The sequence below is a fragment of the Sesamum indicum genome, linkage group LG3 (genome assembly GCF_000512975.1).
Source record: "Sesamum indicum cultivar Zhongzhi No. 13 linkage group LG3, S_indicum_v1.0, whole genome shotgun sequence".
Lineage (NCBI taxonomy): Eukaryota > Viridiplantae > Streptophyta > Magnoliopsida > Lamiales > Pedaliaceae > Sesamum > Sesamum indicum.
The window spans coordinates 10,045,056-10,117,144 of NC_026147.1; the positions used below are offsets into that span (position 1 = coordinate 10,045,056).

The window sequence follows — 72,089 nt, forward strand, 5'->3', positions numbered from 1 at the left end:
AAAATATTTTAGAAAATTATAAAATATATTTAACTACAATTTATAATCCAAAAGAGTATTTTGATCACTTCACCACAAAATTCGGATGAAAATATAAAGGAATGGGCCCGTTGTTAGACGAACGTTAAAATTAAGGGAATATTTATAAATTTTCAAACAATGAGAAGTAATTTGTAATTATGCCAAATTTTAGATAATGTAGTTGTAATTTACCCAATATATTATATACAAACTTGGGAGAGATTCCAATTCGGCCTTTTGTTGTTACATCAAATTCAAATGCTTTATTATTACCAAATCATTTTATAATATGTCACGTAAACCGGCTGATTTTGACTAATGAAAAGGTAATACAATTATTATTTCATTAAATTCCCTATCAATTGTTATTAAACTCCAATATCTCGATTTGTCATAGCATAAATTATGCAAACTTAAACCTAATCCTAGTACGGCTGTAATATTCCTATGTTTTGGTCAAAATTCATGAAGTGAGATTCCAGATGAACTTATAAGCAGTCACCAGATATTAAATTAAAGGGTAAAATACTTTTTTTAGTCTCATAAAATAAAAGTAGAATTTATTTTGATACTATAATTATGACAGATCTCGTTTTTAGTCTCATAAAATTTATAATCACATATTTTTAGTCCAAAAAATTTATGGTTTTGGAACTAAAAAGGCATTATAATTTTGGAACTAGAAAGGCCCAAATCCACATCTTTTGAAACTAAAAAGACGTGATTTTGAGTTTTATGAGATTAAAAGCGTCACCTACCATAGTTGTGATATCAAAATAAATTTTGTCTTTGTTTCATATGATTAAAGAAAACATTTTGCCCTTAAATTAATAATTGTTCGATTGACTATTATTTTCTTTCAAATGCTTTTGATTTGCTGTGTTTGTTGATGTCCCGACACGGCCGATTGTGATCATGTTATGACAAGATGAATTTTTTTTGGTAAATTTGATGATATTTTTACATTGTTTACATCTTAATATTGTTAATTATAAGTTTAAATGCATTTTTAGTTTTGTGGATAAGGTTATTTGCTATTTTCGTTCTTTAATTTTTTTAAGGTGGAATTTTGATCCTGCATTTTTTCAATTTTCATGGTTTTAGTCCTTTTCTAGCTAAATTTTACCCTTCTTGCAAGAAAAATGTATGTCTCTAACATGACATTTCAAAATTAAGGTTTTTGTTCCTACCGACCCATTTATGTCAGCATTTTGTTTTACAACTTTCTAATATAGTATTTCGGTCCTACATCTTTTTAATTTTCTTGATTTTAGTCTTTTTTTAGTCGAAATTCACACTTATCGTGGATGGAGTTAAACTCCGGCGAACAAAAGGACTGAAATTGTAAAATTAGAAAGATGTAAGACAGAAATGCTAGCATAGAATCTTGAATGAAGAAAACACCAAATAACTTAAATTACCAAAAAAAATAAATAGACTTAATCCTTAATTTAAATTTTCCGAAGTAAAAAGTGGCTAAAGTCAAGAAATTATATTTAACGGATAGCATCTAATTAACGTTTTTCAATATTAATATAATTATGTAATTATTATTTTTATAAAAAAAATCGAAAAAACTTATAATCGTGTATAAAACTGAAATAGTCCTACTTATAGAATGTATTTGGTAGTTAGCATAGAAATTGATGTTGGTAAGCTTTTCACATTGATTTGCAAATAAAAAATTTGAACGGTTCTTAAATCCTATTCTAATGGCGCACCTCTCTAGTGAAGTGCTTTGATAGAACAATCATGATATTCATAAAAAACTTAAGTAGAGATAATATCTCGCACAAAGGGCACCTATATATAGTTGAAAGCCACATCATTTAGCATCATCATTGAAACGAAGCTATATGCCCGTTCCAACACTACAAAAAATAATGACATTGTCAACAGCAAAAATCCCTTAAAAAATCAGTGGAATTCGTTGCTAATTAATGTTAGCAAATATTTAGATAGAAAAATATTTATTTGATAATTAGTTCGTCGCTGATTTTAATATCGAATTTTAGTATCTAATTAGTTCGTCGCTGATAATATGTTGAACAATTTCAGACAGGAACGAGGGATGAATTGAAAATTCGTGATCAAAGCACAATTGACACATGGCAAATTAAAAAATCTTTTCACTTTCAATTGTCAACCTTTTCTTGCTAAGGCTAGTCTAGTATTTGTATGTGGTCTCTTTCTCTTGATGCTTTGTTGGAAATGACTTTTATGTCCTTGATGTGATTTTTATCTCCATTAGATAGAGACGCAGATATCTCGTTTTTTAGAAAATTTGAGCTCGCTGCAATAAGATATTCTCAATTCCAATTATATGATTGTAGGCTCAATTCTCTCTATAAACATAGTCTATGTTTGGTGAGCAATTCAGTGAGTACCCTTCAAGTCAGTTTACACATTTCAACTCAATTGGTAAGAACGAATCACTTTCAATTATATAGTTGTAGGCTGAATTATCTTATCTGCTGACATGAAGTCTGTGTTTAATGAGTAATTTATTTGTACTCTGTGGTCCCATTTGGTTCGTGTGATTAAACATGATAAAATTATTTATCATGACTAATCACACATTTGGTTAATATTATTACAGTTCGGTATTAATATTGAAACTGATATTATTAATCACTATGTATGTATAATGAATCAAACCTATTTAACTGATAAAATTAATCCTATAAATTAATATTAATTTCTTTCCAAATTTACTTTTGGACTCTCTCCTCTCTTTCTCCTCGTCCCACTCTCTCCCCTCTTTCTCCCATTTTTTTTTCTCTGCACGACTTAATAGACGCTTATTCCTCTTTCTTTTTTGAATATTTGAAAAATATTTGAGTTTTTATCATTAATTACTTAATTGAATACGTATTTCCAACTTTGAATTTATAGAAATATAGACAACAAAAGAAAGAAAATATTTCAAAAATTAATTTTATTTTAAGCAATTATATTTCAATAAATAATTTAGTGATTTTTTTTATTTTTTTAAAACCATTCACAAGTTACAATATAAAAATGTAAATACTGTAAAAATAAATACCCTTTTTAGTTTCTTTACATTTAATCATACGTAATAATCCTTTCAACCAAACACCATATTATATTATCAAATGATATTATCCTATTTAATCTATCACACGAACCAAACAAAGATAAATCATATATAGTGTTAGGACATACACTTACACATAGTGATGATTATAACCAAAATCACGCAAACTTTTTAAAAGAAGAAAAGCTCAAAACAACTTAGTTAACACTTTTCAACTCAATCCGCAAGAATGGATTACTTTCATTTAAATGATTTTGGGCTTGATTTTTTCCATCAGATGAAATTTTTATTAATGAATAATTTCCAAATACTCTGTAAATTATATATAATATCCGGACATACACTAACACATGACGTGATGATCAGAATTGAAATCACCAACCAGCAAAACTAAAAAAGGAGAAGTCAAATCAAGAATTAATGATCCTAGTATGGACAGGGCATGAGGTGAGAATGATGAAGAAGAAATGAGGAGGGGCATAATTTGTAGTATTGGGAACAAGTGGACAAGAAGGTGGCCACATAGAGACAAGCAATGGAGGTTGAGTTGGTGGGCAACAACGTTTGACGTGTAGTGGAATTACACTTATCCTCTTCATGCATCCCCAAACCCGTTTTTGGACCATAACGTGAAAGTCTACAGCAGCCTCGTATTATCCCAAAAGCGTGCTTTCTCACTTCGTGGACAATATCCATACAACGTGGCTTTGGTAAATCAATCACGTTGGAACAACTCATAAATGTTTGTCTTGGCTGATTATTATTACCATCTTTGCAAATTTAGAGGGTCGTTTCGGTCGAGTATTTTATAAGCCTTAATGTTTTATAAAATATTTTAATAGTTTAAATATATTGGATTTTATTTTAAAGTGTTAATCATATTTAGGCCCTTTTTAAAAATAAAAAATTACACTTTTTATTCAAAAAATTTTAAAATTACACTTACACCCTTTTGAAAATTCTCTATTTACACTTAATTCAATTCCATTAGTGTTTGGATGGAAAAAGCATCAAATCATAAGAATTTAAAATCTTATGAATAGATATGTTTTTTTTAGAGGAAAAACGTCAGTTATATGAAGGATAAAAGTGAAATATTAATAAATTTGTGAGTGTATATTTGTCTATGTTAATTAAGATGAAATAGCAAAAGATTTTATTTCAAAAAAAAAATAAAAGGAAAAAGCATTGGACTTACTTTTCTCTGAGAAGTTTATAAGATTCTAAATATCTTATTTTAATATATCATAAGCTTTTTTGAAAAAAAAAATTAGCCAAATAGTTTTATGGAACTGATAAGCTCTCAAACATCTTATCAGATAACTAGAAAAAGATTTGTTATTGCCTAAATTTTAATGGTATTCGCTAAAATGAGTACATTAATTATGTTTAAATAATATCAAATACAAAAACTTAGCTTATCCACTATGATAAAAATATTTGCAATGGTTCTTAGTCGTTACAAATATTTTAGCCACGCTAGCAAAAATTAGTTCCAATAAACGTCGCATTGCCGTAGACAATGACTATTTAATACAATTATTTATTTCTAACTATAACAAATATTTATAATTAAATATTATATTTTCTATAGTGGATGTTTCGAAAAGCTTATAAGCTCAATCAAACACCACATTAATTATTATGTTGCCCTCATAGAGTTGCTTACAAGAACCAGTTCTTTTGGAAAAAATTCTTACCCAATCAAATTCGATTGAATCAAACCAATTAGAGAACAAGTGTGATACACTCATCATTTTATTGGTCACTTTCTTTAAACAATAGACCAAGGTAAATATTCGAGAATAAACGCGATGGATGTCTTCTCCAACCAGCCAATCAAGATTTGTTAATTTACTATTCCACCCCCATGGCGTTTGTCATATTCCAAAAGAGCCCAACTTCTTCCATGAAAGAATTATCATTAAAAACAAGCATGTAAAGTCACTCTTTTTGCTGTGTTTGGGTTGTCTTGGTTTAACAACATAGTCTAATTCTTGGTTATGTTAACTCCTTTTTGACATGGGATGTTTGTCCCTATGTCTTTGTTGGATTATGTAGTCCTAAGTATTCACGATTAATGTCCCATTAGATTTCATCGAATAATCTGGTCGGCTTCCTGGTGTTTTTTCAAAAGTTAATTACTGGTAATGGGATCCAGTTCACGATCAAATCTCAAAATCCGACCAAATTGAGAAGGGTAAAAAGGTAAAAACACTTTGAGTATGTGAAAGTTGTGTTGAATATAGAGGTATTTGCAATAATTTCTATTTTTATGGTGCGAATACTACTAAAAAAAATTGCAACATCTAACCATGGCTAGTTGTTATGGTTAAAGACAAAATAACCATAGCAACTGATCGTGACTATGGCCATGCAACGGTTGTTGGCCGTGTATCTACGAGGTGGTTAAAATATTTACCATGGCTAAAAGTGTGGGCAAATATTTTTACCATGGGTTTTAGCCATTATAAATAACTTTTTCTTAGTGAAAAATCTAAGTTTTTACATTGATTTTATTTAACCATGGCCAATAACAATTATTTATCATGATTTTTAGTCTGTGGTTATTAAAATTGTAGCCAATAGTCGTTTGTTTTAGTAGAATAAGTTGTAGAGAAAGTTGGAGAAATTTGAAGATAAAAGTGAAAAGTAGAGAAAAGTTGATGTTTTGAGTATTTGGAAAAACAAATTAATATTTATAATTCTCCTAATAAGCTGCAGAAGTTGGTAAAAAATTGCATACATGTTTTGTTGTAAATCAATTTAATTTAAGAAACTTAAAAATAAAAGCTATAAATTAAAAATATTATTTTTAATTTATTTTCAATAATAAACTAATAAAAAATGCTTATTTTAAAAATATTGGTCACTAACCCTTTGTGGAACTTAATATATTGTGGGAATGTCACTTTGTTTGGATTTGGTTTTAAATTGTGCACAAATATAATTTCTTGATTTTTATTTAAAAAATGAAAAATCTGTTTAATATTATTAATAGTTCTAAAATCTTATACTAATTAATTAATTTAATATGTTAAATAGGAAATTATGTCTTGTTTCCTTATCTTCAAATATGCAGTAAAGATGATTTTCTAAAATATATAGAGTCATATTCTCAACTACATGCTTGAAATTTTGATGAAAAATAAATGTATTTTAGTATTTTTAATTTTTCTCCAAACATAAATATATTAATATTTTTAAATGCTTGTGAATTTTCCTAAAAAAATAGAAAGTCTAACATAAATAGGTCAAAAATAAGATTGTGACCAGCGTGAACGATCAAGTAGTGTAATGGTTGTACTCTATTTTTCTGTAAAAAAATATCACGATTTTGAGTTCAGGGAAAATTGAGGAACCATCGTCGACAATGGTGATACTTTGTTCTTGTGAAAGATAAGTCACGAGTTTAAGTCTAAACAGAGTTGGAGAACCAGCTTTGATCTTTTCTAAAAAAAAAAAAAAATCATGTCATCTATATTGATATAAACGCCTTTACAAACGACGATTTGCGATATCGCAATATTAATTTTTTTATCGTATCGAATATCAAGAATACTTTTAAATAGATTATTTATTTATTTTTATATAAAATATGATGTATTAATTTATATATTTATAAAATATATTTAAATAAAAAAATTATTTATTATATAACATTAAAAGGGTACTCCACGACAGGTGTAGTTTATAAAAAGGAAAATTGGACAAAGTGTATCTCCACTTAAAATTCTTGTCCCCCTCCCATTGCATTTGTATGCATCACGTGGGCGCCACGTGTGTCTCACGTGAAGCCTACCCCGTTTAAGATTTCAAGTGGGACCACAAATGACGCTCACACCGGATTACAATTGGGCCACTCGTTTTCGTCCACTTGCCCTCCCACTTTTAATGTGTGGAAAATTCCCCTTCGGTGCTCGTACACCTGCTCGATTTGTGGCTGCAGTTATATCATCAGCAACTTTTAATGAAATTTTTTAAAATTTAAAAATTAAAGATCAGAAATTCTCTTTTGAAGATTTTAATATTTTAAAAGATAATTGATATGAGATGAATACTTTAAAAATAATAATCGTATTTAATCAAAAAAATTTATTTAATATTTTTATTTAGTCGCATTATGTCTATAAATGTTTTACATATATAAATGATAATAAGAAATTTATAAAACACGATATGAAAGGATAAATATCGTAAGTATTGCATACAACAAAAATTTATGAAAAATATTTTGTTTAATTATATGATTGATTCCACGTACTTCTAATTACATGTGCAGTTACAGTATAAACACTACCCTTTTATAGGATTCGATATAATTACACGTAAATATCATGTAATTTAAAAATTATATTTAGTACCCTTAATATTTATTTTTTTTCCTAACAAATAAATCAGTCCGATAGTTAAAATTTATAGAATTTGCTAATATTAGCAAAAATAAATAAAAGTATACTTTTACTCACAATTGGCTTATTAATAATTTATTGCAAATTAAACAAATCTTTTACGATCAAATTATTTTTATATCTTCACCCTTACACTTATAGTTTAGTTAAAAAAAAATTATCTGACCCCAACAACGTGCATGAGATGGGTGATGCGGACGAGCGTGGATGCATGAGATGGAAGGTCTGAGCATGTAGGCAACACCTGTCTTTGATAAAATTAGATTTCTTAACGAAATATGATCATAGTGTTTGAATTTGTGTTTTGAGTATTTTATTTTGTGTTTTTTGGAGATAAAAAGAAAAACAAAAATAAGTAATTGTGTGTTGAAAATAGATTGTATGTTTGAATTTGTGTTTTGAGGTAATTTAAAATATTTTAAAACAAGTAGTGTAGTTAATGTTGGGATTTGAGAGACAAAAATCATTGTTCATTATTAAATCATGTATTTTTTTTATATATATTTTTATATTAAATATGTAAATACATAACATATTATATTTAACGTTGTAACTTTAGGAGACAAAAATCACTATTTATTGTCAAATCATGTCTCATATATTATATATATAAGTGTGTATATATACATATATCATATATAGAAAGTTGAAAAATTAAAAAAAAAAATACATAGATAAGGCGTAAAACCACAAAAATAAACATTGAGTATGTTTTATCTTGTTTTAAAAAATACGAAATATGAATCCAAACATAGTGTTAGGACCATGTTCTGATTTAGGTAAAAGTAAAACTAATTAATTTGTATTGCAGCCTAAAATTTTCCCCATGACACTGATCATAATTTCATTATATTTTCTAGTTATTCTTTCTTGTTTTCGATAAAATTATTCATTTTCAATTAACACAGTTGATTCCTATCCTACTTAAATTATTTATATTTCTTTATATTGTTGTATGGATACTTATATCGTCGTTTCTTAATATTTGGTATGATTATGCATAGATTTTATGTGATTTAGAAAATTACGTTTAATACCCTTAAAATTTATTTTTATCTAACAAACAGATCCCTCAATTAGTCAAAATTCACTTAATTTATCAATATTAAACAAAAGAACTGAATAGAAAAATTGTATTTTTACCCGCAATTGAAGTAGTACTGACCTTTTGCAAATCAAATAAATATTTTTTCTGACCAAACTAATATAATTGTAGTTTTCTCAGAGAAAAAATTATTTAATATGTAATAAGCCGGTAATAAATCAACTGAGAGTAAATACGGATTTTTTTATTCAATTTTTTTGCTAATATCAACAAATTCGATGAATTTTAATTACTGTAGAGATATATTTATTAGATAAAAAATAAATATTAGTTTTACTAAGGCAAGATATTATAATTATGCCATTGTTGTATTATATTTACATAATTATATTGTATGGTACCTATATCTGGCCCCTTTTTCCATATGTACAACCTTGACTTAATGCGCCGTGTCACACCCTATAACAGTCTCTAACAAGATTTTTACAGAGAGAGCGTTTCCAAATAAACCACTGTAAAAATTGGGGGAGAGCGAGAGAGTCTTTTCTTGTTCTTTTCCTTCTTGAGAACGAAAGCTCTCAATCCACGAATTTCCCCGTTTCACACTAAGTGCGTGTGATTGTGCGTGAAGAATTTTCCAACATACCATATATGTTGTGTTGTATGTATAGGTGTAGAGAGAGAAAGTAGGGGGGGAGTAGTGACATAGTGAGGGAAAAAGGAGGGGGAGGAGGTGAGGAGAGAGAAACACGTAAACGGATAGTGGCCAAGCGTACAACGAAGGATACAGGGACGAACACGACGCACCACCACTGTCGACGACGCCGTTTCGTGTCTCTTTCGCCAATTTACTAGTATTAATTTTGCGTCTGTCGTCCTCCTCCTACTATACATCAATGGATGAGTGCTCGGTTTGTTGCTGTTGAGTCTGTAATTGGCTCGATTTTTTGTGGGATTTTGGTTTTAAGTTTATTGACGATTTGGGTTCCCTCTTTCCCGAAATGGCGAGTTCTTTTGCCCCGGAATTTAGCTTGGCAGGGATTGACGATGTCCAAGATTTCCCATGGGTATGTATCTTTCTCTATCCGCGTGTGTGTGTTTGCGATGAATGCATATGTGGTCTGTAATTGGATGGTGGTGCATGGTGCAGCAGAGTGGAGAAGGATCATCAATGTCGTGGGAGAGGTACAAACATCTCTGTGATCTCATGCAACTGGGAAACAAGGCATTTCGTGAAAATCGATTGGATCAGGTTAATTGCTGCGCGTTCTCCTTGTTGGGGGCATTTTTGGTCTCTTAACTTTCTTTGTTGTTGTTGTTTTCTCCTTTTAAATTCTTATTTATTTCTTATTACGAAAAGTGTGCCTTTGTTTTTTTGAGAAAAGAAGTCTGTGTGGGTTGCAGTGTTTTCCTTTAGAACGGAGTTCGTTGAGAACATTGATTGGTCTTATGTGTGGTATTGGAATTTAATATAAGTATAGTTTTAAGTTGATTGCTTATTCGGATTTTATGTTCTCTATCCAATGAGGTTGTCTGTGTTGCTCTGTATGGTGTTCACCGAGCTTGGCATTATTGGAGAAGTAATCTCAACTTTCATGAAAGGAAATTCGGCTGTAAAGAATCTTACTGGTGCATATTTTCATTTGCCATTGCCATTTTGTGTGTCTCATATATTGAGGTCTTAGAGGAAACCTGCTGGAATAATATCAGGAGTTGCTGAATTATAATTGGTCGACACACTGATTGATATGTGAATCCGAAGAGATGCTGTACTTCTTGAGGGATAGACTGGATTATCATGTTTCCATTCTTGGTGGCACACAGCATGCTAGAATCATCATCTACTTGTTAATCCCATCATATTGTTGTTCTCATACTTCGGGGGCTACTGTGGAGAACTCTCCATAACGGCCTAGGTCTCTGCCGGGGGCTAATGTGGAGAACTCTCCCTAGAGGGCAGAAGCCTAATAAACCAATGCTGCATGAATATAGATGGCTGAAATGGTGAACTTCTCATCCCTGTGGAAGAAACAATCATGGTACTTCCATAATTACTAATTAGTATTAGCCTCTGGGCCAAGATAGTTACATCTTTTTGAAGGTTAGCCGACTTTGTTGGCTCATTTGGCACGTGACTGAGTCCACTTACTGATGGTTCTGATTTGGTAAAACGTGATCAAGTAACAACTTTAGGACTTACGAAATGTTATTTGTCAATTTCTGCTGTTGGTTGAAGATTTGGATCGCATGGTGTGAACAGATTCCCTATATGCTATGTTTTGGGCTTATCAAGATAATCTAGGTAGCATTTATTGTGCTCCGTCAGACAGATCAATTTTTTTCATTTGGAGAGAACATTGGGTGGGGACTAGGGAATGACGGCTGACTTTCTATAGGAGTTTTAGCTACTGGATTATAACGGGTTCATCTGCTCCTTGGGAATGCCCCTGTGTACATGCATTTTCTGCTTTTCCCTTTGTAATTCCTGCTTTTCATGTTTGGAAGACAGAATAGTAACATCTTTTCGCAATGATTGCCAATATTTGATGGAAAACATCAGACTTTCCTATCTGTCTGGAAAAGTTGAGAGCATGCTACCCGTGGTCATCACAAATGAAGTTGTTTAATGTGTTGCCTTAAGACTCTGTACATATTCTATCGTGGTACCTAATGTCCTAGTTCGGACGACTCTCTTTTTTTTTTTTCTTTTATTCTTCAGCCTGAGGTTAATATATACTCTTTAATAAAATTAGAGGGCCTTAAGGTTTGTTGGTAGTATTTTATGCAAATGAGAAACATATTTGTGTTTTATGGGGACTTAAACTTTGGTGATAGTTATTGATGTTTTTTTGTAATTGTGCACTTGTGAGTATTATAGTACGCCTTTTACCCTGACTCTCATCAATTAGCTTGTGCTGGTGACCAGCAAATAAAGGAAGCTTTTCAACGTGAGTATTGTGCATTATTTAATACATTGATTTTACATTGAATTCTTAGGCTTAAGCTTTATCAAGTGAACCAATGCTAAATGGCATTAGCTCAATCTGATTAACATTGTGCATATAGTTAATGAAAAGCAGAATACTACTTATTGTGCCTGTCTGGCCTATATATTCTCCATGTATAGCCACTTTGGCATGCATGAAATTATTACTGTCCAACTTAAATAATATCAGGTCTTTTAATGATATTTCTTGATTACATGCGACCTGAAACTTTTATTTCCTGACTTACATGTTTGCTATTTTCCTCTTTGGTTTTGTTTTTCTTCAGGCCATTGAGTTTTACTCAAGAGCCAACAATATTAAACCAGGTGATCCTATTATTCTAAGCAACCGATGTGCTGCATATCTGCGGTAAGTCGTGGCTAACCATGATCTCTTATTTGCATGTCACAAGGTATTCTTATTTATAATATCTGAGTCCTGCCTATTTCATTGGCACCCATGATCATTAATTTTGTGCTTCATGCTTCTTGTAACTGCGAACTTCCTCCAGGATCAGCCAATTCCTTAAACACAGGCCTCCTTCTGCTTCGGAATACCGGCCATTGAGTGGGTTGGATCCAACAACTCATGCCGGCGTATGTTCCAGTACTTTTTGTCTTCCCCATTTTACATTTTCTTGCCTCGATATTATTCGAACAGTCTTAGTAATTTAATTTGTTATCCTTACTTTAGCTTGCGTTGAAGGATGCTGAGAAGGTGATGAGTTTGCAAAGTAACTTAGCAACATCCTACATTCTCAAGGCAAATGCACTCATCCTGGTGAGAAAGCCCCGCCTCTTGGTTCAGTTTGCTTCATTATTTAGTTGTGGATAATATGCAAAGCTACTAGAAACCTAATCTATTTTAAAGATAATTGCTTTAATTATTATGCTTGTATTATTCTTATCAATTCATGATTAATAGTTATTTGTATCTCTAACTCATGTACATATTAGCTACTAATTGGATAGTCCCTGCAATGTTCTATCTATTGCCTGTTGTGGTTGTTCTCATATCTGGCTTTATTTGGCTTCGCGGTGCTTGAACATTGTGCTATAGTGCATGCTTTTATATTTTCTGGCCTCAATAATGCTCTCAACGTTGATATTCAACCTGATATTACTTGGCAGTTGGAGAAGTACGAGCTAGCTCGAGATGTTATATGTTCAGGCCTTCAGATTGATCCTCAAAAGTAATACAGAGATTTTTTTAAGATGGATATATCCTAACCTGACTGGTTTGGTACTAGTAATGCTTTTTATTTATGGAATCTGTGAGTAATCAATGAAATGTTTCACTTGCAGCAATTCTCTTCTGAATTTAGATAGGTCAACAGCCAATACATTTACAAGGAGAAACCATATAAAACCACAGCGCACTGATGATTATGATTGCACTCTTTGTTTGAAGTTACTGTATGAACCAATCACAACTCCTTGTGGGCATTCTTTCTGCCGATCATGCCTTTTTCAGTCCATGGACAGAGGTATTGTTACCTGTCTTTTCTTCCTACCTTTTTCTGTTCTTTATTTTCAAATAAAAATCCTTTATATCTCATTTTTATTCATATTTTGGATTAAATAATTTCAGGTAACCGATGCCCATTGTGTCGTACAGTTCTATTTATTAGTCCCAGAACGAGCGCGATCAGGTGAGTTTTTCTATGTTTTAAAAAGGTAGTAACATGTCTGCCATCTTCAGTCTATCTCAAGTAGTTATATACGCCACACACATGGCCACTAACTAAATTTTGCCAAGCGTGCGGTCATACTGCTCGTTTTGCAGAAGACAGACAACATTTTTATAAAGGAAGATGAGTGAAATTTAACTTGCTAAGCTCCAGGATTGAGGAATTTTTAATATAAAGACTAGCAAATAAGCGTGTAGAGGGCCTTTCCTTGAGTTTTTTGTTGTTTGCATCTAAATGTTCCTTGTGAAAATATGACAGGAAATGTTAATCTGAGTTGCATAGTATCAGTAAGAAAATAGAAGAATGCTATGTGTAAGGCAGATATAACTTATCAGTTGATTGGATTTTCCAGTGTCACATTGAACAACATCATACAGAAGAATTTTCCAGAGGAATATGCAGAAAGGAAATCAGAGCATGACAGTCTAACCTTTCCTGGTGTTGATTTGCTGCCTCTTTTTGTCATGGATGTTATCTTACCATGCCAGAAGTTTCAACTTAACATATTTGAACCTCGTTATAGACTTATGGTGAGCTGATCAAATTAGTTGTACATGCTGTGTTAACCAATTTAACATGTTTGCTTTAACATTATAATTTTTAAAGATATTAAATAATCAATGTTTCTCAAGTCGGATAATTTAAGCTGTAACATTAAGTGGCAAAGTAATATCTCATTACTGCCTGGCAGAGGGGCAAGGACCTAGCTTCAAGTCCTGGAGCCACCCAAATATGAAAATTCCTCGTGCGTGCATGTGAGAGTGTGCTGAGAACGTTAAATGATAAAATAAGGATTTGTTCAAAGACCATTTTCAATTTTATAGTCTTTCAAATTATGTTCTCCGAGTGTGTTCCAAATTCAATATAATTGTTTGTCTTTCAAATAGATGATAAACCGGGGAGCCTCCAACCATGGAAAAAACATCCTTTTCATGTTAAAAATGAACATATGAAATACATAGCATTTTTTATCTTTCACTATCTAGTTGCCTTTTTGTTGGCTGATTTGAGGTGCCATTATGAATGGGTTGAAACAGGTGAGGAGGATAATGGAAGGAAACCGAAGAATGGGAATGGTAAATTAATGCTAATTATTTCTTAGTTTTTTATTTATGAAAGTGTTTTGGTCATATATACTCACTTTTCCTGCCTGTGGCATCTTCATATGGTGTAGGCTGTAATTGACTCATCTTCAGGTTCAATAGCTGATTATGCATGTGAAGTGGAGATTACAGAGTAGGTGACTTGGAGGAGTTGTGTTATAGTTTTCTGAGTTATTTTAGAACAGATATATTATTTCATGGATTGCTTTGATTGGCACTTCAGGAACATAGATGATGATTACATTTCGTTCTTAATGCAGTTGTGAGCCACTTCCAGATGGGCGTTTCTTTTTAGAGGTAAAAATATAAATAAGCTTCACTTACTTTCTATTACTTTTCTTGTGTTGTGCAGTAACAACGAAAAATTTATATTATGAGTTCTGCACTATTCGTGTCAGTGTTAACTACTTTGCCCCCATAGATCTCTGACCTCTGATTTTGTCATGTATGAGATTGAATCTTTGTTCTATTCTGGCTTCTACAAATTTTAAGTTTAAATGGGTCATTATACCATAGTCAAGCTAGATATTTCAGTCTAAGCAACTATTGGGCGCAGGTCGAAAGTCGCCGGAGATGCCACATCATTCGAAATTGGGATCAAGATGGGTAATTTCCTTTACTGTCCAGTGCGTCTGCAATATATATTTACATGCATATGTTTCTCTGCGTATAAGCTTCTTTAATTGATTTGTTGTTTATATTACCACCATATATGAAGGTACCGCATTGCTGAGGTTGAATGGGTTGAGGACAGCTATCCACCCGAGGGAGCCGAGAGAGATGATGTAAGTGCTAAATTTTAAATCTGACATTATAGCGCTCACTTTTCAGGGATACTGGTGCTTCTGTATGAAATGAATTCAAATATGTAGAAGTACCTTCTGATATTGAGTGTACTAAATTGTGTCGCATGTTGGATTTTCCTAGCTTTTTCATTAAATTAAATCTGAAAAAAAAAAAACACTTAATGATTGAGAAATTGTAGGAAAAAGAATAATCCATTTCCTCAAGTGACAGTAAGATTACAGAATGCTTCTGGCATCTATCCTTTCTGCCTTTCCATTTTGTATTGCTTGTTTGTTCAGAAGTTTTAAATCATTCTGTGCTTGCCTGTTCTGATGGAGGTGTCCAAGTCTGGTAGTTCTGGGTTTACTTGGATTTATTTTTCAATGCTGCAGTTACTAGATATGACAAATAAAGCAGCAGCATTTGCTCGCCAGTGGATAAAGGATGCACAAGAAGCAGCGCAAGGAGGTAATTACCAACACAAGTTCTTTACTGAATATCTTTGTTAGTTTTTCATATTTTTATTTTCCAGCATGATGATTCTACCAATTCTTGTTGATTTCTGAGAAAGAAGTTGCTTACAGATAGAATACGGCTAGCAGAGCTTTTCAAAGCAGAGGGAATGATGCCCACCACACGGGACCCTGAGCGCTTCAGTTTTTGGGTATACTTCTTAGTGAATATTCTAGTCAATTCTGATGTAAACCTTGTCATTTTGTTAATGATATATAACATTGATGCAGCTTGCAACGTTAACAAATCGTAGACCATCAGAAAGATTAGATCTCCTTCGGATAAGAGATACAAAGGAGGTATTAGTGCTGACTATATATACATATATATGTATATAGTAATGTATTGCTTTTTTATGTGTAGAAATTTATATGTTGATACGGACTATTTGAAATGGGATTTTTGTAATACTTTTAAAATTATGGTCTAGCGAGTCAAATTTATTGGGTCTTGGGTCTGGGATAGGTCGAGACTCTAGTCCCAGTAAACTCACAATTGATCTATAACATGTTCCATGCCTACCAAAGCATCACAGTCTTAGCATGTGCCTCTTGGTTTTTCCGCAGATAAATTTATCCACCATTACGTTTTATAGTGTTATTATGTCAAGTTCATCTTCTTTGGTCTCAGATTAGTTGCTTTTCATGTTTTCTAGATGCTCTACAGATCAACTTAGTAGGTGATCTTTATGAAGTCATATGGGTACCTTGAGGCAGCACCAAATATAGATGATTGTACCATCTGCCATGCATTTACTGAACTTGGATCTGTTTCACATTTTGTACGTTCTTTTTTGTTCATTTTCTTCATCATACATCACCTTTATCTTTCTGGAATTTTCTTGCAGAGGATTAGACGAGCACTTCTTTATATGAAGGCGGAAGAGCAAGGATGTAGACTGCAATAAAGACGATCAATTATGTAACATGTATTCTTCGAAAATTTACAATTGTTAATACACCTTTGTTCATTTACAGGCTATTCATATTCTTTGATCCACATCTAGAAGTGGATCACTCCCTACCTTCAGAAATTGGGATAAAAACAAAGAAAGAGGAAGAAATATACATGTTGCTTTTGCGAGAACCTACATTCCTACTGTAAAAATTTTTACCAACATACAATAAATATTTGATGATTATAATCGCTGTAATTTGCAGTTGCATCAAAAGATTCCAGCATAGTAGCAATTCTATGAACTTCTATTTGAATGCAGTGGAATGTAGATACTTGGAGATTATTGTGGAAAATGATTGATATGAAGAATGCAGGAGCTAAAGTTTCTTGGGATGTTGTGTTGTGTCCCAAAGAGGAAGGCGAAATGGGGTTAACATTCATTCCTGAATGGAAGAAAGCTATCATCATGAACATATTTATAGGAAGCTTCTGATTACTCTGATATGGTAGACGACCTCCAAACTTTATGCCATGATTTCTGGGCTAATTTGTTAGATGATTTCAAATCTTTAATTTTGGAGAAGTCTTGCCAAAAACGTTCCCCGTAACTCCTGGACTAACTTGTTCAAGCAACCATGTTGAAATCCTATTAGCCCCAGGTTCTCTGTTAAATTTGTGTAACCTGGTTTTGTATTGGGGCAATTTTTGTTTTTGTTTTTTTTATTTTTTCTGGATGCTGCAGCTTATGGATTGTCTAGCGGCTGCCTCGTCGAGCGAATTTCTTTTTTAAAGCACAATGAACAGTTTTGTCATTAGGTATGGAAATTTAGGGGACTGATTAAGGGCCTTTCTCATGAAAAAGGTTCCTTCTTCCATCAGGTTTGAGTTCCCAGAGATTTAGAGGCTACTGTTTGGCTTTTGGATGGGAGACATCTCATGCTTCAATTGTGACATTAGGAATAAAGCTTGACCGATAAGACTTTTGTGTGTGGAATCACATATGTCAGTATGGTCTGCATAGCGTTCTTACATTGCCTGTTGGTTTAATTACCTTTGCATGAGATTTCTATCCTAGAAATCGTGTAAAGACTATGTTACCTTTTGGACAACTTTTGATTTCATTACATAAGGTTATTTTCACTTTTAATTCCAATTTTACGGGTCAGCACTTTTGGTCTCTAAATCTTAAAATTTTGACACTATTGGTCATATGCCGTTTAATGTTAAGGAAATGGACTTGACAAATAAATGTTTTAATTACCTTATGTTTTTTAAGAAAAGATTAAAAATCCCCTGTGTTTTAAATAACGGCTAAAAAACTCCTGTATTTTGAAAAAAAAAAATACTTTTTTGATTTGTTTGACTAAAATACTTTTCTTGATTTTATAGAATTACCCTTCTTTATTTCTTTTATTTTGAGATTTTTTTGGTGGTTTCTCTCTCTCTTTCTCTCTAATTATTTTTAATACATTTATTTAAATATTAAAATATCAAACAAGTATGTCAAATTTAATTTTTACTTTTTAATAATTAAATTAATAAATTAAATAAACATTATATAAAAAACTAATATATTAAAGTTTAATTTTTAAATTTAAATATATATGAATATAAATATTAATTAATTATAGCAATTATATATTATTAGTTAATTTAAAATAGAATTATCTAATATTGAAATATCAAATAATATGAGATTTACTCGATAATTAAATTTTCATACGCAATTCAACTTAATAGAAATTACTGCTTTCATTTGCCGACATTTTTTATTCTTAGTTTTTAATTTAACTTATTTTTGTTAATCTTAACTTATTTTTTTAATAAATTATTTTAAGAAAAATATATTGCTCTTTTATTATTTCTTTATCAGTTCTTTTCTATTTCTATCTTCAATAAAATTAACTCATTTTTTATTTATGATTTTATCATTACTAAGTTTTGATATGAAAATATAATTATACAATTAATTCAAATTTAGTTCACAACTAATGTAAGTATACAATCTCTTAAATCTTACTTTTACTTGTTGTCAATATTTATTTCCTATATAGAGTTTTACTTTAATCAATGTAAATCAACCATGACAGATATGGATATAATTTCAAACTTAAAATATTGCTGCTCATTTAGTATAAGCATATAGATATCATTTGTATATAATGTAATATTATTATGTGAACAGAAATCTAGTGTTCATTACTGACATTATCTTTGTTGTGTTCATTTAATTTTGTTGAAATCTGTTAACATCACAACAAAGTCTATAGACCATTTAGACAACCCATGCATTGGATTGCAAATTGGATGACGGTTATGAAATCAACTGATGAGGGTTGGGTTTAAATGTTCCAAGTCAAGGACCTCGAGATTGGGCATCAATTATCCTATGGAGACTTGCACTAAGCATCGTATTCATTTGATGAGTGTCGTGTTCCATGACGACAGATGTTGGACATCTATACGATCTTAGTGGGTTGGTTTACTAGGTGTCAAATCGACTGAACTAACTCGTGGGGATCGTTATATGGAAGCCTTGGAGACTTGATCGGTATATAAGTGGATTCCCCAGCTCTGATAATTTGGGAGCTAGTCCTCAAACTTAAGGAACCACGTAGTTACATTCATACAGTGACTGTATTTTAGATATGGTGAGAGGTGATTGCATCACAAACACGGTCATCATAACCCTTATATAGTTCGGTTAGAATATAAAGTATGGACGGTGAGTTTTAAGAAGAGGACACATCCCCTATTAGTCTGTGATAGCGGTATTTCCTTATGCACTTGGAGATGAGTCAGCTATGTCGAGAAATTAAGTGAAACACAATCTCAAGTATGAAAGCATATATGTCTAGTCTAAAATAAAAACTGACACCAAATTTCATACCCTAGACCGAGGCCGAGAGACGATAGACAGAAAGATCATACCCACAAAAGAGTTTGGGAGCCCAAACATTCACACATATATTTACCTTGTCTTAGATGGCCAACTATAATAGCGAGCTTTTATGATCAATAGTTCAATAAAGATGATTAGTTACACTTAACTTTATTGGAAAGACCATACCCACTAACTTGATATGATCAATGAATAACTTTTATTGTTTACGCTTAACCCTTTTTTGTTAGGAATTTGTTCAAAAATATTGATAAAATTTTAATTTTACACTTGTAAAAATAAAAAAATAATAATTTAACCTCATTCTATGACATATGCCTAAAAATATTAATTGAGTGATATAATTTTAATTTTTTATCATCAGTTCTATGGTCAGCATTTTATGTCCTGCCTAACCCTACATGAAAATTATAAATATATATGAAAATGTATAAACACAAATATAATATATAATTACAAATATAATAACTATACGGACTATTTATTTATTTTGTACAATAAATTCAAATTTAAATAAATATATATAATATTCATAAATACCTCAATGTAGGTCCTGGATGATCCTTTGCTGTTATGCTTATTTTCTCTTTAGTAGTTAATTTAGCATTATTAAATTTCATATTTTGTGGATATAATTATGTGATTTATAATCATCTATTTATAAATTTAATATTAATAGTGTGAAAAAAATAATATACATATAAGATGTTTATTATACTTTAGTTTATAAAGATAAAGTTTAATTTTAGCTAATTATTCAGGCAAAACGTTATTGTTTAGTTGATGATATTTATGGTCCCATATGTTAAAAACAAGAAATAAAAAAAAGGACAAAAGAAATTCTATAAAAACCTAAAGCAGGACTTACCTAAGTTGTGAAACGCCCAATACCAAGCTATTCTTTGTCCCATCTTTCTGACGTAATAAATGGGTAGGGGTCTGCCAAACTCCCCGTCTAGGCACAGGCGGCTTTTTCGAAAAAAGAAAATCTTTGTCCCATTTTTAAATTATTTATATTAATATAAATAATAAAGTAATTTTTTTCGATAACCGTAAATTTTATTAAGTAAAGGGTACAACCGTACAATACAATAATGTTCAAAGTGCGGTTTCTCCCTAGACAGATCAAGAGATACGCCATAATTTATAAAGCACACAAAAACTAAGGGTGGTAGTGTAACACTCAGTATTCTCTGTCGAATATCCTCTAAGATAAGAAAAGTTAGGGAGTCACCCGTCCGATCCATCTGCTCCATTAGCCGTAGATTGCGTTCCCGCCATATATGAATAATAAAGTAATTATAAGTCATAAGATTAATTTTTAGTTACTTCTTTCTATTTATTTCCAAAACATCTTAATAAATTGTGACCACAAATTACACTAAAGTAAATTTATTTTTTAAAATATAAATTTAGAGAACTTCTATTATTATATATAAATAATAATAATAATAATACAACAAATAGTCATAAACCCATCTCTTTCTCTCTTTTACTCGTTTCTTCTTCATTTTTCTTTCTCTCTTTCTCTTTTTATCTCCATTCTTTCTCCTCTCTCATTTCTTCCCCAAACCCATCTCTTAGAACCCTAACCCCCAAATTCACGGCAACATCGACGGCAAGTCGGCAACGAGGACAGCGACGCTGCTGGTCCACACTAATAGATGGCGACAAAAAATCATTCACTGTTATTTTTTCGGTACACACTTCAAGCATAACAGGTTCTTTAAGCGATATATATCAGGTTCAAGCCCCGTAGTAATGGCAAAATGCAGTGCAGAATTAACATTGCGAAGGAACATTCTCTGTAAAGAAGGAACATTGGGATTCTATGCCCTCTGTTGATACACGCAAAAATAGTGCCTTTTCTTTGCTTCTTTGGGTTCTCAAGGAAGAAGATCAAAGGTTGAGTTCAGATCACTTGCCAAGGTGACTGGTTAGCTCGAACTCGAGCTCGACAAAAATGGGGTACTGACTAGAATAAAAATATAAAATAGAGAAGCGTGATCTGGTATTTGTACATATCCGTTAACAATGCTGACTTGCTGAGTCAGCACACCGAAAGTTTATCTTTTTTTTTTCTAAATTTTATTAGTACTATTCCTATATATATTAATATATATGTATATAACTATTATTCTCTGCAATCTCCAAAGCCCCACCGTTCTCTCTTTCTCTCTCTAAAACCCCTCTCCTCTTCGTCCTCGGATTCAATTGCGGAGCTGTATTGCTGAAGTCATTACGGTGTTTGCATGTGATTATACTGATTCATCAGGTAATTTCCCGTCCCAAAATCCAATTTTAGAGCTTATTGATTTCTGTATGGCTGGTTGCTTGATCAACCGTTGCAATTTCCTGAAGATGGAATTCTGTTCTTTTCGCTTTTCGGTAGCGTAGTCCGGATATTTTGATTTTTTTGAAGAGGCTGTGCACTTGATGAAGCATTGTAGGAAATTAATTGTTGTGTTTTGTTTGTGATTAATTTTGAGTTTTACTACTATTCTTAAGCGCAGATTCTGTGAGAAACCTTACTTGATCAGCTTCAAATGCTTAGGATTTTTGTGTAAGGTTTGACTATTTTCTTTGGAGCAATTGATGGTAATGTTTAGGTGGTTTGTGCGTGTCATTGTTCTCATTCACACTCTTTTAATTCTAATTCTGCAAATTCTGTCTCATGTGAATTTGTGCATGATCAAGTTGGCTGTGAAGTTAAGGGCTTTATTGCGTGGTAATATAATATTGAAAGCATTAGGTTTCTTCCCGTTCTTGGACATCTTTTGTCCTATAACGCTTCATAGGATTGGTAAATGTGTGACTGATTGACGGACGTAACTATTTAACAAAATAGTAAAGTGTTTTCCTTTACATATCATAGTCTGACTATAAATTGATATTTTGAAAATAAATTTACTTAAAAGAATGAATTCAGCAGTGAGTTTTGTTCTTTCTTTTCCTTTCACAGGTAAGAAACAGTGTTAGAAGTTAATTAGCTACTATCTACTCACTATTGTGAATCATATTTAAAGCAGTAGCTGTTTAATTACTTGTATTTAATGTAATCAATTACTATATAAATCTCTGTGTTATTTAGAAGTTCCTTTATTGGTATTAGTTAATATAAAAGTTATCATTAAATAATTATATTATCAGTATTTATATATTATACGATGACAATTACACCACAGTCAGTGCAACTTTGATGGCTGGTTTAACCATAATGTATGTGCTGCATTTGGATCAGTAAGTTTTCGGGTAATCATGGGCATTTATGAACAAACTCGACATTTTGAAAGAAGAAACCAACAGCTGGCAAGTCACAGCCTCTTGGCCTGATGAGTTATCCCCAAAAAAATTGAACTTTGTGTTGTGTTTTGTACAATTTTCCAATCAATTCAAAGTTTCGAAGTAAAGATCCTTTTGAGCTTTATTAAATAACAACCCAGCCTAATAGCCAAATGTAAACGAGGAGTAAATGTGTTTTCTAGAAGTTATTGTGATCAATAAGTATACAATTTTTTCACTGAACATAATTTGACACTTACTCTTTAGATAATTATGTCAACGGATATTAGCTGATATGTGGTAAACTATCTTAGAAATAATCAAAATGTCTTTCAGTAAATCAAATGCTTTTCATAATTTTTCTCAAGCAATAATAACTTTATTGGTATGGTGTCTACTGTCTGAAGACTACCAGGGCACCAGATTGCGTACTTTTATTGGTATGAGGTGTATTGCGTGAAGAGATTGGTCTTTCAATCTAGTTTAGTGATCTTTTCCTGCCATTTCACTATTTAAGTTAAAGAAATCATTTGAAGTGAAGGATTTAAAGCTTCTGATGATGAATTATGTTAAAAGAGTTTCCTATTTTTTCTTATTTCGCTAATAAGCATCTAAAGTTTTGGGTCAGTCATTCCTCCCCCTTTCCGTTTGGATGGTGTTCCATAGACAGCAGAGCTAGTTCTTGAATAGCATTGTAGGGTATATGTGCCACTTGTAAACTAATATGCTAGCATGTCATGAAATGTCCGCACATGTGCATTGATTCTTCTGTTACAAAAAATCATGCGTCTTGGAACTGCCATGATCCATTCAGGAAAGACTAGAAACTTTGTATGCCTTTGACACGTGTCCTGAGGTTATATTAGAAGAAACCACATTGGTTCACTACACCATGCAATTATTCAGAAATTATGGCAGGATGGTTCCAGAGGTTGGATACTTCTAGCACATTGTTAGGTTAGTTTGTTGGTATAGGATAACATTAGGAATTGAGATTTGGAGAATTTTTCTACATGAGGAGCGAGTGTAAGTTGGCAGAGTGTCTCGAAATAGTTTTTCTGCTCACTGTTATGCTTCACCTTTTACTAAGGGAGAATAATGGCGGTGTTAATTCTTGCCGAAGTCAGAGAAACTGTCTTTAATTACTAGATGCTAGTATGTGAACCTTATGTATTGTTTTTTTTGCGCTGAAGGCAATCATTTCAAACATATTCAGATGGAGGACAGTTTTACCTTTTCATGAGCTAAGCAAACTAGCTACTAAAAGATCTGGATAATCTCATTAGTTGCCTGATGAAGGTGATAGAAGAAGAATACTTATGTGCCTTTCTGTAGTATAGAAGTTCCCCGCTCTTCAAAAATAGAAAGGTCTTTCGGAATGCTGGCAAAGGTTGTGGAATTAACAGAAATTTCAATAAAATCAAATAACTTCGTGTTCCATAGACATCAAGAATCAACCTCAATCTTATTGCATCAGTGCTTCTGAGTAGTGCTTTTCATGTGCAGCAATTTTCAGACTGCCATATTGTTCTTATTCTTCTACAGGAATATGGAGAGCGGTTTGACTGCCGAAGCACTTCTTAGAAATTACCGGCTTGGAAAGACACTTGGGCATGGGTCCTTTGGAAAGGTCAAAATTGCTGAACATCTTCGGACCGGTCACAAAGTGGCCATTAAGATCCTTAACCGTCGGAAAATGCAGAGTCCTGACATGGAGGAAAAAGGTGAGAATTTTTGCATCTATTAGAATGGCCAAAGAATTTTATCTTCTAACTCATATGCAACGTCTTCTACATAACTTTTTGTTCCATTGAAGCAAAATAGCTCTTCTGGTTTTCGTCAACTTGGTGATATCTTGTTTACATTTTGTCATTGCCTTTGTTCCATTCCTTTGAGATTGGATCGTGTGCTTTACAGCTTTCTAAGTCCAAATGATGTTGTACAGTGAGAAGAGAAATTAAAATATGTAGACTGTTCGTGCATCCACATGTTATACGTCTCTATGAGGTTATAGAGACACCGGCAGATATATATGTGGTGATGGAGTATGTGATGCGTGGAGAGCTCTTTGATTATATTGTTGAAAAGGGCAGGTTACAAGAGGATGAAGCTAGGCGCTTTTTTCAGCAGGTAGTATTCTTTGTCATTTTCCTTTCTTTTTTATTGGTGAGTTGGCCTCCATATCAGCAGATGAACTCTTGAAGTTTGTTTCAGTCAACATAAGCTGCAGAATTGTGTTTGTGTTTGGAAACAGATTATTGCAGGAGTGGAGTATTGCCATAGAAACATGGTTGTTCATCGCGACCTCAAGCCTGAAAACTTGCTTTTAGATTCAAAAGGCAATGTCAAGTTAGCTGATTTTGGTTTAAGCAACATTATGCGGGATGGACATTTTCTGAGAACCAGTTGTGGGAGCCCAAATTACGCTGCTCCTGAGGTTGTAAAAGCAGTATACTTAGAAATATTAAGTTAAATAGTTATGAAAAGTACATTGGTGGCTATAATATATTAACATGCTACATATGCAGTGTGTTAAAGTTAAGTTCCCTATATTGGAAATGGTTGTAGGTTGTATCTGGAAAACTTTATGCTGGACCTGAGGTTGATGTTTGGAGTTGTGGTGTCATTTTGTATGCCCTTCTTTGTGGTTCTCTTCCTTTTGATGATGAGAACATTCCTAACCTCTTCAAGAAAATAAAGGTATATGCACTGAACTGTTTCTGGATCTCAATATATGTTCATGTGCTACTATGTGGCTTGAGATGGGGGTCATCATCCTCTAAATAATTCTTGAAATTCTTCAGAGTGGACTTTATACTCTTCCAAGTCATTTGTCACCTGGAGCTCGTGATTTGATTCCAAGAATGCTGATAGTGGACCCTATGAAGAGGATAACTACTCGTGAGATACGCCAGCACCCTTGGTTCAAAGTTAGCCTTCCTCGCTATTTAGCTGTCACTCCACCTAATGCAATTGAACATCTAAAACAGGTGCATAACTTTTTTTCCAAGGTTTTAAGTGCAGTTTGATGTGTTTTTATCACTGATAAGAGGAGAATTCTTCATGATACAGTAAAAATGTATTACTTTGTGTTTCTTTTCAACTTTTTATATCCATAATAATCTTTGGAGAAATTTGGAATTATCTGGTCTTCCTATTCAGTGTGTGCAGTTTAGTTTGTGTAATCAATCTATTTAGGGGTGATGACATGTAATATCTTGTATGCCAACTAATGTTTAGTCACCTATTGTTGTCATCAAACTTCTTATATATATTTTATAAATATAAATTGGCTGGCTATGATGCTGGAAATCTAATGAAGGAGGACCGTGTTTGGGACTAGCTTACATGAGGCAGCTACTTAACTGCATGACCTCCAAGTTTAGTGACCAAATTTTGTAGTGCTTTTATATAACTGAGCCAATTTGCTTACTTTTGCAGCTTGATGAGGAGATCATTCAAAAGGTTCTTAGAATGGGATTTGACAGGAATCAGCTGATTGAATCACTGCAGAACAGGCTACAAAATGATGTATACAGTATTCTGAACTCCTCCTGCTGTCTCTTAGTCCTCAACTTTTAGAATATTAATGTTACAACATTATGGTGCAGGCTACTGTTGCATACTATCTACTATTTGACAACAGGTCCCCCGTCTCCACTGGCTATCTGGGTGCTGAATTTCAGGAGTCCATGGTATGTTTATCCAGATGGAACCCTAGACTTTCTTGATTTACTTTATTGAAATTCTGCGTTCTCCTTGTGCCCTTTTGGATGGATTTTCTATATTAAACACATTTTTTGTCATGGCTATAATCACATGAGAAGTAGTGGAATAGCCTTTCAGTATCTTATGGAGGAATGCCAATTCAGACCTCTAGCAACTCTTAGAAATGGTTTTCATGCTCCCTCGTTCCCATGTTAATGGAAGTTTGACTCGATATGGACTTTCAGATCGAAGATGAAGAAATATAAGCGTTACCTATCTTTACGCTATTGCCCCCCAGAAGTCGTGGCTGAGAATTTGTAATTGTCACATGCTTAAATGAGGGTGGTACAGAAAGTTAGTAATGATGATAATGTTTCATTTTGATAGAGACACATAGATTTTACATCCAAACTACTTTTATCACTATCACACTTCTATCCACATCGCTTCACTTTTGTTGTTATACTTCTATCCAGATCATACATATGCAGAAGTCCTCTCCATCTCAACCAAATCACTTTTATTTCATTTTTTGTCTTTGAAATGTGATGAGATGTTAAGCAATCATAACCCTAATTTTAATTTTGAAGTGTATGTCTCTTGGACTGTAATTTTACCTGCTGCATGAAAGCTGGCCTGATACAGATATTTCTTGGGCATGTTGTACTTGTAGCTTCTTAACTGCATACTTGAGAATTCATTCATCTCTCTTTCCAGGAGAGTTGTTCTGCAGGACCTTATCCAGATGTTAAGATACTTGGCTCCAGTTTGATGCCTCTTATCACAAGAAAGAAGCAATGGCTTGTCGGACTTCAGGTTCAAGTTCTGAAAATTGAGTGCTTTTGGAGATTGCAAAATAAAAAAAGCCGTGCATATATGAAACTTTTCAGCATAAAATGTTCTTCCCGATATTAAATAAGAAAAACCACATGTTGCTTGATTTCTAGTAAACCATTTGGTTTTAGTGTTCTAATATCTGATGTTCTCTTCTTTACCAGTCTCCAGCACGTCCACGAGACATAATGACCCAGATCCTTGGAGCTTTGCAAGGACTGAATGTCAGGTGGAAAAAGATTGGACATTATAACATGAAATGTGTTTTTGTTCATGCTATTCCGGACCAAGGGAGTCTGACAGCCATCAATCACATAAATGGCAATCATTATGTTAATAGCATAACTTCCATCAATGCAAATGTTTCACAACCACAGTGTGTTGTGAAGTTTGAAATGCAGGTATTATATTTTATATTGTCTGTTTTCGCTGGTTTTCTTTTCAATATCTTGGCAGTTCACTATACTAACTTAGAGGTCATTTGACATAGCTTATCATCAGTTAGAACATCTTATGAGACATAATAGTTGTTGAATGCAAATTTAGGAGAACTTGTAAGCCCAAAAAATTACATGGTAGGTGCTTATAAGTTGCTTCGAGCAAAGTAAAGGAGGCTCCTAATTGTTTTATTTAGATATTACAATTCTTATAGCTTTACATAGTGAATAGTAATGCTACAGGGGTTAACTGAAGATATTTCGAAGATGTCTCGGTATTCATTATGATATGTATTGGTACTTTAGTTATAAGAAAGATAAACCCTGTAGATTTCAGGTTAGAAGACAAAACACAAGTTCCGGACTGACTAGGATATGTTTTCTCGAAAGCTATTCCTACCACCTTGAAGACTTTCTGCCGCAATTAGCAATATGTAATAAATGATCATTGAGATTGTTTGAGGGGCTAACATCACACTGGCAGAATGAAATAATACGCATGACCCTTATACAAGTCAAAGAGGGCTTGCTGTTGTTGTTTCCTGTACTAGTTGTTTGTTTCTAACAGAAGAGGTAACTGAAGAATAATCAAACATCGAATACAAGGACAATAGTTGTAATAGCTTATTAGTTATTTCTATGTTTGTAGAATAGCCTTTCTATAGGCTAGCGAAATTCTTCTTGCACTACATGTGATAAAGTAGTGTATTTGTTGTGTATATATTTCTGTTGTTATTGTGCATATGTTTTCACTATCACATAACAAAGTTATATATAGACAACATGAGGCATCTTATTGTCTAGAAGCACGAGAGAGGCACAATGATACCACCTGCCGGCCGTAGAACTATCATAATCAGTTACATGTATCAAGAATAATAAATCTTTACTATTACTATAGTTAATGGAGAGGATTTGGCATATCTTTTACATATGCTCTTGCACACACAAAAAATGTGCTATGTAACTGCATTCTACCGTGTCTCCATGATTGCCTCGCTTTTAGATTCCCTTTGGATTATTTTATAATTATGCACGCATCAGTGATACTTCAGGACATATGTCCTAATAATACAACGAATTTGCTGCTAATGTGATTGAACTAATGACAGCTTTACAAAACCAGCGATGTGGAGTATTTGCTTGATCTACAGAGGCTCAGCGGCCCTGTGTTCCTCTTCCTGGACTTCTGCGCTTTTTTCATGATGCGGCTTGATGTTCTTTAGCTTTCATTTACTTTAGAAAAGGGTTGAAGCATTAATGTAAATATTGCTATGCAAACGTGCATTATATGTTAGGGTTTGGTTTGTATTGATATGTAAAAAGTAGAGTACTTATGCATATATAGGAGGGTTACTACGTCTGTCTATAAAGAGCAATATGTACAAGTATAAACAGTCATGTTTTCTACTACCCCATTATAACACTCCATATCAAATAACCATGTACATACCCAACTTGGATATTGGAGAGCTAATCTTTCTTTCTATAAGTTCCTCATCTTGATATTTATGGGAAGAATCAATTACGTCTAGATTTTTTTTTAAAAATTGTGCAATTATACTTTCTCTCAAAGAAATTTTAAAATTGTACTTGTACTCTCTCTCAAAATTCATTGTTCACATCTCAAATCCTTTATAATGCATGTGATTTTAGTACGAGTATTGCATTCTTGGATCTTGACGATGAAATTGGACTGATTGAGTAAAATAACTTGAAAAATAGGACTTGCAAAATAAAACACTAAAGAAAAGTAAAGTTCTATAAAATGAAATAAGCATTGATAACAATTAAAAGTAAGATTTTAGAAATATTTAGTTGTAAAATAATTTTTAATTAATTGCATAATTATATTTTCATATCAAGTAAGGTACATATTCGGGAATCAACTTAGTAATAACAAATAGAAAATGTGTTAATTATATTTTTCTTAAGAATAAATTTACTAAAAAAAAGTAAGTTAAGATTCACAAAATTAAATTAAATATTAAGTATAAAAAATATCGGCAATTAAAAGCATTAATTTCTATTAAGTTAAAATTGCGTATGAAAATTTAATTATCAAGTGAATATCAAATTATTGGATATTTCAATATTAGATAATTCTATATATACATGAAAGATTACGTTTTCAAAAATATAAGATACTATTGAATAAGAAAATAAATTAAATTCAAATGACTTAATGGATCAAGAAATCACACCAAAAATATGATGAAGTTGAAAATCGCAAATAATAATATTTTATGCAGGAATATTTCAAATTTAGAAGTTAATAAAAAATGTAAACAATAGTTTGACAAAATTTAAAATTTGTTTGTAAATTATAATTAGAATAGTTATAGGGCATTGCAATATACATTAATACTAACAATATGCATATGTCTAATTAGATTAAACTTTTACAAACAATAGTTAATAAATGATTAGTTCAAAATCATTTCACATCAATAAATTCTAAAGAAAAAAACATCAGGATATTGTAGTAAAATAAAAAAATATAACATTTAACAAAAATAATATAACATACATAAAATGAAGTTTAAAAGAACTAGTAAATAGACGTAAACAAATCTACAAACAAAATATGATCAATTTTTTAAAATTTGAATTTCTTATAAAAAAATCCAAAATACGGGACTTCGTTAATTTTATCTTAATATTGAATCTTTTATATATTATATTTTACTTTCGCATAAGTTTGTTCCAATGCAAAATTATTAAACATAATAATTAGTAAATACCAAAGACAAAAATCAATTTAAGGAATATTTTTTATTTAATAGTATCAATTTTAAATTTAAAAATGAATTACGAAGAACAAAATAAATGGTTTCCTCATCAATTAAAACTATAATTATCAAAATTTTTAAATATAATTATGGAAAAAGTATTATTTTAGTCCGCTAAGTATGTCTAATTTTAATTTTAGTTCGATAACTATGTCCATTTTTGTTTAGGTCCAGTAACTTACGAAATTGCTTACTTTTAGTCATCTGGTAGATTTTTGGACAATTTTACCCCTATGAGTGCATATGGACTAAAACTGTCTTTCAAAAGTTGCACAGGGGTAAAATTGTCCGAAAACCTGCCAGAAGACTAAAAGTAAGCAATTTCGTAAGTTACTGGACCAAAAAAAAAATGGGAAAATTGCATAATACCCCCATGTGTTATGCTAAAATTGCACAAAACTTACCTATGTTAAATAAATAGCCATAAAAGACCCTGTGAATTTTGAAACCCTGCAAAAAAGACCCCCTCCGTCCAAAACTGATGGAAGGTGCTGTACACGCGGTGGAAATGAGAGTAGGGCTTTTTTTTTTATCCAATTTCAGCTTTTTTGATAGTACAATAGTCCAAAATACCCTTCTCCTTCATTATATATACAACTAAATATCCCCTCACAAACATACTACAAAAATAGGATTTTAAGTGAGCAAATTTTCAATTTGTCCCTTTTGTTTGAATATAAATAAAAATCATATATTACAAATTAAATAAAATTATTATTTAATTTAATATATTTTCATATTTATTTATAAAATATACTAAATCAATATAACAATCCTACAATTATATCAGATTTTCTTAACTTTTATAAAATGTTATATCATTTATCAAATTAAACTATTATTTAATTTAAATGTATTTTAATATTTATTTTAAAATATACTAAATAAATATAAAAATACCTAAAATTTATATCAATTTTTTTAACCTTTATAATATTATACTAAAACTATTAATATATATTTAAATTAAGCATTTACTATTTTTTATTATTTTAAAATTTTATTAAATTAAATACTTTACTAAATTATTATTTAATTTAAATATATTTTAATATTTGTTTATAAAATATACTAAATAAATACAAAAATACTTAAAAATTATATCATTTTTTTAAATTATATAAAATATTATATTTCAATTATTAATATATATTTAAATTAAACATTTAATATTTTTTATTATTATTTTTTTATTATTTTTAAATTTTGATAAATTAAATAATTTTTATTAATTTTTATTTATTAATTCTTCTCCGTCGTCTTCTCCGACACCGACGAGTCGCCGGCGGTGATAAAAATGGGCAATCTTGGTCTCATTGGAATCGTCTCGATGAGAGGAGTCGAACGGTGGTAGTTTCAGGCCGTGATTCGTCAAGACGGCGGCGAATCGACGCAACAAACATCACGGCAGAAATAAATTTAAAAGTTTTGGATCTCAGCAAAAACTTGATGAAAATGAGAAAGGTTGGTCTCATTCGAATCTTCACGTCGAGGCGAATCTATTGGTGGTCGTCCCAGGCCAGAATTCATCCGGACGACGACGAATCGAAGCCAAGAAGCTTTGACGGTCGTGCTCAAAGCCCAGTCTTTCCGGTCGATGAAAGTTCAAATTGATGGTATGGATATCTTCGTCTTGAGGAGAGGATTCCAATGGTATAAGCCATGGTCAAAAATTCTTTCAGACGAGGATGGAATCATAGAGAGAAGATTCGGAATGAAATAGTATATATAATATATATACGATATATATAATGTATATATAAATAAATATAAATAAAAATATATTTAAATGACTTAAGATCTGGATCGTTTATTTTTTACATTCAAATATTAATGGTTGTTATAAGAAGGGTATAATGGTCAATTTAGCAAAAATTTAACGCTGTTAGGGTTCATCTAACGGAATGGGAGAGTATGCAACAATTTGGAAAACATAGGGGGTTTTTTGCCTATTCTTTTAAAACAGGGGGTTTTTAGCTAAATTTTAAAAACACAGGAGGGTTTTATGCAATTTTCCCAAAAAAAATAGACATAGTTATTGGACTAAAATTAAAATTAGGTATACTTAACGGACTAAGAAGCAAAATTAATTTTTTTTGTATTTTGCTTCACTTATATTAATATTTTCTGTTCAAAGCTTAATATAAAATTATCGAACGGATGTAAGTATAATTTTAAAAATTTCTTTAAAGAAAGTGTAATTCAACATTTTAGAATAAATCTACGTATAATTAACACTAAAAATTATATTCTTATAACGTGTTTAATATCTGCTATAGAGCAAGTCTTGTAGTTTGTGATTTGTGTTGATTTGATTGTTATAAAATTACTGATATATGTGAAGGACCTAACATATCTTGATTTGTCATATGATGTAATACTTGATCATTTTTTAAAAAATAGGGTAAATTATATTAAAATTTATTTAGATTAAATCAAAAACTATACAAATATTCTCTGTATTTTATATAATTATAGCTACACTCCCTCAGATTTTTAGTGTAATATTTTTCAGGGGGTGTTTGTGTAAGTTTTGCATTTGAATAGAAGGTGTAGTTGTAATTACACTTATAACCTCAGCGTGTACTTATAATTTTACAAAAGATAAAAGATGTTTGTATATTTTTATCTAACATTCGAGGATGTCAATGTAACTTACCCTAAAGAATAATAATAATCTAGAATTAGGGTAATCTTATTTCATATATATATATATATATATATAATCATTCAAAGTGACAATGAAATCCAATGGTTGGTGGAAATATAATCGAAAGATTTTTTTTATTAATTTATAAATTGACTTTTTTGTTAAAAATGTAATCTGAGCTGTCAGAATATTAATTTTATGAAAAAAAAATTGTTTATTTGTGTTATAATTATATGATAAGAACGAATTAAGGATCATATGGGTGAAGATAACATTTAATAATATATTTAAGAGTAAATTACATATAGACTCTCTATAAATGTGAAATTATATTTTAGCCCAAATAATTTTTAAAATTATACTTATACCCTCCTGCAAAATTTTCAATGACAATTATATCAGGGCTTGGACCACTAGAAAGAAAATGACTATTGGCTATAATTTTAATAACTATGGACTAAAAATCATGGTAAATAATTTTTATTGACCATAATTAAATAAAGTCGATGCAAAAATATAGATTTTCCACCAAGAAAAAGTTATTTGCCATGGCTTTATACATGGCAAATGTTTTAGCCAAATATTGCACTTTTTGTAGTGGACAAAAGATACTGATGTTAAACTTTCAATTTTCCTTTCATTCGACATTTTATAAATTTTTATTGACAAAAATACCCTAGAAATATTTTTGTACTTGTAGGGACAACTAATGCAATATATAAAAAAACCAAACACATGTAATTGTAATAAAATTTTGTCATCAAATTATTGACATCAGACAAAAAATCATCGTTGATGAATGAAAAAACTAATCACATTATCAATAATTTGTATGAAATGGTGAATGAGGCGAAAAGTAAAAATTTGTGTAATTTTCTTTTATTACATCAATATTTTCTATTCAAAACCTAACAGAAAGGGTAAAATTGTAAGCAGAGAATTCCCGAAGGGAGTGCAAGTTTGATTTTAAAAGATTTTTAGGCAAAAGTACAATTTTATATATAAAAGCTATAAAATTTGTTTTGGATTGATCATACACAGTGTTCCATGCTCAATTTATTATTAGGAATTAAATCTTTTATAAGAAAAAAAATCATTATTGACAATTGTCTCTAATTTAATATGCCACGAGATAAAAATTTGCATTTAAATCTTCAAAATTGCAATATTAATAATACATCAATTACAATAACAACAAAAATTTATCAATAATGATTGTTTGACAATATATTATATATGGTGTGTCATAGTATTTCCATCACTGACTTTACATGTATAATTTCATAAATCTATAAAAGTTATTATTGTGATAAAATAAAATTTATTATTATCTAATATGTGTATCAATTCTGATAATTTTGTTCCAATGTCTTGCTTGTTCTAAAAGATTTTTTTCAGATTAATTATGAAAATTATAATATATAATATAAACTAATCTTCATCTAATTATCTTATAGAGTTGTAAATTTTACCTTACACTAAAAGTGCGTAAATTTGTACAAATATATATATACATATATACAAACAATCATGATTAGAATTTACATATATTAAAAAAAAAAACATAAGTGATGTGAAAATATTTAATAATTATATAAAAAAATATTATTATATTTATTGTATAATTAATTATTATTTTTTAATTAAAAAATCTAATCATACAAGTCGGCCCGCAGCAATATTTGGACATTAAGGTTAGTTTGCATAGGGTGAGGCGGGACATGTTCAGCCTCGCGTCTAACCAACCTCAGGTCGAACGAGCCCACTGATTCTTGTTAGAAGATCGAAACATTAGCAACATGGATTATTACTCTTTGGAATACTAAGGCGACATGTAGGAATAGGGAAAAGTATTATTTTAATCCGCTAAGTATGTCTAATTTTAATTTTAGTTCGATAATTATGTCCATGTTTGTTTAGGTCCAGTAACTTACGAAAGTGCTTACTTTTAGTCCTCTGGTATATTTTCGGATAATTTTGCCCCTATGAGTGCATATGGACTAAAACTGCCTTTCAAAAGTTGGATAGGGGTAAAATTGTCCGAAAATCTGCCAGAGCACTAAAACTAAGTAATTCGTAAGTTACTGGACCTAAATAAAAAATGAACATAGTTATCAAATTAAAATTAAAGTTAGGCATACTTAGCGAATTAAAATAATACTTTTCTCTATAGGAATAATAGCAAGTCGGATGTAACATGTATTGTAGGGCCCTATATTTCACTTGTCATAATCGACTGTGTCACTGCAATTCCATCAAACTCAATTTCTGTTAAAATTTTCCATCACAACAAACTCCATTCCGAAAATCATGATGAAATTTAGTGTTTTATTGTTTTGGCATATACCACTTCTGCAATCATGTTGCTTTTGAGCAAAAAAATATGTTTAGATGATAGAAATTTAAGAACAATGTTTGTAAATTAATGTTTGATGATATAGTTAACTGTAAACGAGGAACTTGAGTTTTTATAAGCCCCTTAAAGTCTTATCTTTCTAGCAAAACGTTTTTTTATGATAAAATCGTAGATTCATACAAAATCAAAACGAATAATATATATCCCATACAATGGGACATCAATCAAATCGCAAGATACGTCAAATCTTACACCTCACAAGCACAAATAATCCTGTTCTTTTCTCTCCTTATTTTACTTTCAAAATGAAATTGATGGCTTGCTCTTCTGTTCTTACAATTACTTACCTTAAAGTAAACATATATAACGTTGCGTAAATTAAGGTGGTTAATTCATGCAATTAAGTGGATGATTACAAACCCTTTTGTTCACAATTCAAAGGGTTAAATCATTATTAATCACATGATAAATATTTCATCATTTGTTCCTCACTTACATGCAATGTACACTTTTTGCAAAGTCTCGTGATCTTACTTTGACATTGAGCTTTTCGGGGCAAAGTTATAATCACTATCAAAAAGATATAATTTTTTGTTACGGTCGGTCATTATAATTAAAAAAAATGTGAAATTATAAAATTGGTTCTGTATGTACAGGAGGTGGTAAAATTAGTCCTTTAAGTATTTGATTGACAATTTTAGTTTTATAAATTTTAATTTAGTGACAATTTTAGTCCCTTTCAACCGAAAATTATCAAATTTTAGCAAGACAATTGGGGCTTAGGCTTTTAGCTACCAAATGGAATTCACTTACACAATCAGCATCCTACATGGATGCTAACGTGGAGTGAGGGTGGGAAAAAACGTGTAAATCAAGTGAGAAAGATTTGGGGTGTTTAATAATTTTTCTAAAATAAATGTTTTCTCCGCCGATTCGCCGGCAACTGTTCGACCCACGGCACTGGACCTCTTTCAAAAGTTTCGCCATCCTCCAACGATTCTAACGCATCATCTCTCATCTTTTTTCATCAACTCATCAGCCACATCTCACCAGTGCCATTTTTGCATTACTGTAGCGATTTTCCGAACTTTCCACCTTCAATTTCCCATTTGGCGTCCTCCCACCTTGAGACCGTCCCCATTGGAAAGCCCAACGTCCAACAATCATTTTCCACCGATTAATTTTAGTTTTCTTCAACTTTCAAGCATTTGGGCATTCTTTCTTTGTCGTCAACTCCTACCCCTCGAAACTCCTTCTTGTCACCATCTTTCGCCATGGGGTCAGCTCCCGACCACATCCACACCCCACGCCATCTCAGCAACAATATAAGGTGCCACGTATTTAAGTTGACACCAGTTGTCAGTCGGGACCTTAAGCCCCAATTTATCCAGGCAATTTTTGAGTACTTTTGATTGAAAAGACCAAAATTGCCACTAAATTAAAACTTGTTAGATCAAAATTATCAATCCAATACTTATAGGACAAATTTTGTCACCCCCCTATACATACAGGATCACTTTTGCAATTTTGCTAAAAAAAATTGTGGCAAGTACAAATCAGCCACAACTTCCCATGGCTAAAATCACGACAAATGTTTTGGCTATGACTAAAAATTATAAGGAATATTGATTAATCGTGGTAAAATTTTAAGTTTTTGCTTTTGATTTTATTTACCCGTGGTTAATAATATTTATTTACCACAGTTTTTTAAGTCTTGATTATTTATAATGTAGTAAAAACTCAATTTTTTTTGTAGTGAATATCTGATCGCATTTATTCTCAGGTTATTATTCTTTTCAATCTTTTATTTTTGAGATCTGCAACTATAGTAATGGGTCAAAAATATCTTTAATTAACCCTAATAATAGATCTTCCGATGCCTAAATAATTAAAATTGATCAAACTATATAATACTCACCAACAATTCGAAGATTCGAAATATTTATACGAATATTACACTTGACCCAGTCATATCAAAGTGACATCAAATATACTGGACAATCAGAATCAAAGATGACATCATTGCGTGGATTCGGGTCAGGTTGACCCGCACCGGCCCTAACGAACAGACGCTACCTCTGAGCGTTTGGGGATTATGGCATTTTTGTAAATTTCAGAGTTAAGGAGATGAAGCCCACATCAACACATGTGTGTATCAGTGTACATATGTATTTGTAATAAGATTACAAGATACTTCTTTTTGTTGGGACTATTCCGATAAGGCCGCAAATATTTAAATTAAGGGTTAGTGAAATTCAGATACTCTTACAAAATGAAAAATTTTATATATATATTTTTAAAAAGTTTTGAAATTATATTAAAAAAAATTGATTTACATATGGCCTTTTTTTGTTAGAATTTGATGAAAAATTACTAATTTTTACTCAAAAAATTACACGTATTTTTAATTTTATCTCTCATTTAATTTGTAATTTTTAAAGGATAATCGTAATATATATGTATGTGGAGTGAGGTTAATATTATTATATTTTTTTTTACCTTATATGTACGAAATTATTACATAGAAATGATGGACGGGAGATAAAATTGAATATTATGTAATTCCTTTTTTTTTTTTTTGGCTAATACCAGCATTTTTTGTCCAAACATTGATGAATCGGGTCCTTTTTAGAGGGGATGTACGTGTAATATACATTTTTTTTGGAAAAAAAAGTGTAGTTTCACATTTTTAGTGGGGTTTAAATATAATTAACCCTTAAATTAAAATAAATTAATATCAGTATTTTAATTTAGGGATTTTATTAATTAATTCTATCAATTTATTCACATTCGATCTACGCACAAATGAACGTAATTCTAAATTAAAAAAAAAAAGAAAAAGGAAACTGAAAAAAAAATGATATAATTAAAGGAATTGACAATGCACAAAATGTTTAAATAAAACCTATGCCCTAACTCTTATATGGTCAGGTGCATGATCGCTACACTGACCCAATTAATCTACTTCTATTACTTTTCAACAAATTTAAAAAATATATATATATATATATATATATATTTTGAATTTTGTATCTAAAGTTAGTATTTTATTTTATTTTATTTTCTACCATATACATCATATATGTAATATTTATTTCATTTTTATATTTAATAAATAAAATCTTGACGTGTTATTCATCTAATGATATCAACTTTCAAGTCATGTGTGGAACTCGTTGGTCAATATGAAAGTTTAAATTTTGATTGTGAGCAATCAATATATACCATGGTAAATTAATTAGGGTAAATTACAACGACCTCTCCTGAAGTTTTGTATAATTATGAGTACTTCCTCGTTGTTTGAAAAATTATCAATACCCTCTTGATTTTGACGGTCGTCTAATTACATTTAACCCATTCTGTTAGTTTTCATCTGTTTTTATAGTATATATATATAAATGAAATGTTGTGTGACAAAATCAAATTTTCATTTTTCTGAAAATTACATTTAAACTAAATTCAACATCACGTATAAGAAAATACTTTTTCTTGCATTTGAAAAATAGAAAATTCTCCGTTATTTAGTATTAAAAAAATTTATATTAAATAGAAAAAGATTATATTTAGTATTAATAAATTTTATATTAACTAGAAAAGGATTATATTGATATTATATTTACTAAGAAAATATAAATTCAAGATATTATAAATTATACGACTAAAAATTGTCATTGATAAAAAAATATAAATTATATACGTATATTAATATTCAACTAGCAAATATTTAGATAATAATTCATTATTTTTTTATTCTTGAAAAAAAATTATTTATTAAAGTTTTTTTAGAGTTAAACCAATATGCACTATTTTAAAAATATTTAAACACAAAATAATCAAGAAATAATAATTTATGTGATGCTAGTGGTACTATATCCTTTTTGGTTATTTTATCGATACAAGATTTTATTATGCTAAATATTTTAATATTTTATAAGATATTTTTGTATCTTATAAGCTTAAATATATTACTTTATTTAAATGATTTATGAGCTTAATTATTTTTAAAATAAATTTCAACATTTTATAAATTTTTAAAATATCTTCTAAGACGTAGAAACGTATAAGATATTTCTAAAAAGTATTTAAGTAAATTTTTTATAATAATTGATAAATTTTTAAATATTTTATAAAAGTATATCAAGAATATATATTATAAAACTCACTCAAACAAAGTCTTAATTAGTAAATTGATATAAAACAAATCAGATATGGGAATATCCTTATCATTATTATTATTAATAATAATAATAATAAATAAATAATAACGAAAGAAAATGCCACCTCAGCTAATTTATAGGCACCAACCAAACATTAATAATTAAATAAGGTCAAAGTACTGCCCACCAAACTTCCATTATGGCTTCTTGATTTTATCACCTAATCAATTAATTAATTAATTAATAAGCTCTAGACACATTAATATGTGATTAAAGGGTATTTAAGCAGACTTATAAGCTCTTTAAAAATATCTTATAAGATGCTAAAAAGTATTCGATAAAATTTTGATAAACGAAGCTCGTAAGCTCATTCGAAAAAAATAAGGACTTTTCAATTTATTTTTAAGATCATTTTCAACAAATTGTGTAGATTTTGATTGTAATAATTATAAATTTATTATTATTAACATCTTATAAGTTTCGAAATTTTATTCTATCCAGATATTTTTAAGAATTTATTTTTAAATAATATTCAATAATTTATAAATTCTAAAAACATCTTACAAAATACGTAAAAGTGTATAAAATATTTTAAATAAGTTTCGCCAAACACCCTCTTAGCCCGCCCTCATTTTCATAACCGGCCCACATTTTCATAATAAAATGATAACATTTATAAACATTAAAATCAAACCTAGAGATGTAGTGTGCACCAAACGAATGTCAACATTTATAAACATTTAACACTAAACCTAGAGATTTCATTGCACCAAACCAATGCCACTGTGAACCGGGATAATTACATCTGCACTTCTTTATATATAATAGCAATTTATTTTTTTGTGATAATAAAAATGAGTATATTATTTTCTTATGAAAAAATATAGCAATTTACCCCCTGTATACAGGGAGGTAATTGTTTCATTTTAAAAGTTATAAGGGGGGGTAAATTGTTGTATTTTTAAAAATACAGGGAGGTAAATTGCTATTTATTTTTTTATAAGGGGGTGATTTGCTCATTTGAGATATCACAAGGGGGTTGCTTGTATTTTTTTTATAGTTATATATTACTGTCTTTTAAAAAATCAATATATATCCACTAAAAACGACAATGTACATAAGTGACAATTTGCATAAGTCATCCATATTTTTTTTAGAAAATTATACGTACACTCCCAAAAATATCAATATTATTACACAAACTATTCCTGGTATTTTTGTTTCAAGGGTAATTTGTATAAATAAATAACAGATCAAGAAATGTAAATATAATTATCATGTATAAATATGTCACTAATTATGAACGGAAAAAGAATTAATATTATTATCATTTAATATATATAATTTAATGGCATTATAGAAAAAGGAAAATAATTCCATAAAGAAAAGGGATAGTGGATTAAGCCCTTAATTAATTCCTAATTAAAAACAGTTGGTGTTATTGCAGCCAAGAGTGTGTTCTAAGACATCGCGATGCGTTCCTCCATGGCCGGGTTTGGTTGTGGCGGGGGGGGGGGGGGGGGGGGGGGGGGGTTGGTGTTTTCAATTGGAAGCAACACATCAAAAAGCCTCCCTTAGTTCCTAAGTGAGTTCTCACCTAGTAATGATGTTTACATGTCCTGTACCAAAATTATGACTCACATCTCAAAAAAGCTTCCTTATGGTCCCAAAATCTCTATGAATTAACGCAAAACTTCACATAGTTGATTTGCTTTGAAGTTATTGAATAATTTATAAATATTGATTTATTGAGTATTCAATGTTATAATCGAGTGTTTGTTAATTTTGAAATATCAGTATCTTTCAAGAAAAAAATATAAATATAGTGAACAAGATTTTCGACTCTAAAAACCTATAAATTAATCATGTTTCACGTTACAAATTCAATCAGGAATTTGATTGCAAAGTGAAAATTCATAATATAAAACACATAATAAGGGGCTCTGGATCAGGGAAAATTTTAACTCGAATCAAGTTTGACTAGACCAAAATCAATCATAGGCTAAGCGTAAGACACTTGCTGTGCGATTGATGTACAGTTCAAAAGAAGCGATCAATCACATGACAAGTGTATTATATTTACTATATAATTAATTTAATCCGCCCAAATCTGAATTGAATAAAAAAATTTCCCAACACCAGATTGTGAGGAGGAAATTTGTAATATCAAATATGATTACAAGGAGCTTCAGATTCCCTTTATAATCAGATTACAATTTGTTGTATAAATTACACATATTACATTTACATCCTTAGCTATGCTCTATTTACACAAAGTATGTCCAGCTTTCGCTTAATTATAGGAACGATTCGCTGACAGTCGAAAAATAAGGATAATTTGTATAATGATGCTGACATTTCTTGGGGTATATGCATAATTTTCAAAAAGTAAGATTGATTTATGTAAAGGATGCTGAGCTTTTTGATGAGTATATGAATAATTATTCAAAAGATAGGAATGATTTTTATAAACACACTATATCAGTGGGTGCAAATTTAATTATCCCTGTATTTTAAAGATGGTAAGAGTCTCTCTAAAATCATATTTCAATGGAAGAATTTTTGTAGTATAAAATAGGAGTAATTACATCAACACCCCTTGACTTATGGTTTGTTTACACAAACTACTACCACCTTTTTATATAATTATAGAAATAACCCCTGCAGTCAAAAAGTAGGAATAATTTATGTAATGATGTTGACGTTTTGAGGAATGCAGGAGCAATTATCCAAAAGACGGAATGATTTATATAAACAGAACATAAATAAGGGGTATAAATGTCATCATTCCTATAAAATGACAAAAGGATGGTCAGCCTGTCTAAAATCAGATTACAAGGAGGAAAATTGTAATATAAAATATGATTACAGAGAGCTCCAGATTCTTTTCATAATCAGATTACAATGGAGGAAAGTGTATGTAATATATTGGGGTGTGGATTAAGACAGAAACAGAAACCAGAATTAGTCCAAACAAAGTCAGTTGGTAAGAAAAAGCAAAGCAGAAACAGTGTTAGTTCTTAGTAGTTGGCCAATCCATTTCCACTACAAGAATTGCAACACCCCCAACCAAACTACCATGAAAACTACACTCTTACTATCTCATTCCAACCTCATTTTATAACTTCTATTCACACACCACATTGCTGAACCACCTGTACCTATACACCCTCCCTCAAGAACTTATACCAATGCAAGAACACTGCTCCTACTACTACTCATCTTTTCCAATGGGGAAGGCTTCAAGAATCATGAGAAAATCAATCTTCACTTTCCTTCAAAATTTCCAATTCTTCACCTCAGCTCCATCACTCCTCGCCGTCCCTTTCGCCGTCTCAGCTCTGCTCTCACAGCCCCTAGTCTCATCTTCGTCCCTCTTCCCGTTAGTCCACGGTCGCTTAAGATCAGTTTTTCTCGCTGCAGGCTTCCCTCCCTCGTCGGAACTATTCGCCATTCTCAATCTCAAGCTCTCCCAAACTGTTCTTTCGTTTCTTATCGTCTTGCCCTTTACCCTCTCCTTCCTCCTCCTCGCCAAGGCCTCCGTTATAAGAGCCCTCGAGCATCAAAAAACAGCTCAAAGACATGCTTTCTTTTCTTGGGTTATGATCTTCAATCCCCTCTTCATCACCCAACTCTGCAACTCATTGTTCATCCTTTCGGTAAACGCCACTTGCTTCTGCCTCTTGATCATATGTTTCAATCTGTTTGACGCCGTAGGCCTTTCATCTCATGGACCGCTGCTGCTGCTATCAGCAACAGGAGCTATAATCTACTCCATCATTCTTGCCAATGCCTACATCATATGTAATCTGGCACTGCTCGTTTCGGGAATAGAGAGGCAAGGTGGGTTCAACTCGATTCTCAAGGCTTGTGTTCTGATCCGGGGCAGAACCGCAACTGCTCTCTCTTTAGCGGTTCCGATCAACATGGCCTTGGCTGCAGTTGAAGCTCTGTTTCAGTACCGTGTCGTGAGAGCATACGGACGAGCTATGGCTCCCGATTCGTCCATAGTCTTGGAGGCGATGCTCATTGCTTACGTGTATGCTATACTACTTGTTCTTGATACAATTCTTGGTTTTGCATTCTTGAAAAGCTGCAAACCGGATTACCAGATCGATGAGATAGAAATCCAGGAAAGAAACAACAAGTCTCTCGGGAAAATTAAGAGGTTAGAATTGCTGCTGTAGTTGCTTTTCTCAGTGATAAATCACACAGATTCCCCACACAATAAAGTTAGAAACAGTGATAATTTTCTATACTGTCGATAGAGGAAAGTTTTGGTAATTTCTGCAGAAAGATGTGTATTGGAATTGGTCTGCCAGAGAGTTCAAACGGAACGACAGAACGTAAGAGGATCATCACATCTTTGTTCATTCTTTCACTTTCCAGCAGCATAGTTCCCCAGTTGGGAATTGCCAAAAAGAAATTGTAGATTCTGTAAGTAACTTTTAGCCAAGTTTGTATGAAAAAAGCAACGGCAATGGCAGCTTCTTTCGACTTTCTTGATAACGATGTTGTATGAAGTGATACCGCTTTAGCATACCAGAAAGAAGCAGAAACAGTCCCTATGATGAATGGTTTAAGGAATGGAGTTGCACTTTTGTTACCAGCTATAAATTTTAGCTCAAAACGTAAAATCTTCAGACCTGCACTAACATAATCATCTGAGTATCTCATGGTAATGGGCATTGTTTTTGTTCATGCCAACAAAACTCAGAATTTATAATTTGTTAAGGTTGTCGGATTTCTTTGATCACAATTGTAACTAGAAACTTTGAGGTTTGGTGTGTTGTGTAAGGAAAACTCCCAACCAAGTCAGCAGCCCTTTCATTTTGTATGCATTGCCATAGGAGCAGATTGGAATACAATCTCTAGAGGATTTGATCACTAAGGTGGTTTCAGCAGTTCGCTTTATGATATTACTGTCGTCTAAACATCCAACCAATAGCTTAACAACTCGGGTTGAACTCTACTCAGACAGGCAGATGTTATTTCCAATCTACTTACTGTGTTATGCAAAATAAGCAAACAATTCATTTATGAAAAACAAAATAGCATTTTCTCCCTTTGTGTTTTTTAAAATGTAGCAATTTATCCCCCTATATTTTAAAAGATGAAGGAATTTACCTTCGAGGTAAATTGCTATTTATTTTTTATATTGGGGCAATTTGCCCATTTCTAATATCACGAGATGGTAAATTGCTATTGACCCTAATATCCTAGCTTCCTGAGCAACCCACCATGAGTACGCCTTTCCCACAACTTCCTCATTTGAAACATGACAATCAGTTAATTCACGAATATCGCACCGGTCATCAAAAAACATGACAATCAGCTATTACCAAACTGTTGCACCGGTCATCATATTTAGTTCTGTAATTTATACAAGTGTTTGGCACTTTAGTACTTTAAGAAATAGAACCTTTTATTTTTCTTTTTTTGTAAATTTTGTGATTTGAGGATATAATTTATATGAAATCTGAAAATTGGCACATGAATTTAAGCCAGCACATGATGTGCACATGTCAATTTCCGACATATTTAGAACTTTCATGCTAATTGTGTCCCGCCAAAATTTAAAAAAATAATAGATCAAATCACAAGTTTAATTTCTTAAAGGACCAAACGACAAACATAAATAATTATAGATCCAAAATTACACATAGCCCCATCACAAATGTTGCATTAGCAAAGGATTCCTTAGATGAATACTTCAATGGTCCCAGGGAAAAGGTAGTTGCAATAATCGAGGATTCTTTTAAGGGTAAATTACAACTGACTTCCTCTAAGATTTGACATAATTATAAATATTCCTCATTATTTGAAAAATTACAATTACCCCTCTCAAATAGAGAATAATTATATAGTCCCTAGATTATGAATTGGACATTACTATTTTACCCTTATTGAAGTTTTTTAAAAATATATATATATATTTGAAAAATATAAAAAAAAAATTGAGGATGGACAAAATAAATAATCTAGAAAATTAATTCATAAAAAATTATAAAATACATATATAATTATTATTTATAATTTAAAAGGACATTTTGATCAGTTCACCTAAAAAATTAGATGAAAAACTAATAGATCAGCTCGTTGTTAGACAAATATTAAAATATTTTTAAACAACGAGAAAATATTTCTAATTATACCAAACCTCGTGGAAAGTGGTTGTAATTTACCCTTCTTTTAATGTTGAAATGGCCAAGAGTTGTAACTGGATCAGGAAAGTCCAATATATGAATGAAGTTGCAGAAAACAAGAGCTGGAAAAATGCATTTCTCCATTAATAAATGATATATTGAAGTACTTCCCAAATATCGAATCTAATGAACAGATTAGAATTTCCAAATCCTAAAAGCTATACCTTGACTACATCACTATACTAGAAACAACCTATTCTCTATGCGCTCTCTAATACTTCTATACAACAAATTTCAGGGAAGGTTCCACAAACCTGACTATTACAAGGAACCAACCAATTTTTATGCTACAACAAAGAATTAGTGTTAGTCTAAATACAGGGTTAGAGCTCTGTACAAGTGTCATGGTACATTATGTTGATATGCTTTACAATTCAAGTGGTATCCTCCCAAAATGTTCGAGTGGGACGGAGATACTGACACCAATGAACTATGCTTTCTAACACAAAAATGAGCAGCATTCACTGGATGAGACCAACTCGCATGCAACCTTCTTGCTGGCAAGTGATGGCCCAAGACGTACCTCTGAGAACCCATTTTTTAAGAAAGAAATCGCTGACCAGGTACAGCAAGTATAGTGCGAAGCTTGTGCAGATCAGCTGGCTGCTTCATAACAGCTGAAAAGTGCAACTAGCCGCTACTCAATTGACTTCTCCGCAGACCTTCAAGTTTTCTAAAGCCTCGATAGCACCCTCTCACTCCATTTATGAGAACCCATGTTGCCAATATATTCTGCAAAGATGAAGGCTCTTGGCTGGTCAAGCCTGCAGTACCCATGTGTCAACAATCTCAATCCGACATTGGCCAACCATTGTCGAAGAACCATAGAATCCCATCGGAAAATATTCCATAGCTCAGTCTTTCATGCCTTTCTTTGTCAGACTTATTCCCTTTGCATTCTCCATTTCAGCCTCCTTCTGGGCTTTCTTCTTTTCTAGTTCAGCTTGCTTACAATTTTCTTCATGAGCTTTCCGGAACAACCTCACAAAGTTCAAGAGGGTTGCTGTAACTGCATACATGATAAGACATTGGATCAGCAAGCGGCAATTCCAGATATCATGCAAGAAGAAGAGTATATTGTCATGTTACCTTGCTCAAACGGACATCGAGCAGGATCTTCACCAAAATATAGAGCCAGTGCATCTGCATTTCTTCCCTGCCCAACGATAACAATGATGATCACACTATTACAAATGAAAAATGATCTGATATTACCGATAATTTATTTTATTTGTCAGCCAGATATTTACCGCAATAGAATATAGACTTGTTACATAGGCCACTTCAGTCTCAGCAACAACAACAAATTCCTTCAATGTCTGTCACACATGGCAAGCTACTTGTGTTAAAAGAAAACATAACAAGCCCTTGCAGTTTTGTTTTAGGAAGAGAAGAGATGGAACAATATTTTCCCTCTACGGAAACTTCAAAATTATGGATCAACAGGAGGGCAAATGAGAGAGAGAGGGAATCATTTCTCTCAAGATTAAGGTTACAAGTTGAAACACGAGAGTACAAGATATAAGATAAGAAACCATACAGCATACCGATAATGTATCATGTGTGGATGCAATAGAAACTAAAAATACATTGGCTGCCAAAACATACCTTGCGAAAAGTGTCAGATACAGGACCATCATTCTCTGAAGCGGCCAATTCTTGCTTCACCTTTTCCAAACCTTTGATAATAGCTTGCATTTCTTCTGCCAAAGATTTCAGTTGTATCTGCCAAAAACCTCATTATAATTTAAGTTATTCTACAGTAATTAAAATCTATTTCACCTAATAGGAGATAAATATGAACCTTAGAGGCAGTTTCCAAGCTAAGAAGATCTTGATGAAAGTCTAAAAGAGCTGGTGTCTTTGCTGCAAGCACCTGAGAAGCAAAAAGGAAAAACTCAAGCACACACAATAATATTACTATATGATGCCGCTTCAAGTATATGTAGCACTCTAATATAATTGGCCACATGTACAGAAAGCACAGAAGCTGTTTGCAAATTAGTGAAAACCTCTCATTCTACTAAAAGGATGAACTTTTGTTATTGTAGAAAGGAAAAGGAATTAGTTTTGTATTATTGAAGGACCCAACCTCATTATATATAGGATGGGTTTTAGAGATGACTACAAATACTTATCTCTAAGGGCGTGATTGGTATATGGGAATAGATTTAAGCGGGAATGGAATGAATATAGGAATAAGAATTCCTATGGAATCACTTATCCCTTTCCTTACTTATACCAATCACATATATAGGACTGGACTTGGGAATACCAATTCCATTCCCACTCCATTCCTACATACCAATCATGGCCTAAGGGGTAGGAGAAGACATACATAAATCAACCCAACATAAATCCTAATAGTTATATGCAGTATCAAAGATAACAAAAGGAAGTATAATAGATTTTCTAAATATTGCTGTTCAAGAATTTCTAACTAAAATTATTAACAGATTGAATAAAATCTATGGCTTATGCATCATTAAAAAATATTCAAATGAAAATTTCTATGAAGAAGCTAGACAAATAAGATTAGCATTTCACAATTTACGCTCCAAATTGCTAGTGTTTTCATGAGTAGGAATGAAAGAATGTAAAGAAAAAAGATCTTAAAGTAGTCTTCGAGTTCCAGATACAAAATTAAGATCTAAGATATAAGAGCAGAAGCAGGAGAGAGAATCAAAATGGCATAGCAGAAAGTGCGTACTATTCAATGATATGTAGAATTCACTGTAGCTCCTTGGACATATATACATCAACCAATGCGATAAAAATATCTCAGCAATCAGTTCAAGAAAACTCAATAATGCAACACCATTAAACAATTGACAATAGAAGATTTCCGATGACATTGAAGAGTAGATACACACTCCAGGCCGTATTTTCTTCTGAATGGACAGATGTGTTTTTCCATTTGTATGAAGCTGCAAATATAGAATCACTCTCTTGCAAAATACAGCAAACACAATCACATGAACTCATCCATATCAACAAATAAATATACAGGAAACGCTGAAACGAACAATTTCCAATTAGTATGCAGGTATGATCAAAACTCTAACAAAAGCTTCACCATATCATTATCTCAGAAGGACTTCCTAAGTTCAACTTTTAGTACTACTAAGATTTTTGAAATTTTAAGGCTTCAAATCTTGACCAACAACTGGAAAAACCACTCAAGACTGAGAAACAAGGAGTAGAAATTTGAAGCTCGGTACAGGAGAGCTCCAACTTCTAAGTCCTGTATTTCCATAATTAATTAAGCCATCATTTCTCTGTTTCTCCTTGAAACAAAAGAGGGTGGAATACTGCTGTGGCACAAGTTTGGCAAGTGAGTGATGAAGATTCACAGGAAAGAAATGTTAGACATGGAATACGTTTACGTCTGTGGAAGTGGAAGTTTTCCTATTTACTTAGGAGGATTCCGAAAATAAGGATCCGTTGATTAAAATAGTACCTTCTCTCAAAAGTACCCTGTTGCTAAAATTATGATGTTGCACCATTAACACCACTAAACCTTCAATCATTGTTGTTGAGAGCAATATTATAGAAATACTCAGACCTTTAAGTTGTTAAACGCTCATATCAAAATCTATGTTCAGTAAAAAATGGACCAACAAATTTATGCTAGAGAAAATTAGACAGGTAAAGTATGACATCTGGTCCAACCAGCTCTTTACTGGTCAGGCTGCTTAAATTTGTTAATACTGGAACTAGGAGGGCAAATAGTGACGGTTAACCAAAATATCAAACTATACTGTGTTTGGACCACCATGTAGTTTGATTCATTCAGGATTACCATCAATTTTGACATTCACGATTGCAGCGAACTACATGCTATTGATAGTCTAGGATGGACCCAGATATACTTGGAAGAGAAACAATAGAAAAAATAGATGATAAAAGATCAAAAAGGAAATGGTCAATACCTTACAAAGATAATGCATGAGTGTCATCTTGTTGTTGGACGCACGGGTATCAGTGAGCTTCAGAAGACTGTCTAATTTGAATCCGAGAGCAGAACCTGAATGTAGAGGGGGTATTTAACTTTAGACAGCATTCAAAAACTTGAAAACTGCTTTTGTCCACATGCAAAATTAAGCTGCATTATTTTATTTAGGACACAAAAATTATATGCTATGCTTTCAAATAAATTACAGCAAAACCTATTATGTTGCAAAGGAAGAAAGATACTAAATATAACAGACTGAGTGGCCATGAAAGATACAAGCATAGTGAACCTTAATACGAAATAAAGAACATGCATTTAGTTACACGGTTCATGCCACATAAAATTAGACTACAATACTTTGGCATAAAAAGTTTTCACTTTCCTTAAAACAAATCTTAGTTTCGAATGCACAAGGCAATACTTGGAAAACAAAGGTTTTTCTTGGATGTGCACAGGCAGTAAAATCCTCAACAAGCACTTAGATTAGGTTGTCTCCATCTAAGAATACAACATTGAAGCTCCGGATCACGGACAACCCCGTCCATAAGTACTTGAAACACAGATGAGTCCTACAGTAACCCTGCATTTGTCGTCTTGAAATGCATAACTTCGTTGATTTGTAAATAGTTTCATACCTCTGGCAGTTCCTTGATTCAATGTATTCCCCAGGTATAAGATTTTCTTCATAATTTCTTTCAGTTTGAGGGATCTCCGGACCTAATGCACGAGTAGAAGTAACGTTATTCAAGTAATTAAGTAAATAACAAATCAATATTCAAAAAGAAAATGTTTCTACCTCTTCACAAGCAGAATTTACAGTGTTCAAGCTTTTCTTGAAATCAGAAACCTGATAAAAGATGAAAACTTAGAAACTAGAATATCATGGTAATTTTCAGAAGTTCATTGTATCAAGCAAACCTGAGAATTGAATTGAATCTTGAATAAGAAAACCCTCAGTTTAGATTCAACTCTTGGCACCTTCATCAGCTCTAGGAAAAACTGAAAGATAGAATCCAAACATCCAACAATGCACCCACTCAGTGTTCATGAAACAACAATAACAAAATTGTTCCTTAAAACAAGGGTAAAGTGAAAGTACCAAAAAAAAAGATCATTAAAGTAACAAGTGCACATTCACAATGCATAAAGTTGCTCTCACAACAGCCTCCACACAGCAGAATTTTCCAAACTCAGTGCACAAATCATGATTGAGGACACAAATCATGCCTCAGAAATGCCAATTCATAAAAAAGAATGAATTACTGATAAAAGTTTAGCCATAAATTAATCCACCCAAACTAAATCATAATTAACAAACTCCGGAGTATCTTCGGATGCTTGGCTGCAGCCAGTATTCTATGTGACGGTAGAATGTGGCATACCTAAAGTTACTTTTCATAGAAGATCATCACATTTGGAGCTGCAAATGATTGTGCAAAGCAATTTCCTATGTCCCGTGAATTTGGAGAACTCAGCATACAGAAATTCTTTCTTCATATTCATGGTATCAGAGACGAGACACAGCTTAGATCCAATTCCCCAAAGGCCCGAGCTCACCAAAAGTGGCTTTCAATAGATTCCACAAGGAATTACGTGGCCTTTGTCCTTGCTTGGAAAAGTTGTTTGATCCAAGTTGTTACAGAGGGTACCAACCAACATGTATATCTTAATCCACATTCTCCCAATCAACCAAGATTACAATCTGGGACACAGCAATCATCCTCCATGATAATACCTTCTCTAGTCCAAGAGCAACCAACTGAACAGCCCATCCGACACCCTATTGACTCTACAACGAATCAACGATAACAAGCTCTTATACTACTGTTGCACCCTAGCCATGAGGGTGGGTCCCAGTAAGAAGGCTTGGGCAGAAGCAACTACTTGGTGTTTGTTCGTTGTTTCGCCAAATATCTGGACTAACTATTATGGATAACCATTATACATCTTAATTCCTCCCAATTTCAAAAAAATTTCATATTGGACAGCAAGGAATAATAACTATTAACTATGAGTTTGTTAAGCAGAGAACAAGTACACAGCAGAAGATTCAAACATTCCCAGGTACAGAAAATCCAGGAAACTATTTAGGGGAAATATTGGAAAGTTTCAGTCAGTTCTTTAGTGCAATGGATTTGACCCGAAATGAGAAGTAAAACAATAGAAAACAGTCCTAACATATTAAACAAACTGAGCCACCAGTTCCTAATTTCTCGTAATGCTGTGTGTCTCAAACATCATCATTAAAATAGAGCTCAGACATCATAGAATAATAAAGTGAGGATCCAGTTCACTGACCTGTTCACACTTCCCCAAAATCTCCTTGTCACCCGTGTAGCCCTAAAAAATTTCAGTGCTATAATCAATTAAAAGAAACAAATGGCTCCTCGTACTAGTTGGACACTGTGAAAATTACAGAATTGAAGACTACATGTGTATATAAAGCTTCACCTTGAGAAGTTCCATCTCTTCCTTAGTTGGGCAAAACTTAATTAGATTTTCTACTTGATCAGCGTCCAAAATTGATTCATCCATTGCAAGTGCTGCAGCCTGCCAAAGTGAACCATCCATGCCATTAAAGATATGGGAAAGAAACAATTTAGAAGATAGAACCAAAATCCTTGGGAGGTGGTCAAAAAGACTTGGATGAACACAAACATATACACCGTGTAACAATTTGGAATCTGGGTATTAATCATATGCCTTAAGTCTAGTAATGAAATGTGCTCATTATGAAAAACTACTTGAGACATAAGTGAATGACTTTGTAAAATATCCATTACTTTTATGAATACATTTGTCATGTGTGGAAATGTCAAAGGAAATTTTTGTTGAAGTATATCTAGAGTTCATTACTAAACGTACATGAACTAACTTAATACTGGCATTTAACTTCAATTGTTTTCACTTTATCATATTAGCTTTCAATATTTAATGAAATTTGTTGAATAAGAATCTCAGGCTGGACCAAGAGCCATTTAGTTGCGTACAATTTTTTAATACACTAGACATTCTGAAATAGCTGTTCTTTTCCTCTTTTCCATTCTACGCATTTATAGCATGTGATGAAAATAGAAATGTTAGGGATAAACTGTTGCGGTTTTTGCCATTTTACAACAAACAAGATGCTATTAGTTACAAAGACTCAGATACCATAGTTAAAACAATTGAGAGATGGTTCTAATCTTTGTTCAGTTTCTTCCTTCCCTTGCTCCTACAATATCATTGTTGGTTTTTAGTTTTTACAACAAACAAGCTGCTATTGGTTACAAACACTCAGATACCACAGTTATAACAATTGAGAGATGGTTCTAATCTTAGCTCAGTTTCTTCCTGTTCTTGCACCTAAAATTTCATTGTTGGTTTTTACATACTACTTGCTTATTTCCTTCAAGCATGATGTTTTAGATGAAGTGACAAATGCATATATGTTGCCCTTAAACGTCAAATGCAATTACGATTGAAACACAGAGCTTCTAGAAAACTGCAACACTAAAAATAATTTTGGAAGCTAAATCAAACATATACAAGATTTCTACCGACAGCAACATATTTTACACTTCACAGGAGAGAAAAATGCTCAACAGATATATATATATATATATATATATATATATATATGCATGCTTTTTAGCTTACCATCATGTCAGGAAGTGGCATTTTCACCTTTGTGAGCATAATTTCAGTGTTATTGGCTCTCCTTAAGTCAATCTACAACAGAAAATGAATGGAGTTAACCAGTAATAGGAAAACATTTATCAGAAAGGCAACACTAACCCCTGACCTCTATGGCTGCAACCTTGTGCTTGGACTAAACAGGCATGGCGTACTGAAATAACAAGTAAATTCTAGAAAGATGACATTCATATAGAACTTTGAGAATCCAATCTGGATTGACTATCATGTAACATATTATCTTCTCTCTGTTCTTACTTTCTTAATTGGAAAATAAACACTCTTCTCGTGCTGAACTAAATTTAACCGCTTCAATGCATTCTCTACCCAGTATAAAAATCAAGAATAGGCTTTTGGAATGATATATAAATGTCGAAGCACTTCTGACGACCTAGGCAGAGCTCACAATCAAAAATTGGAGACTCAGTATATTGGTGCAGCTTCAGGATCCCAATTATGCCCAAAATAAAAAAGAGAAAAGTGTATGTAATATTCTTGTTAATACAGTTTCTTTCATTCAGAATGTATAAGAAGTATCAGATATGCAGTAGGTATAAAATAAAGTTACTATCATGTGAAAAAATTGCTTTGCATGTTTCTTCTTCCAGAATGTCTGCAATTAGAACCTTTTCATGTCACGGGATAGTATTGCGCTTTCATGTCTTCCCACAAATTATTAACGAGCTTTTTCATAGATAAGTAGTTCTGCTCATGTCTCTTCCATAACAATGTAATTATGTTCACGTTCCAAACTCTGGAGTACAGGTTGTGACAGTCCAAATTTATTAGTTTTTACGTAGAAGAAACTACAGACAAATTTTAGGATATCAAACCCTCTGAGATCATCACCAACTACAAATTAGAAAACTATACTAGATATAAAAAATATATCCACATACTTCCATAGTGTTTTATATTATATTCTAATAATTCCTCAGTAGTTTGTTAATAAAGACAACTGTCCCGATAGGTTTCTGGATTCATGCAACATTACCAGATGGACTCTGTCAGGCTTAGATCCAGTAGACTTCCGGCGCCCTCCAGATTTGCCACCTCCAGTATCTGACTTTGGGACAGCAGCAGAGAAAAGTGTCTCAAGTTCTGAGACATCAAATTCTGGTGCCCTAGAGATAGAGCAACATATTAGTGATTTGAAGTTATCAAGAAGCAATAAATGAGAAACGAGAACCAAACATTTCATGTATTGGCCTATCCATATACAGATATTTGATTTAGGGAGGCAAAGACATTCCATGCCTAGAAACAGAACAAAGTGAATACCATAGTTTTATTCCTTTTTGAAGGGAGAAGGGAAACAGGACATGCTAAAATAGATTACTAAAATAAGAAAATTCTGAGCAGCCAAGCTAATTTAAACCATGGAATTAATTAGTGGAGAAAGAGAAATACACTTGAGGCTCCCCAAATCGCTGCAATTCTTCCCACAAGCTTCCCTGTAATACTCTGGTCACCTTGCTCCAATGAAGTGGCTTTAATGTAGATCTTCGAGGAGCTGTAGCAGTTGATATTCCTGGCCGTGAAAGCCCACGGCCTCTACCAGCAGGCAAGCCTCTACCATCCACCGCAGGTCCCTTAGCACCAAATGGAGGAGGTGGAGGTGGTCCAACTCCTGGAGGTCTAGGAGGTCCTGGAGGTGCAGGGGGGCCAGGCACACGACCTCCAGGCGGTGGTGGCGGAGGTGGTGCTCCTCCCATAGGTGGAGGTGGTGGAGGAGGGCCACGAATTGAAGGTGGGGGAGGTGGTGCAGGAGCCCCACGCAAGGGAGGAGGTGGAGGTGGTGGAGCTCCATGAAGGGGAGGTGGAGGTGGAGGTGGCATACCCCGCATTGGAGGCGGTGCACCAAGGGATGGAGGTGGCGGTGGTGGAGGTGGTGCACCACCTAGAGGTGGCGGTGGTGGAGGTGGCGCACCACGAGACGGCGGTGGTGGAGGTGGTGGAGGAGCACCACGAGACGGCGGCGGTGGTGGTGGTGGTGCAGGAGGAGCACCATGAAAAGGAGGAGGTGGTGGTGGTGGTGGAGGACCATTTTGCAAAGAAGAAGAAGAAACTCCATATAGGGGCGGTGGAGGCGGAGGTGGTGGTGCACCACGTGAAGGAGGTGGGGGTGGAGGTGGTGGTGCACCGAAGGAAGGAGGTGGCGGCGGAGGAGGTGGTGCACCATGCAGAGGAGGAGGTGGTGGAGGTGGAGGGCTACATGAAGGATAAGAAACCCCATGAGTGGAAGGGGGCGGTGGTGGTGGTGGTGGAGGACGAAAAGAGTTACCAGGCATAGCCGGTGGAGGTGGAGGTGGAGGTGGAGGTGGACGCGGCATTACCATGCTAGAAGATCTTACAGAAGATGTGTGAGTAAGGGGTGGGGGTGGAGGTGGAGGCGGGGGAGGAGGAGGGGGGGAACTTGATATTGCTGAAGGTGCAGGCATAGAACTCCCAGCAGACCATGGGAGCGGTGGGGCTGGAGGTGGAGGTGGAGGTGGAGGTGGCAAAACTCTACTAATATTATGCATAGTGGAAGAGGTTGGAGGCGGGGGAGGTGGAGGAGGAGGTGGCGGAATGATTTTCTGCAGAGTTGTCCTTAAGCTTGTATTGGTAGCTAGTGGGGAGGGCAACTTAGTAGGAGTTGCACCCTGAGTATATGATGGGAGTGGAGGTGGAGGTGGAGGTGGAGGGTGGGAAGATGATCTTGAAGGCAACGAAGTAACAGTCTGTACAGATAAAGATGATGGAGGTGGAGGATGTGGTGGCGGGGGAGGGGGTGAAAGACAAGTCAGCTCCTTGTCCTCAGGATCATTAGGTGATGAAGAAGGTTTATACATCAGAGATCTAGGAGGAGGAGGTGGTGGTGGCGGCGGCGGAGGTGGCGGTGGCGGAGGAGGAGGAGGTGGAGAAGTTGGTGGAGGGAAAGCTGAAGGTGGTAGAGGTACTGGACTAGGTTCCTGGAGTTCACTTTCAACCAGTGGTGTCAAAGGCAAACTTGGGGGAGAAGCTTCTTGAGCTGGTGGCAAATCTAATGATGATGGATAAGATAAATACTTTGGACGGCCTGATGCAGAAGTTCTGTCAGCTGTAGTTGCTGTTTCTGAAGATGAAGTAACACACTGAGGCTTAGATTTTCCCCCAGGTAAGGAATCCTTGCCAAGAGCTAAGGCTGCTGGAGCACTGTTATATCTTGACGGAGGATAATATACATGCATTGAATTAGTGTAAGAACCTTTATTAGGAGGTATCCACCTGGATACAGCATTTGGCTTTGCCTGTCTTGCTAGAGTGCCTTGTGTCTCTTGCTGCTTAGATTTCTTATTGGCACCAACTGCATCTGAAGTAGATTTTGAACTGGAAACTGACTGCTTCTTGGAGGCAGTTGAGAGTCCCTTATCCAACTTCTGCTTATTATTATCAGCAGTGGACTTCTGTTGCGGGCCCTGCTTTTCAATATTCTTCGTCAAAGGAGGCACATCTTCACTTTGCTTATACTCTCCTTCTCCAGACTTGTCATGCATACCAGGACTTTCAGATTTTGTATCACCATTACTGGCCCCATCAGGAATCAGAAACCGAGACCCTAATTGAGCATCCCCATTTTGCAGCATATTATTATTTCTTTGCACCTTCTGTTCATTTCTGTGGATTCCCTCATCTGATGTACAATCTTCAAATGCATGATGATCCAAATCATCCCTAAAGGCTACTCCATGATGAGTTTCATTATCCTGAGAACTAGATTGAACTGCATGGTTATCACCCTCTATCTTGCCATCCTGACCATCAACTGCACTGCTGAAGATCTCTTCAGCCTCAAAAAATTCCTCGGGTGAGGCACTTTCTGCTTCATTGCCATCCTCACTTACTACTTCTTCTGTGGTGATAGCAGATTGAACAGAGTCTGCATCCGAAAAGAGTACCTGATACAGCAAAAATATTTTCAACTCCTAAAGCTTCAGAAATTGACAAACAAGCATAAGCATGACAAAACCTTACCTCTGCCTTGAATTCCCTTGAAAATTGGTCCTTGGCATCCCAAAGAACATCAACTTCATCACGGGTCAGCATCAAAACATTTGACCGGATAAATGCTGTATGGAACATAACTCTGAAAATCATCTCTTCCCGCACTAGATCATCCTCCAAATGGATGCACTCAAGAACAATATCTCCTTGCACATGGCAATGGATATTGATTTTTACTAGTTCACACTCTTCCTGCAGCCACAGTCATAGGTAATTAAACTTGTGGTCAATTCATTCCATTCAATGTGAATTAAGGTTCTGGCATTACCTGTCGATAGAGTCGGATATTCTTTTTCACTTTTGAACTTGAAAATAAAAGCTTTGAACTTCTACTTGATGTTTCTGAAGAAGGATCCTGACCATATACACGTAGTACTGGTCGGCATCCTCTGCCACCCTCATATAAAGGAAGAAGTCTAAGTATAATACAATCCAAAGCCAGAGGTGTATCCGATGGTGGCCAATCTGACCCAAAATTTCTTCTAGAGATGTACTGAAGATATCTGAGCTGAGATGGCTGGGGATTCAGAGGAGAAAGAAGATGAAGAAGCTCCCTGGGTGCTTGCTTGTATACCATTTCAAGAGTCTTCTGCTCACCGGTGTACTGTTTTCTGTACAGAAGAAGGCCCGCAAGCATAAAGGCAAGCACAGGCCATCCTCCCCTTTCACAATGCATTAAAAGCACATTTTGTTGGCCCTCAAGTGACAACCAGCTCTCACTGGATCGCAAGAAGTGGTGGATCATCTCCAATGGCAACAGCGGACAGCCTTCATACTGCCGAGGGTAATCCATTACCGTCATATCATACTGTGATAACACATCAGATAATTGGCTCCTCCTTTCCCCTTCTTTAAAATTAAAAACCATAAAAGCAGCATCTGGGTAGTGGTCCTGTAGCTGAGCTACAATCCCATTCATGTATGTTCTATACTCATCTTCGTCAAGTACATCCGTGGAGAAGCAGCAATCAAACACTACATTCAGCACAAATCTAACGCCGTCACCATATGTCACATTTCATAAGTCTGGTGAGCATACAGAACAATTTTTCCAATGGAAACCAACCATAAAATTTTCAAAACCCCAACCATTCACAGTTTATGGCAATGCTTAAAGAAATTTTTAATCTTATTAAAAAAAAAATTTGCAGCATAGCATAGAAAATGATGGGATGAATCAGAAACAAGCATTGGTGTGGCAAGTCCATGATAGAAATCTTTACATACTAACATGCGATTCATAACTACGAAAATAAATCGGACTGGGATTCTAAAATCATAACTGTATGCCACCATATTCAAGAAAACTGAAAGCTGCAAGTCAGTGAATGCCTCAAATGTTTTCAAGGACTTAAAATGATCCTAAAAATCACATTTTGCACCACATAACATCGTAATTGGCCTTGAATTTATACTTTCATCTTCACTCCAACTTTAGGACAAACTTAAAACTTGCAAAACTTGACAACATTATGCCGCTCGTTTACTTGGACAATAAAATTACTTCATATTTCACACTCTATCACTTTAAGTTTCTGCATCCACAAATAGCTCCATTATAGCCAATCTAGTCAAACAACCAACTTGAATACGGCCAATTTTAGCTACAAGTTCCGACATTGGACATAGTTAACCCTGAAAGCAGCAACTGATCAACCAAAACTCACATTGCGCATCCACTTAAAAGCCTTACAAATGAAATTATCCAATGCTGAAAAATCAAAGATACAACTGAACAAGAAAAAAGCAGCTGAAGAGTCATACCATAGACCCGTTCTGAGATCTCGAGAAGCCGATCCGGCGGCTTCCGATAGAAGAATCTTCTGAACAGCGCCATCTAATGGCACTGTTTTCCCCCTTATCGGATCCAAAACCCCTTCTTCCCCAACCCAATCTCGCAAACGTTCACCAGAATTCCACCCAGCCAACTAACAGATCTTCACAACACCCTTCACCAGCAGCAATCGCAACCCAGCTGAGGCAAATCCACCTCAGCTGAGGGGTTTTGACCTCACACTAATCCAACAGTAAATTGCGGCAACCCCACTCACCCAAAACCAGAAACGAGAAACAGAAAATCGAGAACTTGAAAAAGTAGAAGCACTGACACCAGCACACAACCAGTCAATTCCGAGTTTTAGGGTTCGAGAAACAAGAGGTCAATTGTAAATTTGAGAATAATGCTATGTAAGGAGAAAAGATAATGATGCATAATTCTTGATAATATGAATCATATCAGGACCCTTTGCCATTACAAAAAGGAAAATGGATCACATGGGGAAGAGAGAGAGAGAGAGAGGAAACGTAGTGGACTGAAAAGGTAAAAAGAGCCGTCAGGCAGACAAGATCCGACCCGGACAAACAGTGAATATGACCCGGCACTATTCTTGTCTATTTCTTCGCTTCGTTGTTTTCTTTATTTACACGTATTTGTTGGATTGCTATTCGGGTCTCAACTCAATAGGTGGTGGGGATGTGGATATCACGTGCCCATATGTTGACAACGATTAACTCCCAAATCTTTATTTTTCTACTCCAAATTTAATTTCTTTATTACTAAATTTAATTAAAGAAATATATTTTATTCCAAATCTTTCTTTTCTAGTCATATTTAATAAATAAACAAATTATTTATGACATCCCAAAAATAAATTTGTTCGAGATATTATCCAATCCTAATTGAAAATAAAGTTATTGAATTTGATTATTAGTTTTAGACCAATTGTATATATTCATAAAAATTCAAAGTGTTTGAGTTAAATTAACACAACAACAACAAGATTTTGAGAATACGGGACAATTTTAATTTGCAAAAAAGTATTTAAAAATTGTTATATATTGAAAATGAAAAGAAATTAACGAAAAATTTTAAAGAAAAAATTATGTATTTTCTAGTCTATCTTATTTCTTTGACTACAGAATTCTGAAAAGAAACTGTGGGAAAAAATTTAGAAGAAAATATAAATATAAAAGAAAATAAATTCCGGTACTTCGTTAGGCATAGTTAACTAAAATTTAATATTAATCTCAAATAAATACTGAAATTTTCACAGTTGAGTTGAATTTTCATTAGAAGTCAATACAAACTAATTTTTTTTATTTTGATACAGTTTATCAGTTAAAAAACGGTGCAAATTCTAATGTAAATGGATTATAGAGTGTCTCCTGAAGCTTGTGCGCGGAACAACGTTATGATCTTTTAGTTTGTCATATTCTATTTCATAGACCGAGTACAAAGAAAAAACTTGACAACAATTTGGCTGGAATTTTTCTAGCATGTTGTATGTAATAGATAAAACTATTTATTAACTATATACTCTCTTAATCCGTCCATTTTATTATTAAATTCCATTAACATAAAATTATTGGTTTTTCTTTGATGGGAAGCTTTAGCGTGAAAAATTATGTGTTTCTATCTCCCTCGGTCGACCACTCGGCTTTGCCCCGTTGGTTCTCCTTTAACCCATCCGCCGTTAACAACAAGTTCCAGTTTCATCAATTCTAGTCGTGCCTTAAAGCCAATGGTGATCACCTTTGATTGTACTCTGTTAATCTCATTTTCTAGATCATGAATATGTTTGCATATATACCTAAACTATTTCTTGCTCCACCGCATTTAGCCCATTTTACAATCTTCAAGACCATGCATGAAATATTCATTCGAAGTTGTCAAAGAACCTTCTTTATCTAAATCTATTCGACAGCATTAAAATTCCCTATGTTGAGCCACATCAAATTCATTCTTCTACTAACTATTGAAAGATATCCCACAAACCATTTCTTTTATTCACATTGGGATCCTCAAAGAAACTGATGAATGCCAATACTCTTCCCCATCCTCAAGTAGAATTCTCGCGTTGATATATTTTGGGGAAAAAGTTAGATAGATTCACAAAAATCTATTTATCCCATAAAAATGCTAAACCACCGCTCCTACCTTTAGAGGGAACGAAAATATAGTGCATGTTCAACGTGTTCTTGATGCGTCGATTCTTCTTTTTGTTACATTTGGTCTCTGTCAAGAAAATCAAAGAGGGTTTAAGTTTCCTTTCAAGCTCTATGGGATGGTATTTGTCCAAGAAACCCCTAGGGCAAGCTTGGCAATTTCAATGAGGTAACTCATTTGACCTGATAGGACAGCCTAGTAGTCTTAGCCTATAGATGATGTGATCTTTTATGATGAACAGAACAATTACAACTCTCTTATCAGGTCTATCTCCATATTATCATATAAGAAGAAGAAGGGTATAGCTTACATTTGCATGGTGTGGTATTGTTTCTAGTATATGAGTTTTCACGTCTACCACGTTAACTGACTGAGGTTTTACACAGTTTAGATTGGGCGAGAAGTGGGCATAGGTTGAAAGGGGTAGATGAGGTGAGCGAGACATTGACAAGGTTCAGATTTGGTTGGTTAGCTTGTTGAAATCGGTCTATTTCAATAGGGTCAGACATGGTATCATTTGCTCGGGTAGAATATTTATGTGGGCTTGTTGGTTTGAAAGATTCCCCATGCATGAATGTGGGTTCGTTAACATCCTGGTTAGGGTTAAAAGGTTTTGTGTAGGTTCACATGTAAGTGGGTATGGGCTAGGTCCAAAATTTGGAGGATTTGTTGTCTTGAGAGATTTCTAAAAATGTCATGTTTGAGTTCAGTTTCCTCAAGGCAAGATGCAATATTTGAGCTCAAGGTTTTTGCAGGGAAAGTCCCCATTCAAGCCTTCAATTCTGTGATTATTGTAGTCATGGAGTTGAGTAAAGAGAGATAGATTATGCTTTCATCACTAGCGGATTTACGAAGCAGACTATTATCTGCTTCCTCCACATTATCCTTACCGAAATTATTACACCCAAAATCCCCAAAAATTCGCGATTCAAAGACATGTTGTCCCTTTATCTCCGCCATGGAAGAACAACCAATCGACTAAAGTATGGGCAGAAGGTTAAGTCTTGATCTTGCCGCACTACCAAAAATGAAGTTATTAAATCAAATCTAGTTGCTATCATGGAACCAAGCTCCATATGAAATTGCTTCTATAGGATCCGTAAAGCTTTCTTCACATCGTAGATGGCAAAATTCGGCGATGTGCCCCTACTCTCCACATAGGTAGTAGATATTGAATAATTGGTCATAAGTAAAGGTTATCATCATTTCATCATCTTGGGTTGATCTCATCCAAAGTGCTCTCTTAAGAGGCTTAGTAACATTAAAAAAAATCCTCATCTTCATAGCAAAAGTGCAATGTACCCATTATCATGCAATTTAATATAATGAAATTTGTCCATTTCTATTGCATATGTATTCTACCATTCCACGTGTTTGTTGGCTCAACGAGAAGTTCGTGGATATGAGTAGTAAAAGGGTACCAATCCAGGTAATTACATGTCATAGGGGATTACTCTTAATTCCAAGAAAAAGACAAAAATGTCGTTGTTGAGAGTGAAAATACCCATAAAATCAAGAAGATCCATGTACATCTACTCAAGTCGGGCCTTGGGACCCTGACCCGCTTCAGAACCCGACATTCGTGCTGGATGACCTGCTTGCCATGCTACCGCACAATTAGTGGCAGGAGATGCTAAAATAGTGCCACGTGGTCCAGTCTACACAGTACATTTGGGCCTATAAATAACACCAACCTGAAGTGTTAAGGGTATGACGCATTAATTACTTTTTACCTCATTTATATCTTCATATTGCATATTTCTACCTCGAACCCAAACTAACTTGGGCGTCAAAGGGTGTTAGTCGGGGACAAACCCGACTAGACTAATATTCTGATTTCTTTCTCAGGGCCCATTACGATATCCAGAGTGATAGGTCACGAGCTTGGATCCTTCTAGGAAAGGTCGCATATATCTTTCCGGATCATCTAGCATCGTCTGGGGGAAACGCCTAAAGAACACCAATTAAGAAGTAATGGAAGAAACATCGAGAGGAGATATGCATGGAATAGAAGACACGCTAGACAAGGAGAACCGATGGTGCAACTAACCAAGGGAAAACTACAAAGGTTGATGGATGAAGTAGGAAGAAATGCGCTGGTGGCGTACGAGAGAAGGACAACCACTCCTATCACAAAAGAAACAACTAAGCGACAACTATTCAAGAAAAAAGAAGTAGAGAAAGAACCGCAGGAAAAAGCGGGTAGAGAGGAGCCTGGGTAGGAAGTAGAGAGAGAATCGCAAGCTCGAGTTCTAGGGAGTAGGGCCCAATGGTAGAGAAAGAACTAGAAGTAATGAGCTTGGGATCTCACGGCCAGAAGTGGATAATGTAGGGAAGCAAATTGAACAGCTGGGCAAACAAATTGACGAGTTAAAAAAGCATAGGGAAATTGGTAGCACAGCATAGGAACTCGAGCCACCATATCAGTTAAAGCTCTACATATACAATCCACTCATGACCACGAGGGTGAGGGTTTTGATGATTATTGAGATGTCTAATTTGCTCCAATGGCCTACACCAGGTTCACCCCAACTAAAAAGTATTCGAGTAAATACTGCAAGTTTTATAGAGAAAGAGGGCATGATACTAAGGATTGCTACCAATTAAAAGATGAGATTGGTGAGACAATAATATTTTAGAGGGTACGTGCTCGAATCCAAAAAGGAAGGAAGAGAAGGAGTGAATGGAAAGAGGATGAAAAGCTAGTCAAGAAATAGGGAGAAATTTATACATAAAGAAAAGAAAGAAAGGAGGGATCCAGGTAATAGGGAGAACGTGACTGTGAAAGGAGTAATACATATGATCATAGGAGGACCAACAGGAGGAGATTCGGGAAGGATGAAAAAGAAGTATGAAAGGCAATCTAAAGTAGGTAAGACAAAGGAATTAGTATTGAATGTGGAGCTCTAGGAAGAGATTACATTTGGAAAAAAAGATATGAGAGTGGAGATGGGCTCACAGAACGACCTGATGATCATTAGGATGGACATAACTAATTTCACTGTGCATAAAGTGTTAGTTGATAACGGTAGCTCTGCAGATATTATATTCAAGGATGTGCTGAGGAAAATGGGATTAGATGAAACAAACTTTAGTCCAGTGCAGACTTTATTAGTCAGATTTGGAGGTAGTGAGGTCACGTCACTAGGGACCATCGACCTCCCGGCATCATAAGATAGGAGTTGAAACGAAAAACAACCATGATCAAATTTTTGGTGGTAGATAATCCTTTCGCATATAATGTAATTCTAGGACGACTAGGCTTGAATTTGTTTTGAGCAGTAGTATCTACCTATCACTTAAAAATGAAGTTCCCAACAAAAAATGGGATAGGAGAGGTATCTTGCGACCAGAAAGAAGCTCGAAGGTGTTATAACTTGTTCCTGAGAAAAGGTATCCAAGAAGAAAAGAAAAGGAAGGTGGTGGGGAAGTGAAATCGAAGAGCCCATTGAACAAAAGATGGGTAGAACAGATCGGATCGAGCCAGCGGAGTAGCATAAGACCATAGAGATGGTGCTAGGGGAGTAGAGCAAAATAACAAGGATTGGATCACGTATGAATGTCATATTGGAAACCATGATGATTGAGTTTCTAAGGGAGAATGTTGATATGTTCGCATGTAGATCCAATGGCGAGACTAGTTAAGCAAAAGAAGAGATCATTTGGCATAGAGCGGAATCACATTATTGAGGAGGAGGTGAATCCACAAATATTTATGGCCGAGGAGGATAGAGATAAGACTTCTTTTACAACAGAGAATGGAACTTATTGTTATAAAGTAATGCCTTTTGGTTTTGAAAAATGCAAGTGCCACATATCAAACGCTTGTGAACAAAATATTAAAAGAGTTCATTGAAAATCCATGGAGGTATATGTTGATGATATGCTAGTGAAGAGCAGAAAAACAGATGACCACCTCTTACATTTGAAATAGGCTTTCGAAGTAATGAGAATTTACGGAATGAAGCTAAACCGCACCAAGTGCATCTTTGGAGTCTAAGGAGGAAAATTCCTTGGATAATGGTTAGTGAAAGGAGAACTGAAGCTAATCCGAAGAAGATCGAAGTGATAATGAAGTTGGTGTCGCCCAAGACGATCAAGCAAGTATAGAGGCTCACGGGTAAGGTCGCATCCTTAATCGCTTTTTTTCTTTATCAGCAGATCAAAATCTTTCCTTTTTCAAAACTTTAAGAAAGATGAAGGATTTTGAGTGGAATGAAGAATGTGATCAAGCTTTGCAAACTCTAAAATAATATTTGACTTCACCACCATTATTGGCAAATTCGAAAGAAAACCAGTCCTTATATCTATACATCGATATTTTCGAGGATGCAATGAGCTCAGAGCGTGAGGAGTCAGGGATACAAAGTTTGATATATTATGTTAGTAAAATGTTGCAAGGGGCGAAGAGGAGATATACGCAGATAGAAAAGTTAGTATTAGCATTGGTTGTCACAACTTGCGAATTGTAACCCTACTTCCAGTCACACAAGGTGGTAGTGCTCACCAACCACCCCTTGAGACATATTACGGCTAAACCAGAAGCATCAGAATGGTTGATCAAATGGGTTGTAGAGTTAGGTGAATTCGATATCAACTTTCAGGCAAGAATGTCGGTGAAAGCTCAAGTACTTGCGAACTTCATTGTACAATTTACTGGGGAACAAGTTCCAAAACAATAGGAGGGTTGGTTGTTACTTGTTGATGGGTCGTCTAATGCTAACAACGGAGGAGCGGGGATTCTAGTACAAGGATCAAATGAGGTTGAGATCAAGGTGGCAGCTAGACTATCTTTCCCCACTACGAACAATGAAGCTAAGTATGAAGCTTTGATGTTAGGTTTAGAGTTGGTACAAGAAGCAGGTGCGAGGATTTAGAAGTCTATACTGACTCTCAGTTGGTAGCAATGTAGATCGAGGGAACTTATGAAGGGAGAGAGCGATCCATGATCCAATATTTGAAAAGAGTGAAGGAAATAATATCTATGTTTGATAGGTGGGCGATCCAGCAGATCCCGAGGTGCGAGAATGAAAGAGCGAATGCTCTATCCAAGTTTGATGCAATGATGGCAAGGGTTAAGGATAGGAGGATTACCATGATGATTAGCGAAAAAGCAACAATTGAAAAAGCTTCAAAAGTCCAAGTGGTTGAAGAGAAGAGGACATGGAAAGATGAGATTATCAAATATTTGAGGGATGGAGTTGTATCGGAAGATATGGTGGCTGCCAAATGAGTGAGATTCAAAGTCAATTGGTTCATGATGATCGGGGATGAGCTTTATAAGAGGCTGACAAAATCGCTCCTCTACCTATTTGATCCCATTTTGTCCACTGCGCTATCTCAGCAGTTTTGGGATCGGTATTAGTAGGTTCAAGTCTGATCACCTGAATCACAAACAAGAGTCCTTTCATCGACAAGAGTCCTATATAAAGGCATGCCAGTTCCCACTTGAAACACACAACCACAATCACAAGCTCTCATCCTTTGTGATTTCTCTCCCTCTCTTTCTCGGCTTCTATCATTCTTTTAAATATTTGAGCGATTACAGTTTTGATTACGAGCTTCTGAGTGTTTGGTCGAGGTGTTCTTCGGTATAATGCTAAAATCGAAAGAACTGTAACCGTCTTATCTTGGGAGATATTACGTTGAACCCGATGCACTCTAATACGGGGCGCATATTATCTTCAAGGCAAGTAGTAACTCTGCGATTCTGTTAAATCAACTACTTCAATTGGACAGAGAATTGTTACGATACAATTCTCGTTGTAAGTTTTCGATTTAAATTTTTTTGTCTTAAATAGCGTTTTTAATTGCTTTATGCTATTTGTTCCAACGTGGATTTAATTGCTTTTTGATTTCTAAATCCGATTGAAATATTTCAAAACGTTGGCTCAATTGCTTGAAACCAAAATTTTTCCAACGCTTACCACAGTAACAACAAATGCAATATCTGCCAGGTGTGCGACAGATAAATCAATTTCTCTTCCAACTTCTGATACTGAGTTGCATTCATAGGATTTCCATCTTTGCAATCTCCTAACTTCTGATTTGGATCTATTGGAGTATAACAGGTTTAAAGATATCAATGATATTTTTTCTTTGTGAAATAGCAAGTCCAATTTTTGACCTGGCAACTTCCATTCCAAGAAAGTATTTTAAAGACCCAAGTCTTTGATTTCAAATTCTGAAGCCAAACTTTCCTTTAATTGATCCATTTCTATATTATTATTCCTAGTAAGAATAATATCATCCACACAGACTATTAAAAATTATGACCTTACAATCACTGGTATGATCACTTTTAGCTTGTACATAGTCTTGATTCTTCATGGATCGAGTGGGTTGTTTAAGCCGTACTCTTGGAAATTGCTTAAGTCCATATAGTGACCTTTTCAGTTTACACACTTTAGACCCAAAGTATTCATCAAATTCAGGTGGTGGGTTCATTTTGACTTCCTCTCTGAATCTCGAAATGCATTCTGCACAACTAACTGTTGAAGTGGCCAATCAAGATTTATTGCAATCGAAATTGGTACTGTAATAGTATTCAACTTAGCTACTGGAACAAAGGTCTCGAGATAACCAATACCATTGGTTTGAGTAAAAAAAAAATTCTGAAATATTTAATTTAATTCACTCACAATGACACAAATATTAAACGAGAAAAAATATCAATAAAAAATTATATTAATATTACTAGGCAATCGGAAATACTTTTATTTCATTTAAACCACATATGAATGTGAGAGTATTTTTTATATAATAATTAACAATCAAGTAAAATAAATAAATTAATATTACCCAACAACATAGGATTGAGGTAAGTTTAACCAATATAGAATACATAAAATTTTATAGTATCTTTATTGATCCTTCTATTAATAAGTGATTAGAAAAATAATGAAACTAATTATTTTTTTTTTCTTTTTTCACTATTAGAAATAGAGAAAAGAAGACCAAGCGACACTTCCCCTAACTCTCATCACTCTCCCAGTTTTGTCTCCTTCTCGCTGCTTCTATTTCCCCTGTTTCTCATCTTTCTCAGTAACAAAGAGAGCAGTTTATCTTTTTTTGTGATATTTAAAAATGAGCACATTACCTCCTATAAAAAACAATATAGCAATTTACTCCCTATATTTTTTTAAAATAAAACAATTTACCTCATTATACAAAAAAGTAAATTGCTTCATTTAAAAATCATAGGAGGATAAATTATTTTATTTTAAAAAGTATAAAAAGGTAAATCGCTATTTATTTTTTTATAAGGGAGTAATTTGATCATTTACAATATCACAAGGGGATTGTTTGCATTTTTTTCCTTTTCCATGAAATTAGTCACGTTCAAAGAATGATTTCATCAAGATCTAAGAAATTGCAATCTACCATAACGAATTAGTAAATTATTATATTTTTTTCATTAAAATCAGAAGTTGGTTATCTAAATTATATTATTTATAAATCTAAAAATGCCATCAAATGCCTGGGTTTTTAGTTTACCAATATGTTTCCCATGAAATTAAGTGAAGTTCAAATCTTTTCCTTGTTGATCTGATTCATTAATATCTAAGAAATTACAACCTCCCATTCGAGTAAATGAATTTAGTCGATTAAACACCAGCACATGTTTTATCATTATTTTTAACAAATAAAAGTTGGTTATTCAAGTCCTATTATTTTTTACAAATAAACCAATATTTACTTTTTTTTATTTGTTAATTTAAAAATTAAAATTTTATCATCAAAATTTATTACTTTTGGTATGTAAGTAATGTGTTTAACATATTCTTTTTAAAAAAAGATAAACATTTAGTTCTTCGAATTGTATCATTTTTGCATGTAAACTAATATGTGTTTTATATATAGTTGAAACAAGTAATTTGATTTTAATTTTATATTCTTTTAATATTTTACAAAAAATAATGTATCAAGTGAATATTTATCTAATTAAAGAAATATATTAGAGAACTGCAAAAGTGATAATATTAATTATCAAAAGTTGGAGAAAAACACAAGGCGCCTTTCTTTTTTTGTACGTTTCTTGCCATTATCTCCCATCTTCCCCGTAAAACTGCTCCTTCCCAAACTTGAGTTCTTCTCCCATAAAAACACCTTCAATTTTTGGGGAAAAAAATGTAATATTACCCTCCTAACATGATGAATGAGCAAAAAAATTTCTGTAAAAAAAAGAAATAACAAATTATTCCCTGTAATTTGGATATGATACGGGGGTAATGTGCTTTATTTTCCAGAAGACAGGGGGTAATTTGCTAGTGTTTTTTTACATGAAATTTTTTAGTCATTTCACATATCACATAAGAGTAAATTGCATTTAACCGGACAAAAAAAAAATGTCATTCTCATCTTGATTTTCTTACACTTCTGAAAATTTGAATTTCGGGAAGCATAACAAGAAAACTAGTGGATTGCTTGCACTGGTTGCAGTCCCCCAGTTTATCTCTCTAGGATTTACATTTAAGTTGGTTTATAGCTCTATTTTCGCGGCTGAGGACGTCTGATGAAAAGCATCACTTGGAGTCGAAGGCCGGCGCCGGGGCTTCCAAAACTTATGGACAGTAGGCGATGGATTATCCATAAGAAGGGATACATTGTTATCAAGGATCGGGCCTTGCAAGGTTTGATTTATCCATCTCAATTTGGTATGCAGTACTAGGTTTTGGTTCCCTTTGAGATCTGAGTAAATTAGGTAGTTTCTTCAATTTGAACACAGTTGATTTTGTCTATCAGTTGTCGTGGTGCGAAGAATCGTGGTGTTGCTAAGGATCGATTTTAGTTCACCAATTAAATTGTGGTGTTAAATTTTGTGATAAGAAGCTTCTTATTCTTGTTTTGTCACTGTTGAGTTGGACTTCTTATGCATAGAATGGATCAGGTAATTTTAGTTTGTTTTTGAGATTTAGGTTGATTAAGGAACTAGCTTTCCAAGTGTTGTATGTATCTGGACTGTGACAACATTCATATTGATAAATTAAGAGCTTTCTCAATTATTATTGGATAATACTCTAGTAGAAATGGAGACACCAGTAATCCATGGATCCAGAATTCTTATTTGCAGATTGTGTAGGTGGTGGAACTACTGATTGACTATGAACACAATCATCCTCCTCCTACTGGGACTTATCTGCTCTCAAATATGAAATGCTACCTAAAATTAAAAACTATATGTTGAAGAAAAAGGTTGTAAACAAGTACAAATGAGAAATCTAGACTTTTTATCTAACATCGATAACGATATGGAAAGTATTGGTTGGTGGAAGTAGAATTAACAGGTCTAACTTGATTACCATTTTTAATCTTTCACAATTTCTCACAACAAGTAGCTAGATAATAAAGATTATTTGATCTACTACAAGTTATTCTTTAGAGTTACTTCCTTTATTCAGGTCTATACAATACTAAATGCTCATGTTGTGCAGGTTGTTGAAGTTTCAAACCTCCAAAACTGGAAAGCTAACATCATTTCGTGGGCAATCACATCTCCACTTGGAAGAAACTTGAATATGTTGTCCCCTCTGTGAGCATGGATGGATACTCTCTTTATGCTTCTGCATGCAATATTAACTTCACATTTTGTAGGGTGAGGATTAAGGTAATTTTGATTGAATTGCAGGTTCCATATGTAACTCACTCGCACTGAATTAGAGGACATGGTCACTAAATTTAATTTTAATAATGTCACTGTAAATGAGCAAATAGTCACATTTCTTTTATCATTACATGACCATAATTAATAAAAAATATATTTTCTACTCTATATTTATTGTGACAACCTAAAAGTTTTTTTGCCTAGTTATTATCCTTAATTATCAATCTCAAATGTAAAAGCTCTGAAAATGTCATTCTCTAACTACAGGACTGTAGTTTTTCAATGGGATTTTGATTATTTAATTTATCAGATTCACAGAATATTTATAAGTACATATGATGATAACATCATATTCAAAATCCAAAGAGTTCTGAGCCGTTGAATCACACATAATGATATCATTATATGTCAATCCAACAGTTCACGATCCATAAGGTACAAGCCCACGTGAGCAACCTCAACACATTTCATGAATTCTATAGTTGAGAGAACTTATCTGAAAAAAGAATCAGTGGGTGGCAACAACAGCTCAATAACTCCCCAGGGAAAATCTTCCTTCACAATTGAGCATCATGCCTAACAACGTCATGCATTTCTGAACTTCTCCAGCAATCAATCTCAAAGCTGGAACAACTCTCACTTGAATAATGTGTAAGTCAGACATTCCCCATTTGGCGCTGGGTTTTATGATTTTGCGAGAAAAGATATGCACAAGTATCCTACCAAACAAGAGTTATTCACAGGAACTAGTAAATAAGCATCTCACCTTCACGTAAACCTACACGAGAAGATCTTCCATCGCGTCGAGTAAGAACCCAAGCGTAGTTAGTGCCATTTGAAGGCCTATCAGTGGGTTTAAGGCCAATAATAGAATCCACCTCCAAATTTTCATGATTTCTTCTGTACTGATAATACATGGAATAGAAACTTCAAGGTTGTGAGGTACTTTGTCCTGCGAACTAGATACAAGTGTAAGGTTATCAGGCTCCAGCTTGCCATCCTGCCCATCAACTACACTGCTGAAGATCTCTTCTGCCTCAAAATGTT

General features: G+C 33.6%; 5 protein-coding genes and 1 long non-coding RNA gene across 14 annotated transcripts in view; 4 read left to right on the forward strand and 2 right to left on the reverse strand.

The window, feature by feature from the left end:
• LOC105157950 (LON peptidase N-terminal domain and RING finger protein 1) lies at nt 9,078–16,786 on the forward strand. 3 transcript variants are annotated; one of them, XM_020692778.1, is made up of 18 exons: nt 9,078–9,603; nt 9,687–9,788; nt 11,810–11,892; nt 12,035–12,119; nt 12,217–12,303; nt 12,654–12,715; nt 12,828–13,009; nt 13,114–13,174; nt 13,566–13,743; nt 14,251–14,289; nt 14,388–14,449; nt 14,577–14,613; nt 14,873–14,922; nt 15,035–15,101; nt 15,495–15,570; nt 15,687–15,766; nt 15,846–15,914; nt 16,282–16,427. In XM_020692778.1, exons 1-18 carry the CDS (start codon nt 9,538–9,540, stop codon nt 16,324–16,326), a joined length of 1,431 nt encoding a protein of 476 aa, XP_020548437.1. In that variant the 5' UTR covers nt 9,078–9,537; the 3' UTR covers nt 16,327–16,427. The 3 variants fall into 3 exon arrangements, with proteins under 3 accessions (XP_020548437.1, XP_011072801.1, XP_011072802.1); XM_011074499.2 differs by lacking the exon at nt 16,282–16,427 and adding an exon at nt 16,463–16,786 and having other exon boundaries at nt 9,080–9,603; XM_011074500.2 differs by lacking the exon at nt 16,282–16,427 and adding an exon at nt 16,463–16,786 and having other exon boundaries at nt 9,080–9,603; nt 9,690–9,788.
• Nucleotides 20,913–29,167, forward strand: LOC105157951 (SNF1-related protein kinase catalytic subunit alpha KIN10). Of its 4 annotated transcripts, none has more exons than XM_020692727.1 (12): nt 20,913–21,689; nt 21,928–21,982; nt 24,242–24,420; nt 24,642–24,826; nt 24,927–25,133; nt 25,265–25,396; nt 25,501–25,686; nt 26,138–26,227; nt 26,308–26,391; nt 27,122–27,220; nt 27,403–27,639; nt 28,788–29,167. In XM_020692727.1, the coding sequence occupies exons 3-12, from the start codon at nt 24,246–24,248 to the stop codon at nt 28,899–28,901; spliced, it is 1,509 nt and encodes a 502-aa protein (XP_020548386.1). In that variant the 5' UTR covers nt 20,913–21,689; nt 21,928–21,982; nt 24,242–24,245; the 3' UTR covers nt 28,902–29,167. The 4 variants fall into 4 exon arrangements, with proteins under 4 accessions (XP_020548386.1, XP_011072806.1, XP_011072805.1 ...); XM_011074504.2 differs by lacking the exon at nt 21,928–21,982 and having other exon boundaries at nt 20,913–21,113; nt 21,195–21,689; XM_011074503.2 differs by lacking the exon at nt 21,928–21,982.
• Nucleotides 42,567–44,448, forward strand: LOC105157952. Its single transcript, XM_011074506.2, has one exon. It carries the CDS (start codon nt 42,822–42,824, stop codon nt 43,815–43,817), a length of 996 nt encoding a protein of 331 aa, XP_011072808.1. The 5' UTR covers nt 42,567–42,821; the 3' UTR covers nt 43,818–44,448.
• LOC105157953 (formin-like protein 20) lies at nt 45,900–59,810 on the reverse strand. Of its 2 annotated transcripts, XM_011074508.2 has the most exons (18): nt 59,257–59,810; nt 57,761–58,467; nt 57,463–57,684; nt 56,696–57,386; nt 54,877–56,563; nt 54,461–54,590; nt 53,431–53,502; nt 52,243–52,341; nt 52,090–52,131; nt 50,710–50,790; nt 50,588–50,638; nt 50,427–50,508; nt 49,769–49,863; nt 47,641–47,712; nt 47,445–47,561; nt 47,087–47,155; nt 46,926–46,992; nt 45,900–46,845 (listed from the first exon to the last, which is right to left on the reverse strand). In XM_011074508.2, the coding sequence occupies exons 1-18, from the start codon at nt 59,327–59,329 to the stop codon at nt 46,691–46,693; spliced, it is 4,512 nt and encodes a 1,503-aa protein (XP_011072810.1). In that variant the 5' UTR covers nt 59,330–59,810; the 3' UTR covers nt 45,900–46,690. The 2 variants fall into 2 exon arrangements, with proteins under 2 accessions (XP_011072810.1, XP_011072809.1); XM_011074507.2 differs by having other exon boundaries at nt 54,877–57,386; nt 59,257–59,809.
• LOC110011670 lies at nt 69,756–71,533 on the forward strand. Its single transcript, XR_002286685.1, has 2 exons — nt 69,756–70,071; nt 70,873–71,533. It is a non-coding gene; the product is annotated as an uncharacterized LOC110011670 (long non-coding RNA).
• The window catches only part of LOC105157955 (formin-like protein 20), a 4,665-nt gene continuing 3,915 nt past the window's right edge, over nt 71,340–72,089 (reverse strand). The window contains exons 5-6 of one of the 3 annotated variants that reach the window (XM_020692229.1): nt 71,809–72,089; nt 71,340–71,666 (exon numbers count right to left, since the gene is read on the reverse strand). The exon at nt 71,809–72,089 is cut by the window's right edge and continues 94 nt beyond it. In XM_020692229.1, the coding sequence (XP_020547888.1) occupies nt 71,821–72,089 (269 nt within the window). In that variant the 3' untranslated portion in view covers nt 71,340–71,666; nt 71,809–71,820. The other 2 variants (XM_020692228.1, XM_011074510.2) reach the window with 2 other exon arrangements.

What these genes read in the sequence shown, in the direction of transcription:
- LOC105157952 (XM_011074506.2), top strand. Translation starts at nt 42,822, where the DNA reads ATGCAAGAACACTGCTCCTACTACTACTCATCTTTTCCAATGGGGAAG.
- LOC105157953 (XM_011074507.2), bottom strand. Translation starts at nt 59,329, where the DNA reads ATGGCGCTGTTCAGAAGATTCTTCTATCGGAAGCCGCCGGATCGGCTT. An exon ending in CGATTTGGGGAGCCTCAAGT is followed by an intron (nt 54,591 to 54,876) that starts GTATTTCTCTTT and finishes CTCTATCTCTAG; the next exon opens with GGCACCAGAATTTGATGTCT. An exon ending in TCATGCATTATCTTTGTAAG is followed by an intron (nt 47,713 to 49,768) that starts GTATTGACCATT and finishes TTTGCTTCTCAG; the next exon opens with GTGCTTGCAGCAAAGACACC.
- LOC105157951 (XM_020692727.1), top strand. Translation starts at nt 24,246, where the DNA reads ATGGAGAGCGGTTTGACTGCCGAAGCACTTCTTAGAAATTACCGGCTT. An exon ending in AGAACAGGCTACAAAATGAT is followed by an intron (nt 26,228 to 26,307) that starts GTATACAGTATT and finishes ATTATGGTGCAG; the next exon opens with GCTACTGTTGCATACTATCT. An exon ending in TTGTGAAGTTTGAAATGCAG is followed by an intron (nt 27,640 to 28,787) that starts GTATTATATTTT and finishes AACTAATGACAG; the next exon opens with CTTTACAAAACCAGCGATGT.
- LOC105157950 (XM_011074499.2), top strand. Translation starts at nt 9,538, where the DNA reads ATGGCGAGTTCTTTTGCCCCGGAATTTAGCTTGGCAGGGATTGACGAT. An exon ending in CCCAGAACGAGCGCGATCAG is followed by an intron (nt 13,175 to 13,565) that starts GTGAGTTTTTCT and finishes TGGATTTTCCAG; the next exon opens with TGTCACATTGAACAACATCA. An exon ending in CTGAGCGCTTCAGTTTTTGG is followed by an intron (nt 15,767 to 15,845) that starts GTATACTTCTTA and finishes ACATTGATGCAG; the next exon opens with CTTGCAACGTTAACAAATCG.